The sequence below is a fragment of the Vicia villosa genome, linkage group LG3, assembly GCF_029867415.1.
Source record: "Vicia villosa cultivar HV-30 ecotype Madison, WI linkage group LG3, Vvil1.0, whole genome shotgun sequence".
Classification (NCBI taxonomy): Eukaryota; Viridiplantae; Streptophyta; class Magnoliopsida; order Fabales; family Fabaceae; genus Vicia; species Vicia villosa.
The window spans coordinates 217,583,226-217,655,314 of NC_081182.1; the positions used below are offsets into that span (position 1 = coordinate 217,583,226).

The 72,089-nt window shown below is 34.4% G+C and overlaps 4 protein-coding genes across 7 annotated transcripts; all 4 read left to right on the forward strand.

The window, feature by feature from the left end:
* Positions 1-6,986: 6,986 nt before the first annotated feature.
* On the forward strand, positions 6,987-16,289 carry LOC131659955 (F-box/LRR-repeat protein At3g26922-like). The gene is made up of 2 exons (XM_058929064.1): positions 6,987-7,953; positions 16,264-16,289. The coding sequence occupies exons 1-2, from the start codon at positions 6,999-7,001 to the stop codon at positions 16,287-16,289; spliced, it is 981 nt and encodes a 326-aa protein (XP_058785047.1). The 5' UTR covers positions 6,987-6,998.
* A 4,043-nt stretch (positions 16,290-20,332) lies between these two features.
* On the forward strand, positions 20,333-21,088 carry LOC131659956 (F-box/LRR-repeat protein At3g26922-like). The gene has a single exon (XM_058929065.1). The coding sequence runs from the start codon at positions 20,333-20,335 to the stop codon at positions 21,086-21,088; it is 756 nt and encodes a 251-aa protein (XP_058785048.1).
* A 9,039-nt stretch (positions 21,089-30,127) lies between these two features.
* LOC131593602 (FBD-associated F-box protein At1g60410-like) lies at positions 30,128-32,918 on the forward strand. Of its 2 annotated transcripts, none has more exons than XM_058866169.1 (4): positions 30,128-30,355; positions 30,442-31,616; positions 31,726-32,034; positions 32,454-32,918. In XM_058866169.1, exons 2-4 carry the CDS (start codon positions 30,504-30,506, stop codon positions 32,511-32,513), a joined length of 1,482 nt encoding a protein of 493 aa, XP_058722152.1. In that variant the 5' UTR covers positions 30,128-30,355; positions 30,442-30,503; the 3' UTR covers positions 32,514-32,918. The 2 variants fall into 2 exon arrangements, with proteins under 2 accessions (XP_058722152.1, XP_058722153.1); XM_058866170.1 differs by having other exon boundaries at positions 30,129-30,355; positions 30,492-31,616.
* Positions 32,919-59,003: 26,085 nt separating this feature from the next.
* LOC131593603 (F-box protein At1g60400-like) lies at positions 59,004-62,514 on the forward strand. 3 transcript variants are annotated; one of them, XM_058866173.1, is made up of 3 exons: positions 59,004-60,231; positions 60,346-60,648; positions 61,050-62,511. In XM_058866173.1, exons 1-2 carry the CDS (start codon positions 59,311-59,313, stop codon positions 60,628-60,630), a joined length of 1,206 nt encoding a protein of 401 aa, XP_058722156.1. In that variant the 5' UTR covers positions 59,004-59,310; the 3' UTR covers positions 60,631-60,648; positions 61,050-62,511. The 3 variants fall into 3 exon arrangements, with proteins under 3 accessions (XP_058722156.1, XP_058722155.1, XP_058722154.1); XM_058866172.1 differs by having other exon boundaries at positions 61,369-62,506; XM_058866171.1 differs by having other exon boundaries at positions 60,346-62,514.
* The last annotated feature ends 9,575 nt before the right edge of the window (positions 62,515-72,089 follow it).

Here is a 72,089-nt window from a genome sequence, read left to right on the forward strand (position 1 = left end):
CTCTCTCTCTCTCTCTCTCTCTCTCTCTTCCTAAATTCTGAATTTTAGTGAGAATAATGGGAATATCCATGGTGATTGTAAAACATATAGAATATCTCAAATATAATTAGTGTTTGAAGAATATGCTACTAAGGTTTTACTTTGAACAAATCTATGTAATGTATTGCAACAAATAATCATGTATTAGTAAGCCAATGTAGTTTTATTGGAATTCATTGACTTATATAAGCTTCCAAATGATTAGAAAAACTCGTATAGGATTAATGGAACTGTAATATCAACTTATGGAGTCGCAAGAATTTGATCAAAAACTAGACTTTGATAGCAATTGTTGGATGATAATATCAACAAAAATAGGTCTATAACAGGGAGGGAGTTGAATAGACCTTTTCCCTTTAAGATAATTTTCAAAAACATCTTAGGTCTCACATACGGAATTAGAGATTTTAAGAAGCATGGAATCAAAACACAAAAACAAGAGAGCTTGGAAGAATCTTAATAAATTAAACCAAGTGAAATAATACACGATGGTTACTTAACACTTGAGTGCTTCTAATCACAAGATAGACAAAATTGCTTTAAACAAAGATATTTTAAAAACTCTTCACATAAATGTTATAAACAAAACATAATTGAATTTGTGATACCTCGATAAGATTGATACACCATAGACTTAAGCTTATTCATTAAACTCTAAACTATACCCCAAGGTCCATTCGGGTCACTTATCTTAAAAAAGTGTAAAAGTGGTCCTTTAATTGTTCAAAAAGGTTCACGTTAGTCCTTTCCGTCCAATTTTTGCTAACGGCGTCAACTTTTCCATACTGGCATCTGACGTGGTGCTGAGTCATAGGCGTGGCACGTGAGTTGGCACACATTCATCTTGAAGTTCATTAAATTTATGGAAAAAAACATTAGAAAGTTTTTTATTTTGCTAAGATTCGGACCCATGCCAACTAGCTTGTAAGCAATAACAACTTTCTGCTATACCACTTCACTTGCTCAATGTTTCATTCAATTTTATTATTATTATTATCATTATTATTATTATTATTATTACTACTACTATTATTATTATTGATACTCATATTTTTACATCATTGAAAGTTGAAACTTCTTACACTCCTTGAATTCTCCAATACCGTTATCATGTTACTATGAGAAACTAATAGAATAGATTCAAATACAAAATACCATCAAATGTAGCACAAATAATTGATGTCTCGTATATTGTCTCCCTGAGAATGCAAAGTAATGAACCAAGTAGATATATAGGCATATGGGTTTACTACTAATGAGTAAAGATGGAATAACTGGTTATTGCACTTTCCTTTACCATAACCAGTAGAAGCACAAGCACGCAACACAAGCTAGATGCCTTAAAATAAAACTTTCTCTTTGTCTGTACTCTCATGTATTCAATGTTAATGGTCCAATAATTCCATTTAGTATTCTGTTATTCCTCTCACCTAATATTGTGTTTGTGTTGATTTGGAAACAAATTCCTCAAAGTTATTATTATCACTACTACCTTTTGTGTATTAAACATTCCCCTCATGGTAGTAACTGTAACGCCCCAGATCGCATTCAGGATTATCAACTAACCCCACAAACCAACACAAGTCTTTTCAGCATGCTTTGACCTCACTCGCACGCTTTCTGGGAAACTTCCAAGAATGTCACCCATCATAGAATTGCTCCAAGTCAAGCACGCTTAACTGTAGAGGTCTTATGGAACGGGCTACCGAAAAGATGATGCATCTTGTTGGTATAGGTAGTACCCATTATACATTATAAAATTTCCTTCAACCATGCAGTCCCATACCCGCACGGCCTCAGGATCCCTCTCATTCCGATGTGGCGACCACTCCTTGCCATATTCGGCCTCGAGTGTTACATGCGGTGTAACCACCCCTCACCTTCTTCGGCCTCGGGGGTTACAGTAACAACACCTTCTAATTGTGAACTTTCATTACCATATATCAAATCATGCAAAAGAGAAGATTCTTCTGTGTTTGTAGCAATAGCAGCGACACCGTCTTCAAAGCATTCAGAGGCTATTACAGCTTTATTCCTATATGGAGCCAAACAATGAGAAAAACCAGTCGTTATTTCTTCACGTGAAGGCATAACTATTCTAGAAACAGGTGAAGATGAATTAATGTATAATGTTTTATGTTCAAAAGGCACGTGAGTTTGCATTAACTGAAAGGAGGAGCTACAATGTTCTTAATCAGGTTTGCTTACTGTGACACCTATTTGTGATGCTTTGTAGTAAATTAGGGACTGACATGTGTGGAGAAGATGTAGTGATTATATTTTTGGAGTTGAAATTTGAAGGAAAGAGATTTGTAAGGTTGGGGTTTTGATCATAATGGTTTAATGAGTTTGAAATAACCATGATGGTATTTCTGAAGATCTCTAGTTGAATTCTTGTTCCTTTTTTAGTGATGGTGGTTGAAAACTATGGCTATGAAATTGTGAGTGATGAGAAAATAGAGGGTTCACTACTGACATTGACATTGACATTGCACTGTCATGTGATAGCAAAATTGAATGAAACATTAAGCAGCAATTGTGAAGTGGTGTAGTGGAAAGTTTCTATTGATTGCAAGTTAGGTGACATAGGTTTGAATCTTGGCAAAAGAAAAAATTTTGTAATGATTTTTCAGAATTTTAATGTACTTAAAGATGAATGTGTGCCAACTCACGTGCCACGCCTATGACTCAGCGCCACGTCAGATGTCAGCATGGAAAAGTTGACGATGTTAGCAAAAATTGGACAGAAAGGACTAACGTGGACCTTTTTAACAATTAAAGGACCACTTTGACACTTTTTAAAGATAAGGGACTAGAATGTACCTTGGGGTATAGTTAAGGGGTCAAATTGTATTTTGCCTACATTGAATATCTATAAGAAAAGTCTAACTTATGCGGCCTACAATAAGTGCAATAGTACACATACACAGTAGCAAAATTAAAGAATACTATAAACTAAAAGGAGATAAGGGAAGTGGAAAATACACACAGAGATATTTAATGGTTTGAGGTTCGTCCTTGCTTTACCTACTCCACTCTTCAATGGTGTTGAAAACGATTGGAAAATAATCACGATCTTCAACTATTTTAATAAGTTTAATTACAAGCATTTTTGTTATAACGAACTATAATTCCCTATGTTGATGCATACAATCAACTGGTAACAAAAACAAGATCTCTAAAAGATCTTGATCTAATAACCTTGTTATCCACAATAATCCTGCTCCAAGTATTTGTATGTGGCAATCCACCTGATCCCATTGATTTTTTGTCTGAGTAATTGCCATAGCCAAGCCTTGATTAGTCAGCTCACAACTTTGTCCGCGAGCAATATTTCTCCAACTCCACCAAAGATGGACAAATTTCATCTCCTCCTTAAGGATAGTTGGTACTTGATCTCACAAAAGTTTTCCTTGGGGTATAATGAAACTCTCATCTTAATAGATAACAACAGATACCAATCTGCATTCAAGAAATGATATTTGCACCTGTAACAAACTACCAACTTCACACAAAATTATTAAATATCCCAATGTACCACCAGTCCCCTTCAACATTCAATCTTTAGTAGTGAATATCCTTAACAATGGAAAAGGACTAAGGATAGAGATGATGAACAGTTCCAAAATATGTCACAATCACTCAAACAACCCAAGGTGTTAGTCTAGGTTTTTGATGAATATTGTGAATGAAGAATGCACAGACAAGCTAGTTCTCTCAAATTTCTTGATAAATGGGTCTTTGGTTTGATTTTTATCAAGATGCTGATTAATCATGAATAACATGGCAAGATTAGTCAACTCACTCTCTTTAATTCACTCATATCATCTTTTTCATCTTTCACAAGGTGAAATATCCATCACCGTGTATGATGTTTGATGCCTGCTCCATATTCTGATTTGGGGAAAATTGTTAGACCACTGTAGGATTATCAGAAATGAGATAGTGGAGTTGACGGTGACATATTTGAGATCTGATTCAGGGAATGCCCTTCAGGAGATATAAGCCACGCGATGGTGTTATGCTAGGTTTGAATTCCTAGAGAGAATATATAAATAGCAGTTGCATGCAGCAAAGCAGGCCGTGACGATGATGAGCATGGTATGCACATTAAGAGCGTAATTGTTATACTTGGTTTACACGTCCATTTTTCGTGAACAAAAATGTCACTTGTGTAGATGTGATTTATGGGAGATACTTTGCTGACTTGGTTTGAATTTGTAATTACTAGATTTCATGGTCAATTAAGATTGATTTAAAAGATTTTGTTTATTTTAAAATTTGAACAAACTTAAAATAAAAATTAAATAATTTTTTTTTTTGATTATGTTTAGGATAATATAATTGAAAGTAAACAAGTTTAAATAAAAGAAAAAAAATTAAAGGAAAAATATAATAAACAAGTTTTGTAAGGAGAAAAAAAAACTTTGTTAGATGGTGCAAATCACGAATATTTTTCGATTTATTAGTTTTTGATCTAAACAAAGAAAACAAATCAACAATATGGTTTATAAGTATATTAGTAATAACTAGTCTTCTACCCTTGCGATGCACGGTAAATTTTATCAAATTATTATTAATAATATATTTATGTTCAAAAATATTATTTAAGCATTTCATATTGAATATTTTTGTTATAATAATATTAATAATTTAATAGTTTGTATTTTATGAGAAAAAAAATTATTTGAAATACTTTTTAATATGATTTAGAAAAAATTAAAAAGTTTTAAATATAAACAAAAATTCACATAAAAATTTGTTTTTGAAAACTTCTGTTTGGTAGGTTATAATTAAACTGCAATTAATTTGTCTTTAAAAATTGAGACGGTTCTAAGTCGTGTTATAATATAATAGACAATAGATAAAATAGAAAGCATTTTCATTTCAGATATTAATTTAAATATTTTAGTTTAGCATTGAAGAACATATTAGTACCAAAAAATGCATTTGAAATTTCCATTATTCCTATTAAGAAATATTAAATAAAATTCGATGAAATAAATAATAAATAATAAATAAGTATAATGAATAAAATTGACACACAAAAAAATTACCATTTAATTTCTTCAACTTGACAGGATTCGTGATAAATACAATAGGACCAGATTCATTGTGATTTTGAAGATATTCTTGCATTTATTCAGCATAAGTTCCCCATAAAGTGCAATGTATTATTTTACTTCTGTGGTAATATGTGATTAGTAAAGAGAAAATAATATATACCATAAATTAAATTATGTAATTAAATATAATGATAAACTATTATTAAATCTTACTCTAAATCCTCAAGAACAACGTTAATTAGCTTGTAGTTTTTTCCATTCTTTGGAGTTTCTTTGATGTTGTCCTTTTCCACATTATGTCCAATTACATCTGTTAAATTTAAGAAAAAAATTACATATAAATTGAGGCAAATGAATTATAAAATTTATTTTTGTAAATTTATAAATAAATGTAAATTTGTAAATTTATAAATAAATGTAAATTTGTAAATTTATCATCATTTGCAGCTGAGAGGATATCTGGAAAAAAATAAAATCAAAATGAGTTGTTGAAATTTCATTCGCAACTATGTTACTGCACTTTGTAGCTCCCATAAAGTTCAATTTGAACTTGTGTGTTGTTGGTTTGAATTTCATTTCATTTCTGGCAACTAAGAAAGTTTCAATTAAATAAGTAGAACCTTCTTTTAAGAATTCTTGAAACTGTGTGATAAATACTTTCTTCATTGTAGCTTGAATCTTTCCATACTACAATGAAAAAAAGATGAAAATACAAAGAAAAAATCAATATAGATGGTAAATATTATTATAAAACTAAAAATGTAAAATATTTAGACTTTTTCGTCAAGTAGAATCATCTCCAAACTGTTTGTTTCAGATGGATTTTTGAATTCAGGTTGAGTCCACATACGGATGATTCGAACCTTCAAATTCCAATCAATCTTTCCAGCATGAATGTTATCAATGAAAGTAATTATAGGAAGTGCCATTGAATGAACTATGAAAAAGAAAGTTGAATATTGGAGAAGTTGGAGAGATGAATTTATACCAAATTAATGGAGGAGAACTGAATTTATACCAGTTTGGTGGAGGAGTTAGGCATGAATAAAATGAGATTGTGATTTGAAACATGGGTTTATGATTTATAAAAAACGTGGGTTTAGAATTTGGATGTGGGGTTTTCAAACCGTATCAAAGAACGTGGGTTTGTGATTTAGAAAATAAGAATATATGGTTAGTTGAGTTGTTAATGAAAGATGAGTTTGAATTAATAAGTTGGTGAAAGTTAGGCATGATTAATTAGTTTGTTTAATGGGTTCAATCAATTAAAAAGTAGGAAACAATGAAAGTAATTTTTTGTAGGGCTGAAAATGGTTTATGTTATATTTTTTTATTAAATTAATTAATTATAATATTATATTAAACGTTAGTGATTTATGTGTGAGTGGTTTATGTTTTTTTTAGGGTTAGTTTTTTTAGGGTTGAAAGTGGTTTATGTTTCATTTTTTATTTTATTTTTTTATTAAATTAATTAATTGTAATATTATTAAACGTGAGTGGTTTATTTTTTTATTAAATTAATTAATTGATTATTTATGATGAAGTGGTGAGTGATTTATGTTTTATTTATGTTATTTGGATCTTAAAAAAAAGATTTGAGGATATGAACAAGGGTAATATGGTAACATCACCCGTGCTGAGAGTCGGTTAATTTGCCTATAAAAGAAAAACCTTACCCTCCATATCTTTTGGTTCTCCCGAATTCATATTCTTATCGGTCTCAATAGCCATAAAACCCTAGAAAGCATGGATTTTCCACCATTCCTCCAATTTCAAATCAACAATCTCGCATGGTAATTCCCGATTGATCTTCCATTTCAGTTTGTCTGAATATGACTTTGAGAGATATTGATTCATGTTTTTCCCCCCTTTTTTTATCAGGTACGTATCCGAATGTCTAATTCCATGATGAAGAAAGTTAAACTTAGTGTTAGTCGCGGAATGTCTAATTCCATGACAAAAAAAGTTGAAGTCAATGATTATGTACACAGAGACATGTTCAGCGATTTACCTGAGTGCATTATCCTTCACATACTCTCTTTTTTGAATACCAAAGATGTCGTTAGAACATGTATTTTATCCTCAAGATGGAAGGATCTCTGGAAACGTCTCCCTGCTCTTAGTTTCGATTATCGAGACTTTCGAACTGGTGATATGTTCAACGAGTTTGTGTTTAAGGCTTTATCTCTTCGCGATTCTTCTATCTCACTGCACACTCTCGACTTTGATAAAGGAATTTGTCGCTTGGAGCGTCGCTTACTTAGATTTGTTGTGGATTATGCTATTTTACACAATGTTCAACGGCTCCGACTTAGTGCAGCTAGTGGCACTGCACAAATTCCTCACAAATTATTTTCATTGAAGACTTTAACACATCTCACCCTTGCTATTTCCAATTCCAAGCGCGGCTTTGACCACATTTCTCTCAATTTGCCATCATTAACATATCTTAACCTTTCTATTCATCATGCTATGGAAACCCCGTTTCCAAACTCTCTCACTTTGCCAGCATTATCTACCTTGGAACTAGACAATCTTAAGTTTTATGTTGGCGATAATGGTTGCGCTGAACCATTTTCGACCTTTAGTAGGTTGGAAAGTTTGTCCGTTTCCGAATGCACCGTGAAAGGTGCAGGAACCCTCTGCATATCAAGCGTAAGTCTCGTCAATTTTAATATGTACATTGAGTCAGACGAAGACGACTATTATAAAATTGTTCTTTGCACTCCGGATCTTCGTACATTTGCTTTTAGTGGATATCCTTATCAGGATATATCTTGGAGCAATGTTTCTTCTCTTGAACATGTAGATATTGACGCGGAAGTATTTTTAAGTAGTTGTGCGCCCGGTTCGAAACGTTGGAAAGCTTATTCAATGCTCTATCTAACAATGACAAAATGACAACCAAATTGATGATTTTTATCATCCTTATTTTGAGCCCTATTCTTTGATGAATTGATTTGGAGCTGAAAATCGCACGTTTGAAGTCGTGTCTTCGACACTTTATTGCTTATGCTCCAAATACGCCTCAACACCTACAAAATGAATGGAAAACTATCAAAAGGTATATAAATGAATCAAAAATACAAGTATTCACAAACTAAACGTATTTACACAAAAGTTAGGTTTATTCAACCGAAATTAACAACAAAGAGTCGATAAGTGCACTAAAAAGTATATGCAAAAATAGCTACAATTTTCACTTATCAAACTCTCCCAAACTTGAACTTGTTTGTCCCTAAACAAGAATCAACTAACTCAAGGAAACAAACGCAAAAATCCAAAAATCACGAATCAACAAGTTTTGAAAAAAGAAACAAATGTATGACTCAAATGCAAAACGGTACACACAAAGTAAATATACTTACCACTAACTACGACGACAACATAAACATGACACAAATGCTAAATACAATTAATATACCAAACATTCTATAACAACACTAGTTCAAAAATGATTCACACCTAGCACACAATCATCGGTAGATGAAAAACACAAAAGTGGGGTATTTTCACTCATCCAACAATCTTGCAACAAAAGACTAAATTATGCAACCATCAAAAATCATGTTGAAAACACAAAGATAAGAATCACAAGGACTTTTTAAGGTTGTAATGTGGCTCGGTTAACAAACAAGGGATAATTCCTAAGGCTAATCGAAACAAAAACTTGCCAAAACCTAAGGGAGTGATCTACTCACAAAAGTTCAAACACAAAATTTCAATCAAACTTCTTCATAATCCCAAATTTCTCAAACCAATCACATACTTCTTAACACAACATTATTCCATACTCTTTTTGTTTTTTTTGTTTCAAAACTTTTTCTCTTTTTTCTTTCTTTTTATTTTGACTTCTTTTTCACATTTTTTTCTTTTCTTTTCACAACCTCATAATCAATCAACCAAAAAGTAAGTAAACATTCTCTCCCCAACTTGAATTCAACCATATTATCAAAGTGTGAATACTCCATACTTTCTAAGGCAAGGTAAAAATTTAAACCAAAAATCATGGTTAAGGGTTCAAGAAAACAAAGAATCAACATCCATACAAAAAGGAGAACCAAACACTCATAGACAAGCATTTAGCAAAAACAACATGGACATTGATAAAAAGGCTCAAAAGGAATACTAATGATCACACACTCACAAGATGAATTGAATATTTGGCCAAGGTAGTTGTGCTCAAAATGAAACAAAGACGCCTTAATCACTTTCATGCAATTATACAATCAACACATATAAAAGATTAGAGAATTTCTTTACCCACCTCCCTATGGGGGTCACTCCCAGCGAAAACCCCATTTTACCCCGCTTCGGAAATGCATTTCCGAAATTTTTTTTTCTAAATTTTTCCAGACTTCGGAAGTGCATTTCCGAAAAAATCCCAAAAATTGGGATTTTGACTAATTCGGAGATGCATCTCCGAAACAACAAAAAAATCTAAAAAAATCCCAAAAATTAATTTTAGGATATTAATTAATTCACATATCATAAATTTGATATAATTTATGAGTAATGAATAATAATAATTATATATTTTGATATAATTTATGAGTTATGAATAATAGTTATTATATATTTCTATCCTGATTCATATTTTAAAATTTAAAATAATTTTAATTAAAAAAATTAAAATAATTTCACTTACAAAATAAGTTATAATTTTTTATTTATATATTTATAATAATTGTTATATATTTATAAAAAAATTAAAAAAATGAGTATTTTAATTTATATATTTATATAATAATTATAATAATTATTATATATTTATAAAAATTATTATATATTTATATAATAATTATAAAAATTAAAAAAATGAGTGTTTTAATTTATAATAATTATTATATATTTATATATTTATATTAATTATTATATATTTATATATTTCACTTACCAAATTAATAATTATGATTATATATTTATATATTTCTATTCTGATTCATAATTAAAAATGAGTTATAATTTTTTATTTAGTTTAAAAAAATTATAAAAAAAAAATTTGTCTTAATTTTATTTAATGAATAAATTTATATTTAATTTTATATAATTCAAAATTTACTTATGAAATTAAGATGTTTTTTATTTATATAAGTTAGTAAAATAATTTTAACTTTAAAATTGTTTAGGAAATTTTGATTCACCTTGATGTTATTGATTCACCTTCATTTTATTGATTCACTTTCATTTTATGCCTATTAATTGTATTGATTCACCTTGATTTTAATTTTTTAATAATTATTGAATTCTTTCGGAAGTGTATATCCGAAACATTCCAAGACCAATTTGGTCTTGGAATATTTCGGATATGCATCTCCGAAAACACCCCCTCTCCCAAAAAGGGGGTGTTTTCAAAAATGCATCTTCGAAAACTCAAAAAAGGGGGTGTTTTCGGAAATGCATCTCTGAAAACACCTTTTTTTTTCGTGTTTTCGGAAGTGCATTTCCGAAAACACCTTTTTTTCAATAAAAGTACATTTTCGGAAATGTATTTCCGAAACTAGGGGTATTTTGGTAAGTTCGCCAGAGGTGACTAAGAAGGTTAGGAGGTGGGTAAAGAAATTCTCAAAGATTAAGCATAATAAAATCCAGTTAAAACAAGAATTGTGGTCTCCAACATGTGTAAACAATGGAAAGCTACCTTACAAAAAAGGGTAGGAACTAAAGTGATTCACAAACGAACAAGTATACAAAAGAATGAATGGCATAAAAGTTGTAAAAAGCCTAAGTATCATGAATATGCTAAAGTCTAGAAAGTGATAAACACATACCTTGAACGTGTACAAAACTTTAACAAAATCATTACCATACACTCGCAAGTCGAAACTATCAAACTTGGAAAATCACCTTAAATTCCTCGAGCTACTCAAAACAAGCTCAAAGACAAATACACAACTATTAATATTAACATACTAAAAGACCAAATGAAATTGTCTAAAAAAATTTAAAAGTGAAGATTTGAAAATTAAAGAACCGGTCCGATCTAAATTTGTTTAGACAATTGCATCACACTACCTAAACTAAACAAAAACTAAAAAGAATAAACATGCTTGTTTTACGTCGTAAGCTCGACGCCTATTATTTTAGAATGTTCCTCCAAATTACAAGCAAACGTGAAAAGAACAAATAATGATATAACAAATTCACAACTATAAGTATAAATATATACAAGTAAGAATATACAATATTTGCGATATATACAAAACTCAAAACGTTTGAAACTATTGCGATGCAAATTCAATAAAACACCAATCCCCGACAACGACGCCATTTTGCTGAAGCGGTAAAGCGGCAAGAAACAAAAGATTTGGAAATATTTATCCGGGAAATTATCGTGTCCACAGAGATTAATGCTATCGAACTGCCGTTCAATAGTTTCTATGGTTTTGAGCTCGAGTTAAAATTGGTTTAAAGTAAATGCGGGAATTTAACTTATGAACATAAAAATAATTTCATTATTCGGACAATAGAGAATCTTGAGATTTGGAACTCATATACCCGTTAAGTACTTAAACTTAATACTTAGTTGAAATCAACCTAAACTACTCATCAACATCATCACGTACCACTCACACAGAGGTTATGTCTAACGCAAAGTAAGAAATCATTCGTTTTGCTCGCGTCAACGATTTCTCAGCACAACACGAACAACACGAAAGCATTAAACTTTGATACACAAGTGAATACAAAGCCATAATTTATATCTAGAATTAAAACCCAATAAATGTTCTACCTAAACCCAGATTCGAATTATTCATGTATGAAACAATCCAAATCCACATAGAGAAAGCAGTCACTAATGAAGATTTGTGATGAAAGCATTAAACAACACCATGAGCAATAAATATACATATAAAAAAGTATACTTACAACAAAACCCCAACATAAATGGTTACAAAGAGAATAGGAAGATAAGAAAACCCAATTTCTCGCGGTGTCAAACACGATCCAATGAGCTCCCGACTCCGGATCATTCATGAGCAAGCCAAAAATGTTGTCTTCTAAGCTCTAATGACCAAAAAATGAAGGTTTGATGGTTTGGGAACAAACACCCCAAAGAATAACCTAAAAATGTGTTTTTTGCCCCTTTTAACGAGTTGCTGTCCCAGGCGAATTCGCTCAGCGGGCTTAATCTCGCTAAGCGATAACAGAAAATAACCAAATTTTGTATTCGCCAAAACTTGAGAACCGTAATTCCGAATTGCGTCCGGTTTGAAGCGCTTGAAAGCTTATTCAATGCTCTATATAACAATGAAAAAATGACAACCAAATTTATGATTTTTATCATCTTTATTTTGAGCCTTATTTTTTGATGAATTGATTTGGTAGCTGAAAATCACGCGTTTGAAGTCGTGTCTTCGACACTTTATTGCTCATGCTCTAAATGCGCCTCAATACCTACAAAATGAATGGAAAACTATCAAAAGGTATATAAATGAATCAAAAGTACAAGTATACACAAACTAAACGTATTTACACAAAAGTTGGGTTTATTCAACCGAAAATTAACAACAAAGAGTGGATAAGTGCACTAAAAAGTATATGCAAAAATAGCTACAATTTGCACTTATCAAACTCTCCCCAACTTGAACTTGTTTGTCCCTAAACAAGAATCAAATTACTCAAGGAAACAAACGCAAAAATCCAAAAATCACGAATCAACAAGTTTTGAAAAAAGAAACAAATGTATGACTCAAATGCAAAACAGTACACACAAAGTAAATATACTTACCACTAACTACGACGACAACATAAACATGACACAAATTCTAAATACAATTAATATACCAAACATTCTAAAACAATACTAGTTCAAAAATGAATTACACCTAGCAAACAATCATCGATAGATGAAAAACACAAAAGTGGGGTATTTTCACTCATCCTACCATCTTGCAAACAAAAGACTAAATTATGCAACCATCCAAAAATCATGTTGAAAACACAAAGACAAGAATCACAAGGAATTTTTAAGGTTGTAATGAGGCTTGGTTACCAAACAAGGGATAATTCCTAAGACTAATCGAAACAAAAACTTGCCAAAACCTAAGGGAGTGATCAACTCACAAAAGTTCAAGCAACAAAAGATTTGGAAATATTTATCCGGGAAATTATCGTGTCCACAGAGATTAGTATTATCGAACTGCCGTTCAACAGTTTCTATAGTTTCGAGCTCGAGTTAAAATGGGTTTAAAGTAAATGCGGGAATTTAACTTATGAACATAAAAAGAATTTCATTATTCAGACAATAGAGACTCTCGAGATTTGGAACTCATATACCCGTTAAATACTTAAACTTACTGCTCAGTTAAAATCAACCTAAACTACTCATCAACATCATCACATTCCACTCACACAGAGGTTATGTCTAACGCAAAGTGAGAAATCATCTGTTTTCCTCGAGTCAACGATTTCTCAGCACAACACGAACAACACGGAAGCATTAAACTTTGATACACAAGTGAATACTAAGCCTTAATCTATATATAGAATTAAAACCCAATAAATGTTCTTCCTAAACCAGGATTTGAATCATTCATGTCTGAAACAATCCAAATCCACATAGAGAAAGCAATCACTAATGAGGAATTGTGATGAAAGCATTAAACAACACCATGAGCAATAAATATACATAAAAAAAGTATACTTACAACAAAATCCCAACATAAATGGTTAGAAAAAGAAGAGGAAGAGAAGAAAACCCAATTTCTCGCGGTCTCAAACACGATCCATTGAGCTCCAGACTCCGGATCATCCATGAGCAAGCCAAAAATGTTGTCTTCTAAGCTCTAATGACCAAAAAATGAAGGTTTGGGAACAAATACCCCAAAGCATAACCTAAAAATGTGTTTTTTTGCCCCTTTTAACGAGTTGATGTCCCAGGCGAATTCGCTCAGCGAGCTTAATCTCGCTAAGCGATAGCAGAAAAAAACCAAATTTTGTTTTCGCCATAACTTGAGAATCATAACTCCGAATTGCGTCCGGTTCGAAGCGTTAGAAACCTTATTCAATGCTCTATCTAACACTGACAAAATGACAACCAAATTGATGATTTTTATCATCCTTATTTTGAGCCTTTTTCTTTGATGAAATGATTTGGTAGCTGAAAATCGCGCATTTGAAGTCGTGTCTTCGACACTTTATTGCTCATGCTCCAAATACGCCTCAATACCTACAAAATGAATGGAAAACTATTAAAAGGTATATAAATGAATCAAAAATACAAGTATGCACAAACTAAACGTATTTACACAAAAGTTGGGTTTATTCAACCGAAATTAACAGCAAAGAGTCGATAAGTGCACTAAAAAGTATATGCAAAAATAGCTACAATTTGCACTTATCAGTTACTTAACACTCGAGTGCTTCTAATCACAAGATAGACAAAATTTTTTTAAACGAAGATATTTTAAAAACTCTTCACATAAATGTTATAAACAAAACATAATAGAATTTGTGATACCTCAATCAAATTGATACACCATAGAACTAAGCTTATACATTAAATCCTAAGCTATACCCCAAGGTCCATTCTGGTCCCTTGTCTTTAAAAAGTGTAAAAGTGGTCATTTAATTGTTCAAAAAGATCCATGTTAGTCCTTTCCGTCCAATTTTTGCTAACGCCATCAACTATTCCATACTGGCATCTGACATGGCGCTGAGTCATAGACGTTGGCACACATTTATCTTGAAGTTCATTAAAATTATGGAAAAAAATTATTACAAATTTTTTTATTTTGCTAAGATTCGAACCCATGCCACCTAACTTGCAAGCAATAGCAACTTTCTGCTACACCACTTCACAATTGTTTCTTAATGTTTCATTCACTTTTATTATCCATATTATTATTATTGTTATTATTATTACTATTATTATTAATACTCATATTTTTACATTATTGAAAGTTGAAACTTTTTACACTCCTTGAATTCTCCAACACCGTTATTGTAATACCCTACCAATATGTGGCTAGAATCATATCAGCAGAATACTAATAACTGGTACTGAGTACATACAAAAGTCAGGAATTATAACATAAGATGTATACATTTCAAAATCATTTTGAAGATGGATACAATGAATATATCTACACAATGATAGATATTCTGAGAACATATCACATATTCGGATATTGGGTACATGTTTCCTCCAGAATAGGTCTTCCAGATTTACCTGTCAACCTTCTGTCGGGAGCTACCCTCAAGGTCTGGTCTTCCGGGTTTACCTGCCTATCTGCTCTCGAAACAAGACCCCAAATCATACCTTTACAATCTACTTGGTAAGTAACTCATATGACTATAGAGAACCATGGAATCGGCATTCAATCACATCACATGATTCAACTCCTCCAATATCCTAGGGTCCGAATCTCACATAGAAATTCACCTGTATGGGAGGCGACAAAGGAGAAGGTGAGGTCACATCCCCGGGAGTCGATCTCCGAAGAATAGCTCCTGAACCACGGAGCCGACCCATTCCCGCTACTAAAGTCCGAGAACGCCTGCAATATATGTGGCACAGGGGCATCCTTGGAATTTCTTCACAAGAAGTAGCCATCATATATGTAACGTGCCTACTCGTAGTTACTATCCTTATGCCCATTCTCTAACCCCTCGTCCATATTTACTACTACTACCATTAGATTGTAAGATTTCAGAAGATTCCGCTTGATAGAAAAAGGAATATCAGGCTAGCATTCATTCATATCTCTTGATCTAGGTATCATAAGGTTCTCTTTACCATATCCACATCTTGTTAACCGACGTACGCAAGTTGCACCAAGTTATAAGACCTCCTCGCCTCTTGGTTCACATGCTTAGCTTCACAAGCTATAAGACCTCAACATCTTTAATGTATGTGGATAAATTTTATTTCCATCACCATTCATTCTATGATGTCTACAACCTAGTTGAAGGAACACTTGGGCACAACGACCTTTATAAGGATTAACACATTAATTCTCTAAGTATTTCCTCTTATTAATCATGGTACAAGAATATTCACATGGGTTAGATTAATAATTAAGAGTATGCTAAAGTTGTGGAAGGTTAATAATCTGATAGACCTTTCCGTTAGCTTTCCAATGCCTTCGACGGCGCCCAATTCCGAGTTACGGAACTCAAGTTATGCTATTTTCAAATCTGTTTTCCAATGCAGTCTCAGGAAATCGATTTCCAGTATAGGGGAATCGATTTCCAGCATGCAGAAAGCTCGGAAACCCCATTTTCATGACAGAAATCGATTTCCAGCACAGGGGAATCGATTTCCTACAGCACAGACTTAAAAATACCTATTTTTTTTGCATAAGAACCAATCCCTAAAGTGTCCCAAATCATCCTTAATTTCCCAAACAATCCAAATCAGAATTCCATCATATTTTAACAGTCCATATCATACAATTGCATCAAAAGAACAGATATTTAATCGATTAAATCCACATGCAAGGTATTGATCACTATCTAAACCCTTAATCATGCATAATCCCAATTCATACCCCAAGTTCTAACTATGGAACTCACCTTATCCTATGAAGATCCTGAGTTGTAGAGGTTAAAAGGATGATGATGTTGCTCTCAAGGTTCTCCTTTGATCAAAACTCCACCTCCAATGTTGTCAAACCCGCATGCATATCTTCCCTAAAAATCAGTATCAGACCCTCTACTTCAAACGCGTTTTTCTCCATGATAAAGAACATGCAAGAGGCGATCCATATATGCAAATTGTAGAGAAATTCGTAAGCTTTCTAACAAGACCGGATCAGCTCAATCGGAGTTACGAGTGAAGAGTTATTACCTGTTTAGTGAGGGTTGTACCATGGTTGCGAAAATGGAGATAATGATCAAGACTTCTTCCTTCTCTTTCTTGCTCCCAAGCTCTTCCTCTCTACTACCCAATTCTGAAATTATGCAGCCAAACAAACCCTTATTAAAGATATCTTTCTCTCTTGGACCAACATGCCCTTTAACTAAACCATATTTACCAATATGCCACATGGTTCATTTCCAACTAAATCCATTTGATTCTAACTACTCCACTAACTCCTCTTATAAGCAATTCTTAGATTAATATGGAATAGGACCAAACGTGCATTCTAATTACCAATTAGCCAATTAAATGATAATTACTAATGTCGTAGAATCGGGGTATTACAATTATCATGTTACTATGAGAAACTAATAGAGTAGATTCAAATACAAAATACCATCAAATGTAGCATAAATAATTGATGTCCCGTATATTATCTTCGTGAGGATGCAAAGTAATGAACCAAGTAGATATAGAGGCAGATGGGTTTACTACTAATGAGTAATGATGGAATAACTGGTTACTGCACTTTCCTTTACCATAACCAGTAGAAGCACAAGCACACAACACAAGCTAGATGCCTTAAAATAAAACTTTCTCTCTGTCTGTACTCTCATGTATTTAATGTTAATGGTCCAATAATTCTTTTTAGTATTATGTTATTCCTTTCACCTAATATTGTGTTTGTGTTGATTTGGAAACAAATTCCTCAAAGTTATTATTATCACTACTACCTTTTTGTGTATCAAACATTCCCCTCATGGTAGTAACTGTAACGCCCCAAACTGCATTCAGGATTATCGACTAACCCCAAAAACCAACATGAGTCTTTTCAACATGTTTTGACCTCACTCACACGCTTTCCGGGAAAATTCCCAGAAGGTCACCCATCCTAGACTTGCTCCAAGTCAAGCATGCTTAACTGTGGAGTTCTTATGGAATAGACTATTGAAAACAATATGCATCTTGTTGGTATAGGTAGTACCCATCAATCCTTATAAAATTTCCTTCAACCATGCAGCCCCATAACTGCATGGCCTCAGGATCCCTCTTATTCCGATGTGGCGACCACTCCTTGCCATATTTGGCCTCGAGTGTTACATGTAGTGTAACCACCCCACACCTTCTTCGGGCTCGGGTGTTATAGTAACAACACCTTCAAATTGTAAACTTTCATTACCATATATCACATCATGCAAAAGAGAATATTCTTCTGTGTTTGTAACAGTAGCAGTGACACCTTCTTCAAAGCATTCAGAGGCTATTGCAGCTTTATTCCTATATGGAGCCAAACAATGAGAAAAACCAGTCGTTATTTCTTCACGTGAAGGCATAACTATTCCAGAAACAGGTGAAGATGAATTAATGTATAGTGTTTTATGTTCAAAAGGCACGTGAGTTTGCATTAACTGAGAGGAGGACCTACAATGTTCTTGATTAGGTTTGCTTACTGTGACACTTATTTGTGATGCTTTGCAGTAAATTAGGGACTGACATATGTGGAGAAGATGTAGTGATTATATTGTTGGAGTTGAAATTTGAAAGAAAGAGATTTGTAAGGTTAGGGTTTTGATCATAATGGTTCAATGACTTTGAAATAACCATGATGGTAAGTTTCTATTAATTGCAAGTTAGGTTACATAGGTTCGAATCTCGGCAAAAGCAAAATTTTTGTAATGTTTTTTCAGAATTTTAATGTACTTCAAGATGAATGTGTGCCAACTCACGTGCCATGCCTATGATTCAACGCCATGTCAGATACCAGTTATTTGTATGTGGCAGTCCACATGATCCCAGTGATTTTTTATCTGAGTAATTGCCATAGCCAAGCCTTGATTAGACAGCTCACAACTTTGTCCGCGAGCAATCTTTCTCCAACTCCACCAAAGATGGACAAATTCCATCTCCGCCTTAAGGATAGTTGGTACTTGATCTCACAAAAGTTTTCCTTGGGGTATAATGAAACTCTCATCTTGATAGATAACAATAGATACCAATCTGCATTCAAGAATTGATATTCGCACCTGTAACAAAATACCAACTTCACACAAAATTATTAACTATCCCAATGTACCACCAGTCCCCTTCAAAACTCAATCTTTAGTAGTGAATATCCTTAACAATGGAAAAGGACTATGGATGGAGATGATGAACAATCCAAAATATTTCACAATCACTCAAACAACCCAAGGTGTTAGTTTATGTTTTTGATGAAAATTATGAATGAAGAATGCACAGACAAGCTAGTTCTCTCAAATTTCTAGATAAATGGGTTTTTGGTTTTATTGTTATCAAGAGGCTAATTAATCATGAATAACATAACAATATTAATCAACTCAGTCTCTTTAATTCACTCATATCATCTTTCACAAGGTGAAATATCCATCACCGTGTATGATGTTTGATGCCTGCTCCATCTTCCGATTTGGAGAAAATTATTAGACCACAGTAGGATTATCATAAATGAGATAGCAGAGTTGATGGTGACATATTTGAGAGCTGATTCAAGGGATGCCCTTCAGGAGATATAAGCCACTCGATGTTGTCATGCTAGATTTCGATTCCTAGAGAGATTATATACATAGCAATTGCATGCACCAAAGCAGGCTGTGGCGATGATGAGCATGGTATGAATACTAAGAACATACTTGTTATGCTTAGTTGACACGTCAATTTTTCATGGACACAAATGTCACTTGTGTAGATGTGATTTATGGGAGATACTTTGCTGACTTGGTTTGAATTTGTAGTTACTAGATTTCATGGTCAATTAAGATTGATTTAAAAGATTTGGTTTGATTTAAAATTTGAACAAATTTAAAATCAAAATTAAATCTATTATTTTGATTATGTTTAGAATAATATAATTGAAAACAAACAAGTTTAAATAAAAGAAAACAATTTAAAGGAAGAATATAATAAACAAGTTTTGTAAGGAGATAAAAAACTTTGTTAGATGGTGCAAATCACATATACTTTTCTACTTTATTAGTTTTTGATCTAAACAAAGAAAACAAATCAACAACATGGTTTATAAGTATATAAGTATATCAGTAATAATTTGGATCTTAAAAAAAAAGATTTGAGGATATGGACTAGGGCAATATGGTAACATCACGCGTGCTGAGAGTCGGTTAATTTTCCTATAAAAGCAAACCCTTACCCCCCATATCATTTGGTTCCCGAATTCAGATTCTTATCGGTCTCAATAGCCATAAAACCTTAGAAAGCGTGGATTTTTTCCACCATTCCTCCAATTTCAAATCAACAATGTCGCATGGTAATTCCCGATTGATCTTCCATTTCAGTTTGTCTAAATATGATTGTGAGAGATATTGATTCATGTTTTTACTGATTGATTTTCAACTCCAGTTTGTAGAAGAAAGTCAAACTTAGTGATAGCAGAATGTATTCTAATTCCATGACGAAGAAAGTTGAAATAACTGATAATGTACACAAAGGCATGTTCAGCGATTTACCCGAATGCATTATCCTTCACACACTCTCTTCTTTGAATACCAAAGATGTCGTTAGAACATGTATTTTATCCTCAAGATGGAAAGATATCTGGAAATGTCTCCCTGCTCTTAGTTTCGACTATCAAGACTTTCAAACCGGTGATACGTTCAACGAGTTTGTGTTTAAGGCTTTATCTCTTTGCGATTCTTCTATCTCACTGCATACTCTCGACTTTGATAATAGAATTTGTCGCCTGGAGCCTCGCTTACTTAGATTTGTTGTGGATTATGCTATTTTACACAATGTTCAACGGTTCAGACTTAGTGCAGCTAGTGGCCCTGCACAAATTCCTCACGAATTATTTTCATTGAAGACTTTAACACCTCTCACCCTTGCTATTTCCAATTCCAAGCGTGACTTTGAGCACATTTCTCTCAATTTTCCATCATTAACATATCTTAAGCTTTCTATTCATCATGCTATGGAAACCCCTTTTCCAAACTCCCTCTGTTTGCCAGCATTATCTACCTTGGAGCTAGACAATCTTACATTTTATGTTGGCCATAATGGTTGCGATGAACCATTTTCGACCTTTAGTAAGTTGGAAAGTTTGTCCATTTCCGAATGCACCGTGAAAGGTGCAGGAACCCTCTGCATATCAAGCGCGAGTCTCGTCAATTTTACTGTGTACTTTGAGTCAGACGAAGACGACTATTAATAAAATTGTTCTTTGCACTCCGGGTCTTCATACGTTTGCTTTTAGTGGATATCCTTATCAGGATATATCTTGGAGCAATGTGTCTTCTCTTGAACATGTAGATATTGATGCAGAAGTATTCCTAAGTAGTTGTAGGCCTCCTTTCTTTCTTTTCAAGTGGCTCTTAGAGTTTGCGAATATAAAATCGTTGACAGTCACTGCATCTACTCTTCAGGTACACTAACTTAACATCTTTTGAGGCTGTGTTTTTTCTTTCTTGTAAATTTCATACAAAATTATCTTCTTCACTCTGTGTGTCTTTTATCATCTGAATCTTTTAATGCTTTTTGATGTTATGACAAAATGGGGGAGAAACATGATAATTGATTTGATTTATTATATCAGCTGTTGGGATTAAGTCTCAACATTTCCTAACATTATTTGCAAGTTCTATGTCTTTGAGATTTTTTACAGGATTGAAGATATTCTGAAAAAGCTCAACATGAGAAGGAAATACATGGGGAAAAGCAATTTTATAAAGAAGCATGGAGAATTGAAGCAAGCTTAGTGCCGTGAAGCTTCAAGATCAGAAGCAAGAAGAATGTTCTAATATTCTTTTTTGAATGATCTGATACACTTTTCTTTCTTAAGAATGTTCTGATACTCATTTTAGAATGCTCTGATATATTCTTCTTAGAATGCTCTGATACATATTCTTTCTCAAGAATGCTTTGATACATTCATGCTTTGATAAATCTTGTTTAGTATGCTCTGATACATTCCAGGATGTAAAGATGCTCTGATACATTCAAGCATGTTCTGATACAATCAAGCATGCTATGATTCAATTGATTACAAAGGAGAAATTCAAAGCTCTGAAGCTGTCCTATAGAAGCAAGAAGCAGAAGCTCTGAATATTCTGAAGTTCTATGCAAAGTGAAAGTCTCTACTGAAATGGAAAAATACTCAGGGAAGTCTTTTATTTATAAATTCTTCTAGTATTTATTTCAACGGGAGATTGTTAATCTCAGGGGGAGACATATTCACACACTCTGATTATATGCTTATGCTATATCTGTGTAATTGTCTTTTGTCATTTGATATTATGGTCACAAATTCATATCAATTATATATGTTTTTGTCATCATCAAAAAGGGGGAGATTGTTAGAACAAGATTTGTTCTGATCAATATTCTTGTTTTGATGATAACATTATATATGAATTTTGTATAAGACAATGTGGTACTCTAATCCTTTGCATTTTCCATTTCAGGAAATACATAAAGAGTATGCACAATTCAACGCTCAGAAGCACTGACTCAGAAGGCTCTGGATGGCTACATCAGAACATGCTCTGGCAAGACATCAGAAGATGGTCAAGCAGAATCAGCACATGGACTATGAAGCATCAGAAGAACATGAAGTCAGAAGCAGAAGCACTGAAGTTCTGAACGGTATCACACTCAAGCTCTTCAAAGTCAGAAGACAAGAAGATGCTCTACGCCAAGCTGATTGACTCTGATATTCAAACGTTGTATTCACAAATCTGAGTTCACAAGCAAGTACAAGATGATAGGCTATTAAGTCTAATCTCTGACTGACAAAAGGAACGTTAGAAGCTACAAAAGACAAAGTCAGTAAAAGCAGCAAAAGCATGGCTCAAGGTAGTTGACAAAAGTGTGAAACATTAAATGCAAAGCCGTACTATTCACGTAATGCATTAAATGCAACCCAACGGTCATCTTCTCAAATGCCTATATATATGGAAGTTCTGATTAGAAGCAGCCAACCAACATTTGTGAAAAATACTGAAACGCTGTCAAATTCAAAGCTCACGAACTTCATCTTCAACCTCACAAACTCTTGTAATATTTAGTGAGTGTTAAGCTTAGAACTTAAGAGAAATATCACTGTTGTGATTATAGCTTTATAAGAAGTAATTCATACTCTTGTAAACATTATTTTACATTGATTGTAAAAGGTTCCTAGAGTGATCAGTGTGATCAGTAGACTCTAGAAGACTTAGAGGTTATCTAAGTGGTGAATTCCTAGAGTGATCAAGTTGTGATTTGTATACTCTAGAAGACTTAGAGGTTATTTAAGTGGAAAACCATTGTAATCAGTTGGTTTAGTGGATTAAATCCTCAGTTAAGGTAAATCACTCTAAGGGGGGTGGACTGGAGTAGTTTCGTTAATAACGAACCAGGATAAAAATAATTGTGTTCATTGTTTTTATCTTATAAGTTTTTAAAGTCACACTTATTCAACCCATCCCCCCTTTTCTAAGTGTTTTTCTATCTTTCAAAACGAAATCCACAAGATCGTGGTGCAAATGTGTATCTGTGGTATCTGTCTTGGGGCATATGAAATTCTTAGCCTCTGTTTGGTAGCCCAGTGAATCATTGTCACCGTGCGTCCACAACCATTTTTACAGTGATTTCAAAAATTAGTTAAGTGTAGCTTCTAGTTTAACGTGACTTTTCACCGTGACTTCATTTATCTCCAAACACAAGCTTAGTTTTAGTATTATAATTGGTAAACGACCGAATTAAACTAAGCGTTTGGTTTTCACCCCATACCCCGAGTCTAACTACGAGTTGGTTTTTGATTTTTTTTAAAGGAAAGGCTTTGAAGAGTTATGTCTAGATTTTGATTGTATTTGATATTTTTAAAAAGTTTAAAAAATAATATAATACATTCATATATAAAATCATTTTTTTAATTTTTTTTTGAAAATATTAAATACATATCAAAATATAAGCGTAACTCTCCAAAGTGTTTTCCTTCAAAACCTTCCAAAATCCAACTCTTAAACATACTCTAAGGGTGTGTTTGGGAATTTGGAACGGAAATGAGGGGAGAACTTTGAAAAAATGGAAGGATTGAATGGAAAGAATTGAAATGTTTTGGTTGGCAGAATTTTGGAGGGTTTGATATTTTGATCTCCGCCTTACAGACAATTGATATTTGATTTCACTAAAGTCTTCTTTAGAGTATAATGAAACTCCCATCTTGATAGATATCAACAAATACCAAATGCATTCAAGAAATGATACATGCATCTGTAACAAACAACAAACTTCACACAAAAATATTAAATATTCTAATGTACCACTATTGTCATATTTCTCTTAATTGGATTGTATTTAGATATATTATGTTAAATGGCCTTGGTGCCCGATGTTTGAATTCACATGACTTATTAATGAGATGATACTGTCATTATGTTGGTAGATGATAATAGTATGAGATATAATCATTGAAATTATTTTGAGAAAGAAATATTCCGTTGCGATATGCATATTTGAGAAAACATGAAGTTTAATATGTGTTATTATGGAACACTTAACTATAGAGTTCTTATGGAACGAGCTACCGAAAAGAAGATGCATCTTGTTGGTATAAGTAGTACCCATCAATCCTTATAAAGTTTCCTTCAACCATGCAGTCTCATACCTGCATGGCCTCAAGATCCCTCTCATTCCGATGTGGCGACCACTCCTTGCTATATTCGGTCTCGAGTGTTACATGCGGTTTAACCACCCTCACCTTCTTTGGCCTCGGGTGTTACAGTAACAACACCTCCAAATTGTGAACTTTCATTACCATATATCACATCATGCAAAAGAGAATATTCTTCTATGTTTGTAGCAGTAGCAGTGACACCTTATTCAAAGCATTCAGAGGCTATTGCACCTTTATTCCTATATGGAGCCAAACAATGAGAAAAACTAGTCGCTATTTCTTCACTTGAAGGCATAACTATTCCAGAAACAGGTGAAGATGAATTAATGTACTATGTTTTATGTTCAAAAGGCACGCGAGTTTGCATTAACTGAGAGGAGGACCTACAATGTTCTTGATCAGGTTTGCTTACTGTGACACCTATTTGTGATGCTTTGTAGTAAACTAGTGGCTGACATGTTTGGAGAAGATGTAGTGATTATATTGTTGGAGTTGAAATTTTAAGGAAAGAGATTTGTAAGGTTAGGGTTTTGATCATAATGGTTCAATCAGTTTGAAATAACCGTGATGGTATTTCTGAAGATCTTGAGTTGAAGTCTTGTTCCTTTTTTAGTGATGGTGGTTGAAAACCATGGCTATGAAATTGTGAGTGATGAGAAAATATAGAGGGTTCATTGCTGACATTGCACTCTCATGTGATAGTAAAATTGAATGAAACATTTGTTGGAACTAAGGTTGTTTTTATGTGTAGGACAAATGTTTAGAAATATTGGAGGCTTGAATAGAAACTTGATAGGTAGGAGAATTCTTTATGGAAGAGAGAACTTTGTATTTTTGCTTGATACAAATGTGTGAGATTACATCTCTATTTATAGTACTCTAAGGAGAACTCTAGACTCACTAATTCTAGAGAGTTCTCTATCCTAGAAATTCAAAGAGTATTCTAGAGAATATTACAATATTAAGAAATATCTAGACTCTCCAAATAATACAAGAATTCTCTAGAAACTTTACCCAAAATTACTTAAGCCCAAAATAACAAAGCCCAAGAATACCACTAATAATTAGGCCCAAATCAAGTTTATATTTCAACATCCCCCCTTAAACTTGATTTGTGACTCCAAGCATACTTCTTAGCTTCACGAAAGTTTCCAACTTGAGTGGCTTGGTGAAAATGTCGGCAGCTTGATCTTGAGACATCACATACTTCAACTTCACCTCCTTTCTCTCAATGCATTCTCTTATGAAGTGGTAACGTGTGTCGATATGCTTACTTCTTTCATGAAAGACGGGATTCTTTGCTAAAGCAAGTGCAGATTTATTGTCAACACATATTTCCATAGAATCCTTTTGTGGCATCTTTAACTCTTTCAACAAGTTCCTTAGCCAAACTGCATGACAAACACATGATGTGGCAGCGACATACTCGGCTTCACAAGTTGATAATGTGACTATAGGTTGCTTCTTTGACATCCAAGTGAAAGCAGTATCTCCCATAAAGAACACAAAACCAGTAGTGCTCTTTCTATCATCCAAGTCTCCACTCCAATCACTATCACTATAACCAACAATGTCATAATTGTTAGAAGAGTAATAGTGCAAGCCAAAGTTTGTTGTACCTTTGATGTATCGAAGAATTCTCTTTGCCGCCTTGAAGTGAGTTGTTGTTGGAGCTTCCATGTAGCGACTTACGACTCCTACGGCATAGAGAATATCCGGCCTTGTACATGTCAAGTAACGTAAACTTCCAACCAAACTTTTGTAAAGAGTTGGATCCACGATGTCTCCATTTTCATGCTTGCTCAGCTTGCTTCCACATTCCATCGGGGTGCCAACTGGATTGGCGTCATCCATCTTGAATTTCTTAAGTACTTCTTTGGCATAACCTTCTTGGGTGATGAAAATTCCTTTGTCTCCTTGCTTTACTTCGATGCCAAGATAATATGCCATGAGCCCCAAATCTGTCATCTCAAATTCATTTGCCATGTCTTTCTTGAACTCTTCAAACATGCTCGGATTGTTCCCTGTGAAAATCAAGTCATCTACATACAAGCACACAATCAAAATATCTCCACTTTGCGCTTTGATATAAAGTGCATGCTCATATGGACACTTGATGAAGTTCTTGTCTTGAAAGTACTTGTCGATTCGAACATTCCAAGCTCTTGGTGCTTGCTTGAGACCGTACAATGCCTTCTTCAACTTCAAGACTTTTTCTTCTTGCCCTTTTACTTCATAACCCAATGGTTGCTCGATATAAACTTCTTCTTCGAGGAAACCATTCAAGAAGGCCGACTTCACATCCATTTGATAGATCTTCCATTTATTTTGAGCTGCCAAAGAAATGATCAGTCTAATAGTTTCAAGACGAGCAACGGGAGCAAATACCTCATCATAGTCAATTCCTTGTCTTTGACTATATCCTTTCGCCACCAATCTTGCTTTATATCTCTCCACGTCTCCTTTTGCATTCTTCTTCGCCTTGTACACCCATCTTACTCCGATTGCTTTGTGTCCTCGTGGAAGCGTAGTAAGTTCCCACGTATCGTTCTTCGTGATTGACTTGATTTCTTCATCCATGGCATCTCTCCACTTTATGTTTTCCGCCGCTTCTTGGTAGCTTAGAGGCTCACAATCACCAAAAAGACAAAAGAGGTTAATGTCGTTTAGGTTTTCGGTTACCTCATAAAGCTCTTCAATGCTTCTTAGTCGCGGTGTCCTCTCACTTGAGCTTGTTTCTTCCAACCTTGGTGTCGGTGAGGTCGGTGGTGTAAGATGTTCCTCTATCATTGGTTGTTCAATTTCTTCTTCTTCTTCTTCAAAGTAAGGAAGAAAATCATACCTTTCTTCTTGAACACTCCAATCCCAACAATCTTCTTCATCGAACTCCACGTCGCGACTTATGACGATCTTTCCACTACTTGGATTATAAAGCTTGTATCCTTTGGAACTTGAGTCGTAACCTACGAACACATATTTCTCACTTTTATCATCGAGCTTTGTTCTTCTTTCGTCTGGAACATGGGTGTAAGCAATACTTCCAAACACTTTAAGGTGAGAGATCCCAGGCTTCCTTCCACTCCATGCTTCTTGTGGTGTCTTCTCGTGCACACTTCTTGTTGGGGAGCGATTTGTCAAGTATACCGCACATGCCACTGCTTCGGCCCAAAACTCCTTCGGCATCTTCTTGCTCTTGAGCATGCTTCGCACCATGTTAAGTATGGTTCGGTTCTTTCTCTCTGCTACTCCATTTTGTTGTGGCGATCTTGGCACAGTCAGAGGACGACGTATTCCATGGTCTTCACAATATTTGTTGAACTCATTTGAAGTGAACTCTCCTCCTCGATCAGATCTCATGGCCTTAATGGAAAGACCACTTTCTTTCTCCACAAGGGCTTTGAACTTCTTAAAGTTTTCAAACACTTCTGACTTCTCCTTCAAGAAGTAAACCCATGTTTTTCTGGAATAATCATCAATAAATAGGAGAAAGTACTTACTCTTTCCAAATGAGTTGGGTTTGATTGGTCCACAAACATCTGTGTGTATGAGCTCTAGCGGCTTTGTGGCTCTTGATGTTGATTCCTTTGGAAAGCTTTTTCGGAATTGCTTCCCAATTAGACATCCTTCGCAGAGTTGGTCTGGGTGGTTGATGCTAGGCAAGCCTCTCACCATCTCCTTCTTTGCCAAACGTTCTAAACCATCGAAGTTGAGATGCCCAAATCGTAAATGCCATAGCCATGAAGAGTCGGTATAGCACGCCTTGAGACACTTTGCCACATCATTTTGAATGTTCAAGAGGAACATTCTATTCTTTGACATAGGCACCTTAGCAATCAAGTTATGTCTACCATCTCTTAAGAAAAGACTATGTTCTTTCAAGTGGATGTCATAGCCTTTCTCTAATAATTGTCCCAAGCTCAAAATATTATTCTTCATGTTAGGGACATAGTAAACATTGGATATGAACTGATGACTACCATTCTTCAAGCGTATGAGAATTTTACCTTTTCCTTTGACCGGTATCTTCGAGTTATCTCCAAATGAGACATCGCCAGTTGCCGCTTCATTGATCTCTACAAACATGCTTCGATCGCCGCACATGTGATTGCTTGCACCAGTGTCGAGGTACCACTTGTTTCTTTTCTCTTCAACTTGGTTTTGACATGCGAGTAACAAAGTTTCTTCTTCTCCACCTTTTTCTTCTACGAAGTTAGCTTTCTCTTCAACCTTCTTCGAGAATCTACACTCGGATGCATAATGACCAATCTTGTTGCAGTTGAAGCACTTGATTTGTGATTTTTCGTACCTCGACCATGAATTTCCTCTTCCACGACCTCTTGTCGCTTGTGGATTCCAACTTCTTTCTCCATTGTTGAAGTTGTTAGAGTAGTTGTTGTAACCTCCTCTTCCTTCTCCTCCACGTCCGCGTCCACGTCCACGATCTTGGCCACGTCCTCGTCCTCTTTGGCTCTTGTAGTTTACATAGTTTGCTTCCTTTATGTTGAGTTGTAGTAGTTGCTCTATAGCCTCCTTTTGTTTAGTTTTTCTCTTTTGTTTTTCTTCATATGCTTGTAAGGAACCCATGAGTTGCTCAATGGTCATGGTCTTTAAATCCTTATTTTCTTCAATGTTGGTAACAATGAAGTCAAAACTTGGATTTAAAGTGCGAAGTATTTTCTCCATGACTTTCACATCATCAACATCTTCACCATTTCTTTTAAGTTGATTGACTACGACCAATACTCGAGAAAAATAATCAGAAATTGACTCGGACTCCTCCATAAACAAACGTTCAAAATCACCTCTAAGAGTTTGAAGACGAATCTTTTTTACCTGCTCAACTCCTTTGTTGCAAGTTTGAAGCTTGTCCCATGCTTCTTTGGCCGTCGTTGCGTTGGATATCTTCTCAAAAGTATCTTCATCCACCGATTGATAAATGAGAAAGAGAGCTTTCTTGTCTCTCTTTCTTGACTCCTTCAATGTATCTTTCGCACTTTGGCTTAACGAGGTTTCGTCTTGCTCCTTGAAGCCTTTCTCAACGACATCCCACACATCTTGAGATCCTAGTAGCGCCTTCATCTTGATACTCCAATTATCATAGTTGTTCTTTGTGAGCATCGGCATTTGAAAAGGGAAACCTCCATTCGCCATCTTTTGAGGATCTTGAAGCTCTGGTACCACTTTGTTGGAACTAAGGTTGTTTTTATGTGTAGGACAAATGTTTAGAAATATTGGAGGCTTGAATAGAAACTTGATAGGTAGGAGAATTCTTTATGGAAGAGAGAACTTTGTATTTTTGCTTGATACAAATGTGTGAGATTACATCTCTATTTATAGTACTCTAAGGAGAACTCTAGACTCACTAATTCTAGAGAGTTCTCTATCCTAGAAATTCAAAGAGTATTCTAGAGAATATTACAATATTAAGAAATATCTAGACTCTCCAAATAATACAAGAATTCTCTAGAAACTTTACCCAAAATTACTTAAGCCCAAAATAACAAAGCCCAAGAATACCACTAATAATTAGGCCCAAATCAAGTTTATATTTCAACAACATTAAGCAGCAATTGTGAAGTGGTGTAATGGAAAGTTTCTATTGGTTGCAAGTTAGGTGACATAGGTTTGAATCTTGGCAAAAGAAAAAAATTGTAATGTTTTTTCAGAATTATTTTTGATTTGGTTTTCAGAATCTTGGCAGCAATTATTTTTGATTGTAATGTTAGGTGCCTTATCGCTCTCCAATACTCCATAGCCATAAAACCCTAGAAAGCGTGGATTTTTTCCAGCATTCCTCCAATTTCAAATCAACAATCTCGCATGGTAATTCCCGATTGATCTTCCATTTCAGTTTGTCTGAATATGATTGTGAGAGATATTAATTCATGTTTTTACATTTTCAACTGCAGTTTGTTGAATATGACTTTCAGAGATATGTTTTTTTCCCCTTTTTTATCAGGTACGTATCTGAATGTCTAATTCCACGATGAAGAAAGTTAAACTTAGTGACAGCAGAATGTATTCTAATTCCGTGACGAAGAAAGTTAAACTTACTGATAGCCGCGGAATGTCTAATTCTGCGACGATGAAAATTAGACTCAGAATGTCTAATTCTATGACGAAGAAAGTTGAAGTCAATGATAATGTACACAAAGACATGTTCAGCTATTTACCCGAATGCATTATCCTTCACATACTCTCTTCTTTGAATACCAAAGATGCCGTTAGAACATGTGTTTTATCCTCAAGATGGAAGGATCTCTGGAAACGTCTCCCTGCTCTTAGTTTTGATTATCGAGACTTTCGAACCGGTGATATGTTCAACGAGTTTGTGTTTAAGGCTTTATCTCTTCGCGATTCTTCTATCTCACTGCACACTCTCGACTTTGATAATAGAATTTGTCGCCTGGAGCCTCACATACTTAGATTTGTTGTGGATTATGCTATTTTACACAATGTTCAACGGTTCGGACTTAGTGCAGCTAGTGGCGTCGCGCAAATTCCTCCCGAATTATTTTCATCCAAGACTTTAACACATCTCACCCTTGCTATTTCCAATTCCAAGCGTGACTTTGACCACATTTCTCTCAATTTGCCATCATTAACATATCTTAAGCTTTCTATTCATCATGCTATGGAAACCCCGTTTCCAAACTCTCTCTGTTTGCCAACATTATCTACCTTGGAACTAGACAATCTTACATTTTATGTTGGCAATAATAGTTGCGCTGAACCATTTTCGACCTTTAGTAAGTTGATAAGTTTGTCCATTTCTGAATGCACTGTGAAAGGTGCAGGAACCCTCTGCATATCAAGCGCGAGTCTTGTCAATTTTAGTATGTACATTGAGTCAGACGAAGACGACTATTATAAAATTGTTCTTTGCACTCCGGGTCTTCGTACATTTGCTTTTAGTGGATACCCTTATCAGGATATATCTTGGAGCAATGTTTCTTCTCTTGAACATGTAGATATTGACGCGGAAGTATTTCTAAGTAGTTGTGGGCCTCCTTTCTTTCTGTTCAAGTGGCTCTTAGAGTTTGCGAATATAAAATCGCTGACAGTCACTGCATCTACTCTTCAGGTACATTAACTTAACATCTTTTGAGGCTGTGTTTTTACTTTCTTGTAAATTTCATACAAAATTATTTGACTTGCATTAGACTAATCTGCTTGCATCCCTCATTGCGTAGGCTCTCTCCTTAATTCCTGGACTGTTGGAGTTTAAGATTCCTTCCTTGGGTAAATTGAAGTCATTGAGAGTAAGAATTGACGAAATTCAATATGGACTCCGCATGGCGTTATGCGAGGACAAGTTGATGAACATCAAGTCAATGGAAGAAGCTGCCAGGATAAAGAAAGCATTTGATTTAGGATTGCAACCGTCTCCGCTCGTACCTGATGGTGTTGTGGACTTCTTGCTTCAAAATTCACCCTCGGCTGAAGTTGACTTTGTTGATGGCAGAAAAAAGAAACCTCTTAAGAAGAGAAATTTACAATTGGTTTGTTTTAATTTTTCATTCCTTCTATGCTTATCTTTATAAATATATCTTTGGTTATAACTAGCTATTATTAGTGGATAAATTACAAGTTTCTTGGCCAAAGAAAATAAATGTACACATATATTGACATGATTGTGTCTGGCCTCAACTTGGGTGGATGCTGTGAAGTAAGGATTATATTGCTATGCTGGTACTCTATGTGTCGGCTTGCATTGCTTAATTATGTTTTAATTTATAGGAGGTTCACATCCTTAGGCACATATAGGGCCATTTTTATTCAGTATCTAGCAGTCAGCTTTATTGTTGATCATATGATGTACTATTTGTTAATACAAATTCAAGAGTCGTGTCAATAACATAAGTCTATAAGAATTATTTGACATATTTTTGCTTCTTACATTACCTTATTTAATGTGCAGGAATCTGCACTGCGTGGTTGTTATAATCCTTCGGAGTTCAGATACAATACAAGTATGTGATCCATTATGCGTCTGTTTGGTAAAGCGGTGGTATACCGCTACTGCGCGTCCCAAGCCACTTGTACCACGATTTTGAGAAGCTACAAGTTGCAGCTTTTGTGCACTTGCGGTGATACCGCGACTTCTTTCAAAAGCCAAACATAGGCTATGTCAAGGGTTATACTTATAGACAATAGAAGCAGGGAGTTGTTATGAATGTTTGGAAAGTTGGCAGTAGCTCTGCTGTTCAGGTGTAACAATATTTAGTCTGCAATACTAAATACCAGTTGAAGTGCCCAATACTTTTTATGTATGTTTGTTATTTGTCAATGTTTGTGGGCTGTTCATTGAGATCAAAGCCATTAGTATGTTTATGTTATTTGATGATCTTCTCTGAGATTGTGAGTTTTGAGATAAAACTTGGAAGTTGTTTTCTTCAATATATATATATATAATATGATGATCATACTATATGTATTGTGCCTATCTGATGCAACAATTTGGATGGTGAGATTGTAAGCCGGAATTATCACCATTTCTTATCATTCCTATAATTCCTTCACATATGTTGATTGACTTTGCATATTCAGATTGATGATTTCCAAAAGTCCAAAGATTTAAGTCTACTATCCCAAACTATCCTACCCTAACATAAATCTAATTAAAACCTTGAAAATACCTCAAAATTAAATATGAATTTGATTGAATTTTGAAAATTACCTCAAAATTAAATATGAATTTGATTGAGTTTTGAAAATTACCTCAAAATTAAATATGAATTTGATTGAGTTTTATAGAAATTTTGCACATTTACTTTGGGTCTGGAAATTCATCCAGATAGCAACCAACCCACATGTCCTAAAATATACTTATTTTATTCAATCAGCGTTCTTTTAAAATTATTCTTTAATTCCATGTTTTATAAATACGATAAATTTATTAACTCGGATTTATTTGCATAATTGTGTTATATTCTTCTAGTAAATATATGTTTTTATTACTTGACATAAAATGAAGGTTATTTTATTTTTAACATTACTTCCATATTAATAATAATTTAACTATTTTTAAAAAAATTGTTTCCAATTATTAAAATTAAATTAATTATTCAAAAATTTATTGTTTTATTATTAAACAATAATATCACACTTTCCACTCTGTAATAACCATATTATATATTCATCCTAAACTTAGATACCACATTCCCTTTAGATATGTCTACTTATTTTAAGTCATACTTCTTTCAATCACCATCAATATTACTTTTATATTATAAAAATATTATAAAAATGAGAATTGCATTACTTCTTGCTACTCAACTTTAAAAAACAATGCAACCTTCATAAAGTATTTTAGAACCTTCATAAAGTATTTTAGAATTTTGCATTCACAATTACTAATTCACACAACCATTTAGTCTCTGTTGGATAAAAATAGTGATTAATAGCTAAATTAATTAGTTGATATTTAATAATTTATGATTAAATTAGTTGATATCTTATAATTGTAACTTATTATAACTTATTGCTAATATTTATAGTTGATAAATTATTTATAGTGTTTAATAAAATTAACGGTTCAATTAAATAATAAATTAAATGATATAAAAAATATAATATATAATTATTTTATTTTAAATTAAAATAAATTAGTAGTAGTAGATTTTAGTTAAAATCATAAAAAACTGAAACTATAAATTATGAGGATTTCTCAACCAACCTCATGGATCTCTTAAACACCACACAAAATTTCATTTTTGCCCCCAACTTTCGTAGATGCACATCCGGAAGCACCTCATATTTTGAAAAAAATTAATTCCTTCCATAGATGCATCTACGGAAGTGTAATAAACTAGTGTATATAGAGAAAAATACACATAAAATCAGTTCAGGGACGTTTTCGTAGGTGCATCTACGGAATAGCTTAGCGCCACATTGTTCTGTAGATACATCTACGTAAGTGTCTGATATAGTTCGAACCAACATGATCACTCCCCCCATTGTTTCATTTCTTCAAACTTTTCATATTCCACACCCTAAAAACCCTACATCATCAATACCCTATTTCTCTCTAACACTCAAACTTTTTGGTGCAACAAATCAAAGGGAGCACGAAGAGTTTGAATTTCAGGTAAATAATCACTTTCAACCACTACATTGTTCACATTATCAATAATTTTTTGTGTAAAAAAGTTACGTAGCTTCCGTAGATCCATTACGGACGTGTTAAGGAAGAACACTTCAAGAGAATTAACTACTTTAGCCGATGTTTGTACGAGTATCGATGGGGTAGTCGCAAATGTGGTAGATGTCGGAGGTGGCTTTAGTAGCAAGCAAGACTTTGATGATCGTGAAAGCATGCTAACATGGATTCGTAGAAATGCAACAAACCTTGGTTTTGGTGTGGTGATAGGAAGATCGGATAATGGTACGGTAAGAAGAAACCCGTTTCTAACAATATTGTGCGAAAGAAGTGGGAAATACCATCCTCCTCTAAATAATTTTAAAAGAGACGACACATGAACTAGAAAATGCTAGTGTCCGTTTAAAATTTGTTGTTACTGTTAGTTACCAATTTGTGTAAATATCTTAGGTAATTTTTGGTAACTCTCAAGTCTTTTTGTGGTTAATAAGTAGTATTTTATTGTCATTTGGTATATATTTATTCTTATATTTATATTATTGTTGAATAGTTCTTATCTTTGCAATCTATGTTGGATTTTGTAGTTTTTATAGATAATTGGAAGCTTGGACCATGGAAAAAGCACTTTGAAGATGTTCCAAGACCAAAGCCAAGGATTGCTGAAAAGAGGTAGCGCGCTAAGCGAGGTTGAGCCCGCTAAGCGCGCTTTTGAAGAAAAGAAGGAAGTTCTGGCAGAGAGTTACGCGCTAAGCGAGGTCTGGAGCCCGCTTAGCGCGGTTGGGCGGTTTGAGCAATTATTGATAGCGCGCTTAGCGGGCTGCACCGCGCTAAGCGCGGTCTGCGAAACTTTGTTTATTTGTTTATGGGCCAGATCATTTTAGAGGGGAGTTGGAGATATTTTAGAGAGAAACAAGAGCAATATACACTGTAGCAAATATAGAGTTGAAGATTGGAAGCCTTGATCGTCGATTAATCGCCATTTGATGCTTGTTGATCTTCATCCTTACCTTCTTGTGCAAGCTAACATTCTCATGGATAGCTAAATCACTTTTGTATCAAGATAAGATGTAATCTTCCTAGCCTTTTGTATGTTTTTCTTGTGAATATATGTGTATGAACAAGTGATGATCAATATAGATGGTTTAGTTTGTTTATTAAAGCTTTTTCTTTGGTATAAGTGTTTGAGACATCAATGTTTGTATCTAGACCTAACTAATCATCTTTCAAACTATAAGTTGCAGACATGGATTTAGAGTTTGATGTTTACTAAGTATCGGTTCTTAAAACGTTATTTGTATTGTTTAAACGGTGGAGAAATCGTCGGTTAAACAATACGGTAAATCTAACTATATCGTTGCGGACACAGACGATATAGGTGTCGATACGTAATTATATTGATCGTTAGCAAGTTCATAAGCATCTATTTATAAGGAGACATACAAATTTAGGTCGATGAAAATCGAATCTTGATACATTTTCTTTAACTTAGAACTTTCATTAATTTACTCTTTGCTACTAAAAGAATTGAATGATCTTTTGCAAACCCAAATTTAAAGTAACATTAACTCAAGACAAAATAGGCTATAGAACGGCGGTGATATCGCAATAATCCCTGTGGAGACGATAATAACGAAAAGTACACCACAATACTCTTTCAACAAAATGGCGCCGTTGCCGGGGATTGTTGTTTAGATATTGCAAGCATTGCAATAGTTTGTTTTGTATTGAGTCTTATAATTAATATCTTGTTTCTAAATTTATTTTCCTTGTGTTTGTTAATTTGCTTGGTTAGTTTTTCAGATTACAGTTTATGCGAGGACGTGTACCTGCAGATCAACTCCTTTTTGATCCTGAGATTGAGAGGACTGCTCGTAGAGAGAATAGCAAAACTCGTAGGAGGAGACAACTAGCTAGGGAAAGAAGACAGCAACAAGAGGCATCTTCTTCTTCAACTCCTGTTGAAAACTTGGTTGAGGAAGAAATGGCTGCGGATCCTCCAGCTCGAGGGCCATGTGTTAACAGCCCTCGTCTCAATGCACAATTTGCTCGTGATCAGGCCAATGGAAGAAACTCCGAAATGAAGACGGGGTTACTTCAATTATTATACCAAAATCCGTTCACAGGGGCAGATCACGAGGATCCATTTACTCATCTAACAAAGTTCTACGAGATTGCCGGAACAATTGGTGCTCCGGAAGACCAAGAAGAACAGGTGTTCAGGAGACTTTTTCCTCATTCCTTAATTGGAAAAGCTAAGGAATGGTACCTTGATCAACCTAATAATGTCATGACAAATTGGAACGAGTTAGAAGAGAAGTTCTTGGATCGGTTCTTTCCTCACAATAGGTTCATGGAAGCGAAAACTTCTATTGCGGTGTTCTCTCAAGGTTCGAATGAATCTCTCAATGAAGCATGGGAGAGGTTCAAGTCCATGGTTAGAAAGTGCAAAGGTCATGGGTTTGATGAGTTGTCTCAAATCCATATCTTTAGAAATGGACTCCAACCTCAACCAAAAACTCTTTTAGATGCTACCGCGGGTGGTTCGTTGATGTCAAAAACTGCTGCAGAAGCGATTGCTATCATTGATAGAATGGCTTTGAATGATCATCAAGGGCAACACAACCGTAGTGCATTGCAAAGAAAACCGGGAGTTCTTGAATTGAATACTAGTGATGCAATACTTGCTCAAAACAAGTTATTGACACAACAAGTAGAATTGCTCACTCAACAAATGTCAAAACTCCCTCAACAAATCAAAGAGATAAATGGGAGCCCTTCTAAAAATCAACAAGTGATGTGTTGTGAATTGTGTAGGGGTGACCATCAAACAGGTTTTTGTCCTCCACCGGGTGAAGAGGTGAATTATGTGTCTAATCCTAATCAAGGATATGGTGGAAGACAACAACAACCTTACAACAATAACCAAGGTTACCAACAAAGAGGTAATCAAGGTTATCAACAAGGATGGAGGCCGGAAGCGGGCCCATCGAATCGTCAAAATCCTTATCAAGGCGGTTACAATCAACAACCTCAACAAACAAAGCTTTCTATCGAGGACACTCTTAGCCAATTCATGCAATTGCAAATTGCAAGCCAAAAGAGTACGGATGCCGCAATTAAGAACCTTGAAACTCAAGTCGGGCAATTGTCAAAGCAACTTGCCGATCAAAACAAAGGTCCTTTTCCGGCTACTACACAAGAAAATCCTCGTGAGCATTGTAAGTCAATTCTAACTCGTAGCGGTAGAAAAATTGATATGGGTGTAGGAGAAATAGTTGAGGAGGAAATTGTTGAGAAAGAAAAAGATAGGGTGATTGAAGTAGAAAAAAATGTTGAGGGTGATTTAGTTGAAAATGAGAAAGAAAAAGAATTAGTGGAAAAAGAAACTCTTGAGAAAGTTGTAGAAAAAGAGAGAAAAAAATTGAGTGTGAGTGAAAAGGGAAAGAAGAAGGTGGATGATTCTATACAAGTGAAGAAATTACCTTACCCTCCCGGTCCGTCAAAGAAAGAAGATGCAAAGCACTATGCTCGGTTCTTGGACATTTTTAGCAAGTTGCAAATCAATGTTCCTTTTTCCGAAGCATTAGAGCAAATGCCGATGTATGCAAAATTCATCAAAGACATCATCACTAAGAAGAGAAGATTCTTGGATCCAGAGGTAGTAACGGTGAGCTCTTGTTGTAATGCGTTAATTCAACGCACTACTCCGATAAAATCAAATGATCCTGGGCGGGTAACCTTACCGGTGTCTATTGGAAATGTCCACATAGGCAAAGGTTTGGTAGATACCGGTTCTAGCATTAATTTGATCCCATTGTCTATGGTGAGAAGATTAGGAATCAATGATTTGAAGCCGACAAGAATGACGTTATCATTAGCAGATAAATCCACAGCTCATCCTCATGGAGTTGCGGAAGACTTGCTTGTCAAGGTTGACAAATTTTGGTATCCTGTTGATTTTATTGTCATAGACATGGAAGAAGATCCTGAGATTCCATTGATCTTAGGAAGGCCTTTTATGAAGACGGCCCGAATGATGATCGATATTGATGATGGCTTAATGAAATTAAGGTATCAAGATGAAGAATTATGTCTTGATCTCTTTGAAGCCATCAAGAATCCTAATGATGAGGATGATTGTTTTAGAATCGATGCTACCGAAAGGGCTATTATGAAAGTGGAGAATCAAATGCACTTGTCGAATCCTCTTGAGAAGACTTTAATGGAAGCTCTCGAAGTTCTCACCAAAGATCAAGAGAAGGAAATTGAAGATTGCTTGAGAAATTTAGAGGCTTGTGAGGAGATGAATCCATTTGAAACTCAAATTGAAGAGTTGAAGGATGAACCTAAAGTTGAAGAGCAAAAGGTGGAGTTGAATGTGTTACCATCTCACTTGAAATACGTGTTTCTCGGTGACAATTCTACTAAGCCGGTTATCATTAATAGTGGTTTGTCTAACAAGGAAGAGCATCGATTGAAGGAAGTGTTGACGAAGAATCAAGAAGCAATAGGATGGGTTTTATCCGACTTGAAGGGTATTAGTCCGGCCTATTGTATGCATAAGATTATGTTAGAAGATGATTTTCGGCCCGTGGCACAACCTCAAAGGCGATTGAATCCAACCATGAAAGAAGTTGTTAGAAAAGAGGTTGTGAAGTTATTAGAGGCGGGGATGATTTATCCCATCTCCGATAGCGAATGGGTGAGCCCGGTGCATGTGGTTCCTAAGAAGGGTGGATTGACAGTTGTGAGAAATGAGAAGAACGAGTTGATTCCTTCGAGAGCGGTGACCGGGTGGCGTATGTGTATTGATTATAGGAGGTTGAACCAAGCAACAAGAAAAGATCACTTTCCATTGCCTTTTATGGATCAAATGTTAGAGAGGTTAGCCGGAAGAAATTTCTATTGTTTCTTGGATGGTTATTCGGGATACAATCAAATATCAGTGAATCCGGCGGACCACGAGAAAACTGCTTTTACATGTCCTTTTGGCGTTTTCGCTTACCGAAGAATGCCATTTGGACTATGTAATGCTCCTGCAACATTTCAAAGGTGCATGCAAGCTATCTTCTCAGATTTGATCGAAAAAAGCATTGAGGTGTTCATGGATGATTTTTCTGTGTACGGGTCATCATTTGACTTGTGCTTGAAGAACCTTGATGTGGTGATGGAAAGATGCATTGAAACAAATTTGGTTCTCAACTGGGAGAAATGAACTTTCATGGTGACGGATGGGATTGTTCTTGGCCACAAGGTTTCTTCAAAGGGTCTTGAGGTTGATCCGGCAAAAATCGAGGTTATTGAAAAGCTTCCCCCTCCGGTGAATGTTAAAGGCATAAGGAGCTTTTTGGGACATGCTGGGTTCTATAGAAGATTCATCAAGGATTTCTCCAAGGTTGCAAAGCCTTTGAGTAATTTGCTCAACAAAGGTATGGAATTTAATTTTGATGAATCATGTCTAAAAGCTTTCCTAGAACTTAAAGAAAATTTGACCACCACACCCATAATTGTCGCTCCTAATTGGTCGCTTGAGTTTGAACTCATGTGCGATGCTAGTGACTATGCGGTTGGTGCGGTCTTAGGCCAAAGGAAGAACAAACAATTTCATGCTATACATTATGCGAGCAAAGTTTTAAATGAGGCACAGGTTAACTATGCCACCACAGAAAAAGAATTGCTCGCAATTGTATTTGCATTGGAAAAGTTTCGTCCTTACCTCATTGGTTCTAAAGTTGTGTGTTATACTGATCATGCCGCAATCAAATATCTTCTCACCAAGCCTGATTCAAAACAGAGGCTTATTCGGTGGATTCTTTTGCTTCAAGAATTTGATCTTGAAGTGAAAGATAAGAAAGGTACAGAAAATTTGATTGCGGATCATTTGTCTCGGTTAGTGAATACCGAGGTGACAAACAATGAAAAAGAGGTGAGGGAAGAATTCCCCGATGAAAAACTGTACATGGTACAGGAAGTTAGACCCTGGTTCGCGGATATGGCTAACCACAAAGCATCCGGCTGGATACCTGAGGATCTAACTTGGAATCAAAGAAAAAAGTTTTTGAACGATGCTAATTTCTATGTTTGGGATGATCCTCACTTGTTTAAGTTGAGTAGTGACAATCTTTTGAGAAGATGTGTCGCAGATGAGGAGACAAAAAGCATTTTGTGGCATTGCCACAATTCGCCTTATGGTGGTCATTTTAATGGTTTGCGTACGGCCACAAAAGTCCTTCAATCGGGATTTTGGTGGCCTACTTTGTTCAAAGATGCTTACCACCATGTTGCCTCATGCGACAGTTGTCAAAGAACTGGTGGAATAGGGAAAAGAGAGGAAATGCCCCTCCAAAGTATTGTAGAAGTTGAGGTATTTGATTGTTGGGGTATTGACTTTGTTGGACCATTCCCTTCCTCAATGTCAAATGAATACATCTTGGTAGCTGTGGATTACGTGTCTAAGTGGGTGGAAGCGATTGCTTCACCCAAAGCGGATGGTAAGACCGTGATAAAGTTTTTGAAGAAAAATATATTTTCGCGGTTTGGCTCGCCAAGAGTATTAATTAGTGATGGTGGATCTCATTTCTGTAATGCTCCGCTTGAAAAAGTGTTGGAGCAATATGGAGTAAAGCACAAGGTAGCTACTCCATATCATCCACAAACTAATGGGCAAGTTGAGAGGACCAATCGAGAGATTAAGAGAATTCTTGAGAAAACTGTGTCTAGTTCTAGGAAGGATTGGTCAATGAAGCTTGATGAAACCTTGTGGGCGTATCGGACCGCTTTCAAAGCACCGATCGGTCTTACACCATTCCAAATGGTGTATGGTAAAAGCTGTCACCTTCCCGTAGAACTAGAACATAAGGCATATTGGGCCTTGAAGCTTTTGAATTTTGACCACAAGTTGTGTGGAGAGAGAAGAAAAATCCAACTTAATGAGTTGGAAGAGATGAGATTGCATGCCTATAAGTCTAATTCGATTTACAAGGAAAAGACCAAATTCTATCATGATAGTAAGGTTAGAATGAAGGACTTTAAGGTAGGGCAATTAGTTTTACTTTTCAATTCCCGGTTAAGACTTTTTCCGGGAAAGTTGAAGTCTAAATGGTCCGGACCGTTTTTGGTCAAAGAGGTTAGAAGCCATGGGGCTATTGTGATAGAGGACCAAAAATCAAAGCAAGAATGGGTAGTTAATGGTCAGAGGTTGAAGGTTTATCGAGGATGCGATTTTAATCGTGAAACTTGTGTTTTATCGTTTGGTGATCCTTGATTGCCTTTGACCGTCGAGCTGACCGACGTTAAACAAAGCGCTTATTGGGAGGCACCCCAATTTGTAAATATTCAGCTTGTTTTATGTGTTTTTTACCGTTTATGTTTTTTGCGTTCTGGTCGAGCCAAAATCAGTCTACCGGTAAAGTTACACTTGCTGGTAGAAGAAAAATTTTTCTGTGTTCTGTCAAGTGCGCTTAGCGCGCCACTAGCCCGCTTAGCACGCTTTTGCAATTTTGGAACCCCAAGTTCCAGAGACTTGCGCGCTTAGCGCGCTTCAGAGCCCGCTTAGCGCGGGTTGGTTTTTCAGAAAAAAAAAATATTGCAATTTTGGGCCTTTATGTTTTTGACCCGGCCCAGCGCGTTGCCAAGTGGAGAAAATAGGGTTTTGAGGTCTTGTTGCCTCATTTCCCTCATTTTGCTCTCCTAAAGAAATTTCTCTTTTTGCTTCTCCATTTTTGTGTTGCTTAGCATTCAAATTCCTTGCTTTTCTTCTCCTTCATCTTCACCAAGGTAATTTCTCCATTTCCTTTGCTATTTCTTTATGCTTGTTTTATATATTAGGGTTTAATTTTAGTTTAGGAATAGAAATTTTGTGGTTAGGGTTGTTGTTTTGAAAACTTAGTGATTCAATCTGGTTTCCAGTGCTTTGTGCTTGTTTAGAATCATATTTGGGTGCTGGAAATGCATGGATGAAACCCTGGTTCGCAGGGGATTTTTTCTGCAAATCGCAGAGCCCGCTTAGCGCGGTAGGCGCGCTTAGCGCGGTCTGGGGATTTCAGAAAAATCCCCTCTTCTCCCTGTTTTTGTTTGATGCAGGAGGAGTGATCTGTTGTTTTAATTCTTGTTGTGGCTGTTTAATTTTTGTTATGTATTGTGTTAACATGTTGGTTTTGTGGTGCCGTGTTCCTAATTATTTCAGATGGGACCGAAATTCCTGGGCTCTAAGAAAAGAAAGACCGGAACCGAAGGTGGCAGTTCTTCTCAAGCACCTAGGGCTATTCCGTTTAATCAAAACCGTTTTAAGAGTCATGTTCAGGAGGCGAGGTATAAGAAGTTAGAGGTTAGGACATGGTGGCCAGAGCGAATTGTGAGGATCAATCCTGAGGGAACCTATGGGTGGTGTCATCGCACCATTGAGGAGTATGGTTGGCTTAGACTTTGTGAGCCTGCACCTAAGTTTCATTTGGAGATTGTAAGAGAGTTCTATGCTAATGCCGTTCCAAATGAAGAATTTCCGGTTGAAGGTGTTCCCTTTGAGTTCAAAACTTGGGTGCGTGGTAAGGAAATTGATTTTTCTCGTCAGGCTATCCGTGAGTTTCTTGGAACTCAATTACCCTTTGAGGATGGTGAGCTGTGTGGGTATCATGTGCAATTAGCAAGGGGTAATTTCGATTGGGAGCATCTGAGGGAGGTCTTGTGTTCGGTTGGGCAATCTTATGATCTTAATCCTTCACAGCAGCCCCAGAAATTCTCTAGGAAGTCGTTGTCTACTAATGCTCAGATTCTCATGTCTGTGGTCCTTCATAATTTGAGGCCTAGGAGTCACACTTCTTCTTTACCTGCTGAGTCTGCTGCTTTGGTTGCTCGTATGATTGAGCATGAGCCGATTGATATTACTCGCATTATTGCGAATGAGCTGAAGAGGGTTGCTTTGAGTGTAACTCGCCATGGTGATCGTGCTCCCTGCAAGTTGATATTCCCGGGTTTGATCATGAATCTGTGCAGGAAAGCTAGAGTGCAGATTCCTTCTGAGGGGCTTATGTCCATTGACACTTTTATTGATGATACTTTTATTGAGCGTTATTGTTTGTCCAGGTTAACTGCTGTTCCTGTTGCTGCTGCTCGCCCTGCTCGCCGCCGTAGTGATCCTGATAGAGAGGAGAACTTGGCATTTCATATGGCACATCAGAGAGCATTCATGTTTATGCATGACGCTATGTCTTAGCTGAGGTTGCAGATGATGGAGCCCCATGTGGCTCATCCGTGGAGTTCTCGCCAAGATTTGGTGGATTATGCTAATTGGCCTGAGGTCAGTCCATTTCCTGAGGAGGAGGGAGATGGTGGCGAGAATGAGAATGTGGAAGATGATGATGAGGATGAGTAGTTCTTTTTAGTTGATACTTAGTATGTTTAGTTAGTATGTTTAGTGCTAGTTTTTTTTTATTTTTGACTTAAGCTTTGTAGTTTTTGTTCCGTCCTTTTATAGGATGAGGTATTTTGAACCTTAGGCATTGCTATGCCTTTTTGGATATTTTGACACCTGTTGGTGTTTGTTTTTAATTTATTAAGTTTTTAGTTTAATTGCTTTTATTTCTATATACATATGCAATTGTGTTTTTAAAATTTTTGTTGTTGTTCTTGTGAAAGTGCTTCCTTTGATGAAGCAAGCTTTTACAACCAATTGGGGCGGTGATGATATAGTGTGAAATTAGTACGTGCAAGGTACATTTCTACCGTTCCTTTAAATATACCATGAATGAGATGCTTGTAACTGTACAATTGAGATGTCATATTTTCTTTAACAAATATAGTTCAATAATGAATCATTTTAGTTCTAAAACTAGTGTGAGGAGCCTTTCCATTGTACATATATATATTATTTTGTGGTTACCAACAATGTGCGTTTAACTCGTGTTTATTATGTTTAATCTTGCGTTTTTTATTTTAATTGTGTAAAGCATGAAAGTGATCAAAGCATTTTGTTTCGCATTACGAGTATAACTTCTCTTCCAAATATAACCTACCCGGTGAGTGTGTGAGTATTTGCTAACCACTTTGAGCCATTTTGCCAAGATTCAATCGGTATCATGTCATGCCTTATAATTGCCGATTTTTGATTTGAATCTTGATGACTTTCTTTGAACCTTGAAAAGTACCATGAAATGTGGTTAGGATTGATTCCTTTTCGCCTTAGAATAGGGAGCATTCGTGATTATGTGGTGGTAATATTCAAGTTGGGGAGAATAAAATTTTGATCTTGGTTGTATTGGTGTGTAGAAGAAAATAAATAATTGCTCAAGAGAGAAAAAGAAAAAGAGAAAAGAAAAAGAAAAAAGAAAAAGAAAAAGGAAAAGAGAAGAGCTTTGTATATAGCTAGTTCTTTTAAAATAAAAAGATGAACTCTTGAGCAATAAAATTGTGTGATCGGTTGATAAGGATGTGTGGATTTAATCATGATTTGAATGCTCTCTTAGGAATTGACCCCTTTTGTTTCAATGGCCTTGAGAAATGACACTTCCTTGTTAACCAACCCAAGTTTCAACCCTTAAGTCTTTGTGATTCTTGCTTCTACGCTTTTTATATAAATGTTGTGTAGATGATTGCATAATTAATTCTGGATGTTGGCGACATTGTTGTGTGAGTGTTAGGGCCTCAATTTTGTCTCTTACTAGAGAAGTGTGTAGGTTGTGATTCAATTTTGAACTTATTTTGTTTTAGGAGCTGTTTACATCAATTGTGTATTTAGTATTAGTATCTCAAGCATGGTATTATTTGAGCAAGGGTGAGATGTTGCTTGTGTGCTTATGGAATTTGAACCACCCATTTGTTCTTGTCTTAGCTTGTGCTCTCTTGGTTTTGCTTGTTGATTGTTTTTGTGTTTGTTTTCGTTTGAGGACAAACAAAGGTTTAGTTGGGGAGAGTTGTTAGTTACCAATTTGTGTAAATATCTTAGGTAATTTTTGGTAACTCTCAAGTCTTTTTGTGGTTAATAAGTAGTATTTTATTGTCATTTGGTATATATTTATTCTTATATTTATATTATTGTTGAATAGTTCTTATCTTTGCAATCTATGTTGGATTTTGTAGTTTTTATAGATAATTGGAAGCTTGGACCATGGAAAAAGCACTTTGAAGATGTTCCAAGACCAAAGCCAAGGATTGCTGAAAAGAGGTAGCGCGCTAAGCGAGGTTGAGCCCGCTAAGCGCGCTTTTGAAGAAAAGAAGGAAGTTCTGGCAGAGAGTTCCGCGCTAAGTGAGGTCTGGAGCCCGCTTAGCGCGGTTGGGCGGTTTGAGCAATTATTGATAGCGCGCTTAGCGGGCTGCACCGCGCTAAGCGCGGTCTGCGAAACTTTGTTTATTTGTTTATGGGCCAGATCATTTTAGAGGGGAGTTGGAGATATTTTAGAGAGAAACAAGAGCAATATACACTGTAGCAAATATAGAGTTGAAGATTGGAAGCCTTGATCGTCGATTAATCGTCATTTGATGCTTGTTGATCTTCATCCTTACCTTCTTGTGCAAGCTAACATTCTCATGGATAGCTAAATCACTTTTGTATCAAGATAAGATGTAATCTTCCTAGCCTTTTGTATGTTTTTCTTGTGAATATATGTGTATGAACAAGTGATGATCAATATAGATGGTTTAGTTTGTTTATTAAAGCTTTTTCTTTGGTATAAGTGTTTGAGACATCAATGTTTGTATCTAGACCTAACTAATCATCTTTCAAACTATAAGTTGCAGACATGGATTTAGAGTTTGATGTTTACTAAGTATCGGTTCTTAAAACGTTATTTGTATTGTTTAAACGGTGGAGAAATCGTCGGTTAAACAATACGGTAAATCTAACTATATCGTTGCGGACACGGACGATATAGGTGTCGATACGTAATTATATTGATCGTTAGCAAGTTCATAAGCATCTATTTATAAGGAGACATACAAATTTAGGTCGATGAAAATCGAATCTTGATACATTTTCTTTAACTTAGAACTTTCATTAATTTACTCTTTGCTACTAAAAGAATTGAATGATCTTTTGCAAACCCAAATTTAAAGTAACATTAACTCAAGACAAAATAGGCTATAGAACGGAGGTGATATCGCAATAATCCCTGTGGAGACGATAATAACGAAAAGTACACCACAATACTCTTTCAACAGTTACATGTTGGCTAGCACGAAGTGGAGATGCTCTATTATTTGTGGTTTGCATAATCATGATTTGTGCACAAAATTACAAGGCCATCCTATGGCATGTCGGCTCAATCCGGTTGAGAAGACATCTATTAAAGACATGTCCTTGAATTTTGTCCAACTGAAAAATATACTTGTCACATTGAAAAGGAAGGAACCCGACAACATATCAAATATAAGGCAAGTGTATAATCAACGGTACCACAATAAAAAGGCGAGTAGGGGAGATAGGAACGAGAGGCAACAATTGTTGAAAATGTTGGATGATAACAAATACGTGGTGCGGTACAGAAATTGTGATGACGAGGTTATGGTCCGAGATATTTTTTGGACTCATCTGAATTCCATAAAGTTGTTCAACACTTTCTCGACAGAGCTCCTTCTCGATTCTACCTACAAGACCAACAAGTATCGACTCCCACTATTCGAGATGGTTAGTGTTACATCCACCGAGAAAACATTTGCCGTTGGTTTTGCTTTTTTGAAGTGTGAAAAGAGGATAATTTTAGGTGGGCATTGGAGGTGTGTCACTCACTTTTGAAAAAACAAGTCGAGATGTCTAAGGCGATTGTTACGGACCGCGACCCCGCTTTGATGAATGCGGTTGCAAAGGTATTTCCTTCTTCCGATGCATTACTTTGTCGATATCACATATCATGTAATATGAGAAGTAAGGTTAAACCCGCTGTGGGGATGAAACAAGTAGCGACCGAAGGTGGGAAAGCGGTGAAGCCCAGAGTGAATGTTGACAAAATAATGGAAGCATGGGCGCGTCATTTTCATGTCCCGATCCTGAACCCGAATATCGCATAAGGGAAGGGCATGTCATTTTCTCTCCCGTCAAATCCCCCATGCTGGTTAAGTTTTGGAATATTCATTCCTTGGACCAACTCCAGAGGACTTTGATGTCTTTTTTAGAGGGGGAGTACAAACCCAGAGGCTTAGAACAAGGAACTCTTCGCAGACCGGAGAAAAGGAAGTTGGTGGGATGGAGTGAAATATGACATTGATTCCATTCAAATGATGCATGAATCAGATGACATTGTTTTAACTGTTGTAATATGATATATCTCTTAGTTTTCTTAATTTTCTGTTTGAAATTTCGTTGTAATACCGATTAATCAATGAATCAATGCATGTGTCTTTTATGGTTAAAAATGCTTCTGATCTGGTTTTCTGGGTTTGGGTTGATTCCGTAGATGCATCTACGGAAGTCTTCCACATGTGCATCTACGGTACAAAATAATATTAAACAAAAAAAAGTGCTTCCTGATATGCATCTACGGAAGTACGAAGATATTTTGGTCAATTCGATGATGTGTAGAAAAGCCATGAGGTGGGTTAAGAAATCCTCTAAATTATAAGCTAAAATACTATTTAAAATAGTGTTTAACAAATAAGCAATAAATTAATAAAATAAATTATAAATTTAAAATGAAAAAACTTTTTTAAATAAATCTTTTTTTATTGTAATATGGGCTCATAAACCAGTGTTTTAAAAACCGGACCGGACTTGCCGGTCGGACCGGTCGAACCGAGAACCGGCCAGGTAACCGGTCTGGTTCAATAGTCGAATCCTAAGGATGGTGAGGGTTCTCACAGTGGGGAATTTTGTCATGGCAATCTTAGTAGTAGTAGCGACATTAATAGGAACAATGGTAGACAGTGGGGCCATTTAGACATGGAAGCTGGAACTAAAATTTGGAAAGCGCTGGAAGGGTTGGGGGTGGTGTCTATGGGAGGAGAGGCTAAAATCATTGAGAGATTAGAAGCTTTGGAGCATGAAGCGGCTTTGAAAAAAACCGGTTCGAAGGAGTTTAATAAGAAGTTGCCATGATTATTGGATCATTCAACATTAGAGGGGGTGGCAATGCTCTTAAGAGGAGAAGAATCAGTTCTTTGGTGATTAAGAGTAAAGCGGATATTTTTTTCTTACAAGAGACAAAAATGACTAGCATGCATGACTTTGTGGCGAAGAGTTTTGGCGTTGTAAAGACATAGGATTTTCGTATTCTAATTCTTTGGGTAGATTGGGAGGTCTATTAACCATGTGGAAGGAAGATTCGGTTGAGGTTTTATTGAGCTTTAAAGGGGAAGGTTATCTTGGTGTGAAAGTGGGTAAGAATAATAACTTCTTTTATTTGGTTAATGTATACTCTTCATGTGAGTTTGCCAAAACGAGAAGGTTGTGGCGCAAGCTTTTGGAGTTAAAAGGTGTTTACAATGATGGCGAATGGATTATAGGAGGTGATTTTAATGCTATTAAGGCGCGGGAGGAGAGGAAAGGTAGAGGGGTCTTATCTAATGCTAATGAAGCGGTTGAGTTTGCGGAATTTATTGAGAAAAGCTTGTTGGTGGATGTTCCTTGTAAGGGAAAAAAAATTTCTTGGTATAGCGGAGATGGTAAATCAATGAGTAGAATTGATAGAATTCTAGTATCGGAGAAAGTGATGTGTGATTGGGGGGTGATTGGGCAAGTGGTGGGGGAGAGAGATATTTCCGACCATTGTCCCATTTGGTTAGAAATTGACAACAATGATTGGGGGCCTAAACCATTTAAGTTCAACAATGAGTGGTTTTCTCACGATTCCTTCTTCAATTTTGTGGAGAACGAGTGGAAGAGCTTCAAAGTGGAAGGTAGAGGGGATTATGTTTTGAAACAAAAATTATTTCTCCTTAAAGGTCGTCTTAAATGGTGGAATAAGGAGGTTTTTGGAAGAATTGACTTGGAAATTCAAGAGGAGGTTAGTGCTATTAATTGTGGGGATGATTTGTTGGAATTAGAGGGAGAGGATTTTCTCTCGGATACGTTGTTTAGAAGGAAGGAAGCCACTAGTCGGTTTTGGATGAAATTGAGAATTAAAGAAAATATGTTAGTGCAAAAAGCCAATTTGAAGTGGTTAAAGGAAGGTGACTCAAATAGCGGTTACTTCCACAAAATAATGAAGGAAAAAAGAAGAATTAATCATTTGGGGCCCATTAACACTTCGGAGGGAAGTTTGGACAAGGTAAAGGATATTAAAGATTATGTTGTTAATCATTTCTCAAAAAAATTTGAAGAGGAGGAAGAGATGGTGTCGTCTTTGGACGGTTTATTTTTTGATTGTATTAGTGAGGAAGATAAGACTTGGCTTGAAAGACCTTTTCAAGAAGATGAAATTATCGAAGCGCTAAAGAGTTGTGGAGGTTCTAAAAGCCCGGGCCCGGATGGGTTCTCTTTTCTTTTTATAAAGAGATGTTGGTCTTTTATTAAAGAAGATTTCTTGAGATTTTTTGATCACTTTTTCGAAGGAAGAGAATTATCAAAGGCGGTTACTTCTTCTTTTTTGGCTTTGATTCCAAAGACCGTGAACCCTCTTTCTTTGGATGACTATAGACCGATTTGTTTAATGGGTTGCATGTATAAATTTATGGCGAAGATGTTAGCGGGTAGATTGAAGTCGGTGTTGCATTCTATTATTTCTCCTTGTCAAAGCGCTTTTGTTCCGGGAAGGCAATTGCTAGATGGTGTTTTAGTGGCTAATGAAGTGGTGGATTTTGCTAAAAAAGAAGGTAAATCTTGTCTTCTTTTTAAAGTTGATTTTGAGAAGGCTTATGATAAAGTTTCTTGGAATTTTTTGAGACATTTATTATTGAAAATGGGCTTTGGTAATAAATGGAGGAGATGGATGGAATTATTGGTTTTTAGAAGTGACATGTCGGTGGTGGTAAACGGGAGTCCTACTAGAGAGTTTTTGGTGAAAAGGGGATTACGTCAAGGAGATCCTCTTTCCCCTTTTCTTTTTGTTATTGTGTCGGAGGCTCTTTCGAGGTTGGTTCGAAAATCCATTGAAATTAATGAGTTTGAGAATTTCTTGATTAACCGGAGGTGTAGTGTAGATATCCTTCAATTCGCGGATGATACTTTATTAGTGGGAGAAGGATCTTGGAAACATGTGAAGGCGGTCAAGGTTGTGTTGAGAGCTTTTGAGTTGGTTTCGGGTCTAGGAATTAACTTTCACAAAAGCAAGTTGATAGGGATTAGTGTATCTAGGAATTTTTTGGAAGCGGCTTCTTTGTACCTTTCTTGCAAAGTAGAAAATAGCAACTTCTTTTTCCTTGGCATTCCTATTGGCTTCAATCCGAGGAAAGAGTGCACGTGGACTCCGCTTTTGGATAAAATGAAGAATCGCTTGTTGGGTTGGAAAAATCGCTTTTTGAACCTTGGTGGAAGAATAACTCTTTTAAAGTATATTTTGAGTTCGTTAGCTATTTTCACCATGTCTTTCTATAAGATGCCGGCCAAAGTGGTAAGTGAATTTTCAAAGTTGCAATGCAATTTTTTATGGGGAGGAGTGACGGATAATCGTCGTATTCATTGGGTTAGTTGGAAGGGTGTGACTTTGCCTTATTTAAAGGGTGGTTTAAATATTAAGGATTTAAACGACTTTAATCTAGCGCTTTTAAATAAGTGGAGATGGAGAATTGCAAATGGGGGGAGGATGTTGTGGTTGGATGTTTTGAAGGCGAGATATGGAGATGTGAATATGCACCTTTTTGGTGGCGGGATTCAAAAAAAAAATTCCTCCTATTCTATTTGGTGGCGGGACATGCTAAAGGTTGGTATTTCTTCCGCTTATCATATAGATCCTTTCCTTGAGAATAGTTGTTTTATTGTGGGCAATGGTTTTAACACTCCATTTTGGGAGGTTTGTTGGTTAAATGATGTTTGTTTGTCGGAGGCTTTTCCAGAACTTTTTGAGATTTCTTTATTGAAAAATGTTTCCGTAGCGGTTATGGGAGGGTGGAGTGACGGCGTTTGGAAATGGGGAGATTTGGGCATCCTGGTGATGGAGGTGGTTGAGGCGGGTTTATTACCTAAGCTTTTGTCACTTAGGAACTTGTTGGAAACTTTTGTGGGTAGCAATTCGGAAAAGGATTCCGTGTGCTGGAATATTGAGACGGATAAGATTTTTTCGGTAGCATCATGTTATCGCCGGTATGCTTCCCGGCGAATTCCTTTTGGTCCCATTAATAGGAATGATGAGGCGTTGGAAAAGATTTGGAAGATGGAGATTCCTTTTAAAATTAAAGCATTTGCATGGAGACTTTTTGTGAATAGGCTTCCAACCAAAGATCTTTTAAAAGTTAGAGGTATTTCTTTTCCTACTTCTAATTTAAATTGTATCTTTTGTGGGGTTCATTTGGAGGATAGAGACCATCTTTTCTTCAAATGTCATGTTATTAAACTTGTTTGGAAAGATATTGGTGAGTGGGTGGATTATTCGGGTTGGAAGGAGGACGATTGCATTCTGCTTTTTATGGAATGGTATGCCGTGAGTCGTTTGAAAAGTATTAAAGAAGGTAAATTGGGGGTGTTTTGGTTGGCCACTTGTTGGATTATTTGGTTGACAAGGAATGGCTTTTGCTTTAAAAATGAGGTTTGGAATATAAATGACATAGTGTGGAAAATCAAGTTCTTGATGTGGAGGTGGTCATTATTTGGTGATATTACTCACTCCAATTGTAACTTTTACGATTTTTGCAAAGATCCGCTATCTTTTTTATCGTGATTGTAATTGGTTAGTAATATTCCTTTTTTTGTCGGATTTAGTCCGATCTTGTGTATCAAGGTTGGAGAACCCTTAGTTCTCCCATTAATATATTTCTTGCTTACACAAAAAATATATATATATATATATATATATATATATATATATATATATATATATACTTACGATAAAGATATAAATATAAAAATAAAACAATAATTTTAAATATTAATATGTTTTAGTTTATTAGTAGTAGTAATTTGGATCTTAAAAAAAAGATTTGAGAATACAGACGAGGGTAATATGGTAATATCAGAAAAGGAAGGAGAAATATGCGCGTGCTGAGAGTCGGTTACTTTGGCTATAAAAGCAAACTCTTACCTTCTGTTTTTCTAATTTGTTATAATATCCCATTCAGATCTTTGGGTTTTCTCTCTGATTGCACAGCGGTTTTCTTGCTTCTCCAATTCAAATCCCATGACGATGAAAGTTAGATTCAAAATTTCTAATTCCATGATGAAGAAACTTAAACTTAGTCTTACTCTACCCAAAGACATGCTCAGCGATTTACCCGATTGCGTTATCCTTCACATACTCTCTTTTTTGACTACCAAACACGCCGTTACAACCTGCATTTTATCCTCAACATGGAAGAACCTCTGGAAACGTCTTCCCGCTCTTAGTTTCGATTATCGAGACTTTCGAACTGCCGATATATTCAACGAATTTGTGTTTAAAGTTTTATCTCTTCGCGATTCTTCTATCTCACTGCACACTCTCAACTTCGATAATAGAATTTGCCGCTTGGAGCCTCGCTTACTTAGATTTGTTGTGGATTCCGCTATTTTACACAATGTTCAACGGTTCGGACTTAGTGCAGCTAGTGGCATTGCTCAAATTCCTCCCGAATTATTTTCATCCAAGATTTTCAAACATCTCACCCTTGCTATTTCCAATTCTCGTCGTGACTTTGAGAACATTTCTCTCAATTTGCCATCATTAACATATCTTAAGCTTTCTATTCATCATGCTATGGAAACACCGTTTCCAAACTCTCTCACTTTGCCAGCATTATCTACCTTGGAATTAGAGAATCTTACATTTTATGTTGGCGATGATGGTTGCGCTGAACCATTTTCGACCTTTAGTAAGTTGATAAGTTTGTCCATTTCCGAATGCACCGTGAAAGGTGCAGGAAGCCTCTGCATATCAAGCGCGAGTCTCGTCAATTTTTCTATGTACATTCAATCAGACGAAGACGACTATTATAAAATTGTTCTTTGCACTCCGAGTCTTTGTACGTTTGCTTTTAGTGGATATCCTTATCAGGATATATCTTGGAGCAATGTTTCATCTCTTGAACATGTAGATATTGACGCGGAAGTATTTCGAAGTAGTTGTGGGCCTCCTTTCTTTCTGTTCAAGTGGCTCTTAGAGTTTGCGAATATAAAATCGCTGACAGTTACTGCATCTACTCTTCAGGTACATTAACTTAACATCTTTTGAGGCTGTGTTTTTACTTTCTTGTAAATTTCATACAAAATTATTTGACTTGCATTAGACTAATCTGCTTGCATCCCTCGTTGCGTAGGCTCTCTCCTTAATTCCTGGACTGTTGGAGTTTAAGATTCCTTCCTTGGGTAAATTGAAGTCATTGAGAGTGGAAATTGACGAAATTCAATATGGACTCCGCATGGCGTTATGCGAGGACAAATTGCAGAACATCAAGTCAAAGAAAGAAGCTGTTAGGATAGAGAAAGCATTTTATTTAGGATTTGAACCGTCTCCGCTTGTACCTGATGGAATTGTGGACTTCTTGCTTCAAAATTCACCTTCGGCTGAAGTTGACTTTGTTGATGGCAGAAGAAAAAAAAAACCTCTTAGACCAAGACATTTATAATTGGTTTGTTTTAATTTTTCATTCCTTCTATGTTTATGTTTATAAAGATATCTTTGGTTATAACTAGTTATTATTATTTGATAAATTATAAGTCTCTTGGCTAAAGAAATAAATTGTAGATATATAGTGATATGATTGTGTCTAGTCACAACTTGAGTGGATGCTCTAAAGCAAGGATTATATTGATATGCTGGTACTCTATGTGTGGTTTGCATTGCTTAATTATGTTTTAATTTATAGGAGGTTCACATCCTTAGGCACATATAGGGCCATTTTGATTCAGTATCTAGCAGTCAGCTTTATTGTTGATCATATGATGTACTACTTGTTAATGCAAATTCAAGAGTAGTGTCAATAACACAAGTCTATAAGAATCGTTTGACATATTTTTGCTTCTTACATTACCTTATTTAACGTGTAGGAATCTGCATGTTGTTATAAGGCCTTCGGAGTTCAGATACAATAATACAAGTATGTCCATACTTGATAGCTTCTATTTGGAAGATATTAAGTGATCCATTATGCATGTGTTTGGTAAATCGGTGGTATACCGCTGCCATGCGTCCTGAGCCATTTGCACTGCGATTTTGAGAAGGTTACAAGTTGTAGCTTTTGTGAAACGTGCGGTGTTACCGCAATTTCCTTCAAAAGCCAAACATAGGCTATGTCAAGGGTTATAGACAATAGAAGCAGGTAGTTGTAATGAATGTTTGGAAAGTTGGGATAAGCTCTGCTGTTCAGGTGTAACAATATTTAGTATGCAATCTGAGCTTGTTAAACCTGAAGTTGTTTTCTTCAATATATATAATTTGATTATCATACTATATGTATTGCGCTTGTGTTTGTATGCAACAATTTGATGGTGAGATTGAAAGCTGGAATTACCAGCGGCGGAGTTAGAAATTTTATGCAGGCTGGACAAAAATTTTACACTATTGATTATTTATTTGTTTTAATTTTCACACCTTATTTTTACTAATGTTGTCCCTGATTTTATCTAAAAATCGACTATTAAATTGGGGGAGTACATAGGGGTTGAGCCCGGACGCCTAGCTGGGCCTTGGCTCCGCCGCCCCTGATCAGCCTCACCATTTCTTATGTGATTGCGTATAATTCTCTCACATATGTTGATTGACTTTGCATATTCAGATTGATGATTTCCAAAAGTTTAAAGTCATGATCAATCCTTCAAACAATCATTGATGATTTCCATAAGTTGTTTTTGGCCTCTCAAAGTTAGATGATAACTAGAACCCAAAAACCAGGTTAAATAAAAAAGAGTGGTATGTGCAATTAATCTAGCTGTTCATTTGCAATTGGAATTAGATTCACAATGATCTTTACAATAGTCAATACTAAAACATCAAATATTTTTGTTGTATAATGCCTTGATCTAACAACCTGAACCTGGACAAGTCATGTTTAATTACGAGATAAAATTTCATAGTCAAGGAACTATAATCCATTATAAAATTTCATTATAAAATTTCATAATTTTATATTTTTGAAAACTTATGTATAAAAAGTAAAATAAGTGACCTGTGCCATGCGATAAAATCCAATTTTTGAGTGATTTTATATTTATATTTTTGAAAACTTATGTCTAAAATGTATGAATAGGACCAACAAAGTGTATTTTTTAGTACCATTAACCAAGCAAAAATGTAGTACGAAAGGAACAAGGTAACAAAGAAAAACTATAAGCTAAATACTTAACTCCAAAGGTTTAATTAAGTCTACTATAAGCTAATTACTTCCATATTAATAATTATTTAACTATTTCTAAAAAATTATCTCCAATTACTAAAATTAAATTAATAATTCAAAAATTTATTGTTTTATTATTAAAATATTTACAATAATATCACACTCCCACTATGTAATAACCATATTATACATTCATCCTAAACTTAAATACCACATTCCCTTTAGATATGTCTACTTATTTTAAGTCATACTTCTTTCAATCACCATCAATATTACCTTTATATTATAAAAATGAGAATTGCATTACTTCTTGGTACTACAACTTTAAAAAACAATGCAACCCTTAGAAAGTATTTTAGAATTTTGCATTCACAATTACTGATTCATCCAACTATATTCAGTCTTCCGTTTTATAAAAATAACGGTTAATGGATAAATTAATTAATAATTTATAACTCCTGATAACTAAGATTATAGATGATGATTTATAGAATAAATTATTTAAAATGTTTGATAAAATTAGCTTTTTAATTAACTAATTAATTAATTAAAAGGCTAAATTACAATTTTGGTCCCCTATTTTGGCCATTTCATGAAATCAGTCCCCCTATTTATTTTTTAAACAGTTTTGGTCCCTCGTGTCCATTTTTCGTCACAAAAATGTTGATTTTTTTTCAGTTTTTTGTATTCCTAGGATACTTTCTGAACGAGAGAGAACATAGAGAGCGTTTTTTGGATAATGAAAGAGATGAACGAGCAAGCTGAGAGGAAAAAACGACGATTAGAGAAGACGATTAAAGGAGGAAAACATTGTCAATAATTAATATTTCTTATTCCACGTCAATAAAAGTATGCTATGTATCTAAAAAATAATACACAACGGTGTTTTTTGAATGAAAAATGGACATGGGGAACCAAAATCTTCAGCCATTCTTCACTTTCACTTTGACTCAGAGTCAAAATCTATCAACCATTGTTTGTTTCCAGTCAAGTGATTTGAACACCCAGTGTCCATATACCACCATTATGACGAACATCTTCCGTCAGACTCTGAAGCCATCAATAGCACAGGTTCATCATCTGAAGCTCCTTTGGCTATATTTTCTTCTTCTGATCTCCTTCCTTTGTTTGCCAAACAGTCTCTAGCAAAATGGCCAAACTGTTTGCAACTGTAACATTGAACTTTCTTCTTATCCTTTACCTTCTGATATCTCTTCTCATCAGAAGTTGAGGCTTCCTTCTGGAATCTATCACCACGTCTACGCTTCTGGTCCTTCTTGACAAAAGAAGCCTTCAGAGCTTGCTCAACTTCTCTCTCAGAAGTTCTCTCAGTCAGACGCAACTCTTGTGCTTCTAAACTGCTTTGCAACTCTTCTATTCTCATGGTTTCCAGATCTTTAGAATGTTCAATAGATACAACAATATAATCAAATTGAGGAGTAAGTGACCTCAATATCTTCTCTATGATTACTTGTTCAGAAAGGGTTTCTCCACAAGCCTTCATCTCATTAGTGATCAAAATCACTCTAGAGATATACTCAGAGACTTTCTCATTGTTCTTCATGTTGAGATTCTCATATTGCTTTCTCATGGATTGAAGCTTCACCTTCTTCACTGATACGTCACCACCGTAACACCTGACCAGTATATCCCACGCCTCCTTTGACGTCATAGAATTAGCAATCTTCTCAAACACATTCACATCCACACACTGATGGATGAAGAACAACGCCTTTTGATCTCTCTTCTTCGTCTCTCTCTGCGCTTCTCTTTGTTCTTCCGTTGCATCCGCTGCAACCGGAACATATCCTCCAGTGACAAGATCTAGAACATCTTGAGCACGAAATAATACACGCATTTGAATCATCCATCTATTCCAGTTTTTACCCTCAAGAACTGGAAGTTTGGTATTCAAATTGCTTCCACTCATCTTTAAACTTGTGGAGACAAAAAGATTTCACTCACACTCACACAGTGTTTCCCAACCCACAAACAACCAAGAAAAATGCGATTCAACACAACTTTGTTTCCCAGAAACAAAATCAATCACACAGTCACACAAACTCACGTTCACTCGTGTTTCCCTGTGGTTGAAACCGGAGCTCTAGATACCAATTGTTGGTGCACAAAGAATAAAGATGATGACAAAGAGAATAACGGCGCAAAGATTAATGAGAGAGAATAAAGTTGTTGATTAATAAATGATAGCTACTACAAGGCTATTTATACAAAAGAAAATTCTTGCCACGTAGGCCTTAACAGACTAAACTTAGTGAACAAGTTTAAGTTACAAACAGTACAGTACTACAAAATACTAAAGTACCCTTACTACTAAACAGCTAAGCTAATGAGACCTAGAAGATAACATCTTCTGGTCAACAACATCTTCTGAGTAACCATCAGAAGATCACAACATCTTCTGAGTAACCATCAGAAGATCTGCCCACATCAGAACTTCTGATGCTCATCTTCTGAATATTGAATTACTCTTCAATATAAACAACCACTCATTAAAATTATTTTTACACCTTAGCATAAAACATATTTAAGAAAAAAACACAAACATTTAAATTTCTTTAATAGGTGAAAATTTAACTTTTACTTATAAATTATTACTACTAAATAGTATAAGCTAAAATAATATTTAATAAAATAAATTACAAATTTATGATAAAAAAACTATTATCAAACATATATTTTATGAGAAAAGAGGATGTGTACTGACAGTGTAAATTATTTTTACACTGTCAACCAATAACAATCATGTATCTTACAAAGTTAGTCTTTAAATTTTAAAATACCGAAATGATTTGGCACTTTAAAATAATCTGATTGAATGTTTGTGTAATATTTTTTTACACTGACAGTGCACTACTATTAAACTCATATTTTATTGTTATACGAGTTTATAAATTATGATATAAGCTCAAACATATATAGTCAAACAAGCCATATTTATTAAAATATAACATGGTGTGTTACTCACGGATCTCTTACTTTAGAACAAACAAAAACTCTTCCATTTTTTTAAATTAGTATTTCATATTCTTACGCTTCTCTGTATGTTTTATATTTTTACACTTTGAAAAGTCGTACTTTTTACAGGAAAACAACAAGCTATGGTGACAGAAACTTTAGAACCCATAAATTTCATCGATTGATAATTTTAATCTCAAAAAAGGACTTCCCAAATCCAGTTTTTTGTACAGCTTCTGCAACTCAAATCAACAAACTTGCTGGCAAGGTACTTCCTATTGCTCCATTCATTTTTACTTTTCAGCTCAATTTGTCAAATCCACTTTCTACCTTTTTCAATCGATTTTTCCATTACAGTTTAGCAACAAGATATTGATTCATGTCTAATTCCGTCATGAATAAAGTTGAAATCAGTGATAATAATGTACACAACAAAGACATGCTCAGTGATTTACCTGATTGCATTATCCTTCACATACTCTCTTTTTTGATTACCAAACACGCCGTAACAACATGCATCTTATCCTCGAGATGGAACGATCTCTGGAAACGTCTTCCCGCTCTTATTTTCCATATATCTGATTTTCGAGGCTTTCGAACTAATAAGATATTCTCCGAATTCGTGTCTAAGGTTTTATCTCTTCGCGATTCCTCTGTCTCATTGCACACTCTCGACTTTGAGAATAGATCTATTCTCTTGGAGGTTCCCATATTTAAATGGATTGTGAATTATGCTATTTCACATCGTGTTCAACGCTTACGACTTAGTGTAAATGGTGGCATTGCACAAATTCCTCTTGCCTTATTTTCATCTCACACTTTAACACATCTTAGCCTTTCTATTTGTTATGGTTGTGAAAACCTGTTTCCGAAATCTCTCAATTTGCCCGCGTTATCTACCTTGGAACTAGAGAATTTTACATTTTCGGTTGGCGATAAGGATTGCGCCGAACCATTTTCAACCTTTAATAGGTTGAATCGTTTGCTCATTTCCCATTGTAACGTGGAAAATTGGGGAACCCTTTGTATATCAAGCGCGACGCTTGTTAATTTTACTATGTACAATGACTCAGATGACTATTATAAAATTGAGCTTTGCACTCCAAGTCTTTGTACATTTTCTTTTCGTGGTGTTCCTTATCACGATATCTCTTGGAGCAATATTTCTTCTCTTAAACATGTAGATATTGACGCTGAAGTATTTCCATATACTTGTTATGGACCTCCGTTGTTTCTGTTTAATTGGCTCTCAGAGTTTGCTAATATCAAATCATTGACTGTCACTGCAACTACTCTTCAGGTACATTAGCTTACATCTTTTGAGGCTGTGTTTTTACTTTCTTCTTAAGATTAATTTTGTAAAATATTATTTGACTTGCATTAGACTAATTTGCTTGCATCCCTAATTACGTAGGTTCTCTCCTTAATTCCTGGTTTGTTGAAGTTTAAGATCCCTTCCTTGGGTAAACTAAAGTCATTGAAAGTGAAAATTGACGAAATTCAATGTGGACTCCTGGCGTTGAGCAATGATAAGTTACAGGACATCAAGTCAAAGAAAGAAGCTGCTATGATACATAAAGCATTTGATTTAGGATTGGAGCTGTCTCCACTTGAACTTGACGGAGTTGTGGACTTCTTGCTTCAAAATTCACCATCAGTTAAAGTTGACATAGTTGATTGCGGAAAAAAAACTTCTTAGAAAGAGACATTGATGATGGTTTGTTTTATTTTTTTCTTTCCTTCTATGTTTTTATTTATCAATATCTCCTTGGTCATAACTAGTAACTAGTTGAATAATTACTAGTCTCTTGGCTAAAGAAAGAAATTGTAGATATGTCCAGACATGATTGTGTCTAGTCTCAACTTGAGTGGATGTACTCAAGAAAGGATTATATTGCTCAGCTACAACTCTATGTGTCGGTTTGCACTTTGCATTGCATAATTATCTTTTAATTTATAGAAGGTTCACAACCTTAGGTAAGCATTAGCTTAGCTGCTAACATTTAAAAAATGAATTGTGTGCATTTTGAGTCACATATAAGACCATTTTGATTTAGTATCTAGCAGCCAGCTTTATTGTTGATTATACGATTTTTTCTAATATTGGTTCTCAATTAGTGTCAGTGTTATCAAATAGCGGCGCCATGACCGCTGTGGCGGATATACATGGCGATTTTTGGGCTCGCCTTAATGGTAAATGTTGGCCGATATTGCGGGGTTTTTTGTCATAAACCACTATAAAGGCGCTGTAAAGCGGGCGGTATGGCGAGATTTTGGCTCACCGCCATGGACAATACTGATCAGTGTTCAAGTTGACTGCGCTCCCACTTGAACTTGTGAAACTTTAGATGGAGCTTCTATTACATTTGTTAATGCAAATGCAAGAGTCACGGAGATATATTTTTGTTTCTTACATGACCTTATTTGACCTCTGTAGGAGAACCTTCCTGGTTATTATAATCCTTCAGGGTTCAGATACAATACAAATATGTTTATATTGGAAAACTCCTAATTGAAGGGCTATAGACATTGGTCCCTTTGTCGGAAATTATAGCAACAATACAAAACAGTTGAGAAAGTTGGGTAATGAGTTGTTTATTAATGGTCCCTTTGCTTTCTTATTGTTATCTGCATTGCATATAAATTGCAGCTGTATTAAAAGAAAACTTGTTAGAATTTTGTAAGCTACCTTCAAGTTTTGTAAAGCATATTATTACAATTATTTATGGTCAAACTATGCTCTATTCCTTTAGCTAACTATTAGTGACTATTATTATTAAGTGACAGTATAATACAATTTTTAAAAGATTTAAATGAAAGGTTATTGTTATTATGGGTGAAATATAGTCTGTGAAACCATCCCATCACACTAGAACTTGTTTATGTGTTGATGATTGTTGTTGATAAAACATTCCTGCATGATATTTGAGAGTTTCGGGATTGGACTGTAATCATACTCGATGTATTGTGCGTGTGTTTGTATGTATCTGTTGCAACTTGCAACAATTTGAATGATGAGCTTGTTGCCCAATATAGTGTCAAAATATCACCGCCGTAAAAAAGCCAAGATTATTGGTTATGTAATTGCATTTTGTAACATGTAGAAGGAAACACCGTCCTCATCATTCCAAACAAACTATCCTTCTTCTACTGTATGGTGAGGGGGGGAAATTATACTAGTAACTGTTTAAGGTTGGAAGAGATGCACCATGCCAACATTGTCATAACCCTATAAATTAAAGTTATCACAATGTGTTATTTCCAAAAATTGTATATTTTACTCGAGAACAATGAGGAACAAACAAACCTTCACAAATGCCAAAAGAATCTTCCTCAATACGAACAACAACTGCCATTCTGTTTTAAGTGAGATGCAAAATGGTACAATTGAAAAATTTAGAAATGATGGCTATTTCCTATGAAATTCAAAAACATTTTGAACAGAATGAAACCAATGTTTTAAAATCAGGAGAGGACCGGACAGTCCGATTGGTTCACTTGTAAATCAGTAATCAAGACAATTCAGTCTCTTGTCAGACTAAATTAAATATGCACTTAACTTGTTGTGACATCATCAAACCGATTGTTTTAAAATCCAGACAGGACAGCCCAGTCTAATTGTTTCAGTCTTCTTATCAAAGCAAATATGTTAGAATATTAATGCAAGTGTGAGTAAATGGAGAAATAGTCTCACATTAGATAGGATGTGGTGACATGAACATATATAAGTGGGAGAACCCACTCACCTACCACCTTAAGGTTTTAGGTGGACAAGTGGTGTGTTTCTCACAAAATGTGTTGCTCAAAGGTGTCCACCACTATGTACTAACAATGATATCATGAGCCTTTGATTCGAGAAAGAGACCGACTCACTTGTATCAAAGAAGAGACGTCGTTCCGTTGCAAGGTGTAAACAGAGGTACAGTTGTGAGGAGGAGCATTGTGGACTCGCACTTGAGGGGGAGTGTAATTTGTTGTGACTTCATCTAACCGATATTGAACCAGTTAAAATCAGACAAGATAATTCTATTGTATGCAATGCGAAACTAGCAATATCTAGACACGATCACAGGTCCCTTGAATATGACAAAGCAATTGGAGGACAAGGATCGTATACAATCACTCGAGCACTGCTTGGAGAGAAGTCTGATCTTGTAACGTGTTTTCTCGAACATACAAGCAGACCTAAGGAGTCATAGCTCCTCGCCTAGGAGAAACGACTTGGAGGGCTCCTGTTCTGGACTGGGTCTGCACTCAGCCAAACATAATACAAGGCCCAAACCAAAACCACTTGGCATATGGCCCAACAAATCATCTGTTGGGGTGTTGGGTGTAACGCCCCGAATAATTCGACTAATTATTTAATTAATTGTTTTTGGATTGGTAGATGATTTACGAAGTGAATGTGAAACATCAGACATTAAATAATCTTATTGAAATTTAATTATTTAATTATCGGTGGTGAAATAATGAAGTAACTATTTAACTAGACTTGTATTGTGTTGGTTGAAGTAAGAGTGGGAAGTGTGAATACTAGGCCCAATGATATAATAGTATTATTTGGTTAAGTGGAATTATAAGAAGTATCAGTAAGAGTTTTCTTTTGGATGTGCTAGTAGAGGAAAAAGGGACGAGGTTTTTAGAAGAGGAAAAGTTGTTGTGAAGAGGCAGAAAATTGAAATCTACGACGAAGCTCAGATTCGATCATAAATCATAGGGCAGTCTCCAATTCAAGGTAAGGGTGGGATTCAACTCTATAACCGGGATTATGATAAATGATATGTGGGATTTTGAGTATTGAAATTCCTACTGTGGTGTGTTTGGCTTGTTTTGTTGTCTGTATTTGATGTTGATTGCTGTGATGTCTTTTCTGAAAATCGATGATGAAACCGTTGTTGTTCTGTCAATGAAATGTTGTAAAAACTTAGTCGTGTTTATTTAACTGAATTGATCCTATAAAACACTGGGTATCATGTAAATAGATGGATGAAATTAGGCTGAAAAATTGGAACATGGAAATAGGAAAAGAAGAAGTAATAAAAGGAGGAAGAAAAGTTTGTGACGGGGGGCACATGGGGTGTGGGGCGGATGCCCCTTAAGCCCAGGGTAGGCGCCCTAGGTGCTCTCTGTAACACCCTTTTTCTAACCAAAAATTATAACAAATATTCACAGAGTATAATATGCATATGATAAAAAGGGTGTCATATGTTATCTTCACCGTAGTGAAAACCTAGAACAAACATTCAAAATATGCACTAATCATATTGTAACATAATTTGACACTTCATGCTTTCATATATAGTGAATATCGAACGCGGAAGAATAAATACCATTCAAACAATTTCAATGAATATATCACATACTATATTCATCTACCAATTTAAAATAACATAATCTCTATGCTATATGAAATCCAATATCTAGGCAACATAGCCTTTAACAACATATCCAAATATCATGTCAAATACGAAAAAAGATAACAATATCCAAATAACCAAAACATGAGTTCAAATAAACCCTCCTAAGTTTTACATGACCAGAGCATTTGAATATCTACCTAATCAAAAGATAGACTCAAGATCCTCGGCTAAATCTTCAGATAAGCTCACTACTCGTCAAAACCTGCACGATGTCATGATAAACATCATTCAAATAGAGAGTAAGAAATCAAATGATTATAGATAAACAAAATATATGAAATGCATAGCAACAATACATTCCGAGAATTCATCACACTTCACATAAACATGTATAATATGCATTAATCAAGATTCACATGTTTATATCATATTACATAACTCATTCAATTTCAAGAAATCAACATAATTACTAAATCATGTACATAATCATATTTTCAAGTATACAAGTTATATTCACGTACATACATATATCATCAATGCATGCATAATTCACATCTTCATCACATATGTTTTCAATCACATATATCGAATCAACACCACAACAACAAATCAATTGCAATTTGGGTCACATAATCGATATTTAGCGGTATACGGACCTTTGTTGAAAGAGTTTGTAATTTGGAAAAACAAAACCACTTACAGAGGTCAGCATCTATTGAAGATAGCTCCTGAATGGTGTTTGTATTGCTAGTAAAAAAAATGAAAACAGAAATAAGCACATCATAACAACTTTTCAACGCAATTTAAATATTGGATATAAAATGAGATCCCAAATTAAACAATCTAAACAATACTTTTTAGTAGTAAGTAAATTTGATATATGAAAGAAAAAAAAGGGTTTAACATAAAAGATTCCGTTGTTTAGATTCTATCTTTTGGTAACGGCTTCCTCGATACAAGTTATAGAAAGAATTTGTACAATTATAATTTAATTTGTATGTGCAAAAATTTAGAATGCAATTCAATCAACATAAACCTAAAAGAAAGGAGACTGAAAACTGAAGGAAAATGAAGAGTCTGGGGCGGCGATGACGACAACGAGGACAAAAGATCAGTGAAAGTTAAAGAGTGAGGAAAGAGAACATAAAAGTCTGAATGCCTCGCCCAACATAAGCACCTCCTCCTCGTCAAGTCTCCTCATAACTTTCATGAGTTGACCTTAAGTCATTACTCCCACGTTCGAAAGCAACAACTTGGGGGGTTCCTGTTCTAGACCAGCCCAATTATCAGAATTGACCCAATCCTCTTATAAGCATAAAAATGGTCCAATAAGCATTGACCCACTTGCTCGAGCAAATAGAGGCCACAATTCCTCTTTTGCCCATTTACCAAGCACGCCTAAAGGATAGTCTCCTCATACCAAGGGATCATCCGAGAACGCTAACTCCACCGTCCCCGCCAACGACTAGTTCAGGTGCCCAAGACTTATTCAACTATCACCTATATTTTGGACCCTGGAAACACGCTCAACCCAAAATATAGCTTGACTAAGTCACACACTAAACAGAACAATATAAATAGCCCTCTACACCTAGATGGCAAGGTAATTCAAACTTTACCCAAAGTCGCATACTTTATGTTGTACTTTTGTTCTCTTTCTTACTTTGACATCAGAGTATCTTACATGTACAACACATTTTTTCTCTGAACCATCATCGAAGATCACGCCGTCGTTGCTGACCATCTGTTTTGACTCTATACGAACAAATATATACAAATAATTTAATATAAAACTTTCTTATAATATTGTATTATTCACATAAATATGACATATCTTTTAAATTAAAAGAACATAACTAAAATAATAAAAGAAAACTATAATATAAATTAATAAAAATTCTTATATTAAATAATTTTTTATAAATTTATTATACTTTTAAAATATGTTCAATTATAAGATAATTAAGCAATGCAACCAGACACGAAGAGTACCAGCATAACAATATAATCCTTGATTTAGAACATCCACTCAAGTTGAGACTAGACACAATCATGTCCTATATATTGCAAATTTCTTTTTTTAGCCAAGAGACTAGTAATTTATCAACTGATTAGTATCTATAACCAAAGAGATATTGATAAATAAAAACATATAAGTAAAGAAAAAATAAAACAAAACAATTATAAATGGTCTCTTTCTAAAGTAAAGAAAAAAAGTAAAACAAATCAACTATAAATGTTTCTTTCTAAGAGGTTTTTTTCTGCAATCAACAAAGTCAACTTCAACCGAGGGTGAATTTTGAAGTAAGAAGTCCACAATTCCATCAGGTACGAGCGGAGATGGTTCCAATCCTAAAGCAAATGCTTCTTGTATTCTGGCAGTTTTTTTCTTTGACTTGATATTCCGTAACTTGTCATTGCACAATGTCCGGCGAAGTTCATTTTGAATTTCATCAATTTTCACTTTCAACGACTTCAATTTACTCATGGAAGGGATCTTAAACTTCGACCAACCAAGACTTAAGGAGAGAATCTAAGCAATGAGGGATGCAAGCAAATTAGTCTAATGCAAGTAAGCTAATTTTTTGTTTTAATCTAGGTTGTTAGATGGATCTATTTTCCTTTCTGTTATCCTGAATCACATTGTAATTGAGTGTTTACTATCCTATTTCATGTGGTCATATTATTATGAATGCAAGATTTCCATTTCATTAGGTTAGTTGTCTTTAAAATATGTGTGATCATACAATATAATAAAGCAAGATGAGTTTTTTGGCAAGTTTGCCATTTGTCATCTAATTAGCATGCTTACTATTTTAAAATATCTATTAATAGTAATATTTCTATAATTATCTTTAATTATTTAATAATTAATTAATTTATAAATTCCTAATTAATCTATTTTTTAATTATTAAACAAAATATTTAATAATTAACTTGGGAATAGGAAAAAAACCGTACAATTTTCAAAGTTCAATTTTTTAAGAATTGGAAAAAATAACCTTGATATTTATGTGTTTTTATCGATTGGGATTCACGGTGCCGCTTCAAGGCAAACTCTTTTAATTTTTCTTCTCCCAGTCCCTAATCATCTCCTCACCAATGTTATTTCTCTTCTCCCAATTCTTAATTATCTCTTCATTAATGCTATTTCTTCTCCCAATTCATATACTACAATTGAATAGTCAGTCAGGTAATTATTTCAAATTCTGTTGCTTTTATCTATATAAATAAGATCAATTTCATTGATTCTCAATCACACTTCTTCTGATCATACATCTCTGCCTAATTTGCACTTTTGACTTCTTGATTCCTTATCTTCTTATTTTTACCATGCCATGTGCTTTTCAAAATGTTTTTTTTTTATCGTTTTCTCTTTGTTTCCGGGGTTTTGCATGTTTATGGTAAACATGGATGGAAAAAGTAGATCTTCATCAATTTCCGGATATTTCCAGAGGTTTAATCTCAACTATTTTTTATTTTTGATTTTATAATTTGGTGTTTGATGATGAATTATTTAATTCAGATTGTTTAATTAGTTCTGGTGTGATTTAGATAGTGATTTTCTTTTAATATGATCATTAGCTAGAGTTCATAGTTTTGTAGAATTATGAAATTTTTCCCGTTGATTAGATTATTAGTTAGGAACTGTATTTTTTTAGTGAGTTTTTTTTTTTTTTTTTAATTTTTGAGTTTGTGATGTTATTAGAGGTTCTGGTTGATTATAAAAGTGTTTCATCTGGGCACTTGCAGTTTGATGTCCTCCCACTACATAACGGGATAGTAGAATATTATTTTATTTGCATTAATTTGTTCCATAATTTATAATCTTGATTTGTTCAATTTTTATAATCTTTTATGTAGTGTTGTTGTCTTAATGTTTTGTTTTGATATGTAGTGCACTTGCATTTTAATGTATGTATGTATATTTTTATATTTATTTATTTATTTATTATATTATTATATTTTTTGCTTTTATTGTTTGTCTCTATTTTGTTTTTTTTTTTGTGTGTAGGTATAAGCATATCACAGATGGATGAATTGCAATTCTTCATTTATGTCTCCGAACTTTTTATTTTATCAATTAATTATATTATCATATGTTTATTCTTTTATTGTTTGTTTCCATTTTTTACTTAAATTTTCTTTTAATTTCTTTTATGTATATATGGGATTTCATATGGTGTAAAAGTAGTATTCATTTATGTTAGTGTAAAATATTGTTGATTTTGTTTGTAAAATATTATTGATTTTGTTTGTAAACTATTCTTTTTAATTGTTTTATTTAAATCATTATTATATAAGATTTTATAACCATTTGAAAATATGTTGAATTTTAAAAGTAATACATTTTAGAAGAAATGATAGAAAATAAAGATTTGTTTTAATTGAATGAAATTTTTTCAATTGATTTCGTTTGAAAAATTAAGTATATGTTGAATGTTTAAATTAATAAGACGAATCAAAATAATGGTTACAGATATATCAATTATATTAAATTTTTAAAAATTAATTTTATATATTAAAAATTGTAATGAATAAGTAAGATTTATGAAATTGATTTATAATTAATGTGTAAATCATTTTCATTTAAAAGAATAATATGTTGATGTTGTAAATTATTTTTTTATTAGTAGCTTGAATCCAAAAATAATTGATTATATATTATTTGACATACTTTAATTGAGTTAGAATTTGCATTGATGATAATCCTTGACAATAATTAAATAAAAATGAAATTATAAGTTTTTTAATATAATTTCATTAAAAAAAATAAAAAATTTGAATAGTAAATAATTCCTGACAATATATAGTGAAAATTTTGTTTTCATTTATTCTTTTTAAGATGTAAAATATTTTATTTACTTAAATTATTTGTAAATTTGTATTATAACTTTCTTTATAAATTATAATAAATTCTAAAATATTTTATTTACTTATATCTTAAATTGCAAATGCAACTTATAGCAAAATTATTTATATCAATATATTTTAATTATTTTTTTTAAATTATAATATGATTTACGTTGGGTCATTATTATATGATTGAATTATTAATAACTAAATGATTGTATATGTATTTTGTGGTATTTTTATTTTATGAGTTAATTGTTTTTAAAACTTACACAAATTATTAATAAATTAGAAATGTCGAAATTATTTTATAATTTAAAAAAAGTTAATTAAATTAAATTTTTTATGTTAATAACAGTGACATTTTATTTATATAATAATAATCTTACTATAAGTAAAATTTCTAAATTATAAATGTTTTTGTTTTTTAAAAAATTTACTTCAAAAATAACCCGTGCCTCGCACGGGTCTAAGTACTAGTATATATAATTTACACTTGATTGATATAAAAAGGTTTATAGAATGTTTTATACGCAATAGCATTTTATTGATTTTCTAACATGCTCTTAATTATTACTGTAACACTTCTTTGAAAAATAAACTAAGTATTAATATAAGTTATACTTAGATTATGTTCTAATAAATCTACGATATATCTTATACGTTGTTAGTTGTGTAATATCTACTATCTAACATATATTAAGAGATTAACCAAATTTTTTAAATTGTCTTTTCTTAAAAAATAATTTATATTATAATTTGGATATTTTAGTAACTAACAATACTTTTTCATCTTTTTGATTTCTTGTACCAAATGTCTCACTTTTATTGATCCACATATTTTCTACAACATAATACATCATTTCTCTCTCCATTTTCCCTTTCTCTTTACTCTCTCTTCAATACATAATTATTGTCATTCTAGATGCTTTTTTAAAAAGAAATGATACTTTTACATTTTTATCTATTTGTATTTGTTAAATTTCATTTTTTTTTCAACTCAAATGTTCTTTTTTTATATGGTTATTTAATATAGTTAAATTTTTATGATTATTACTTATTTATAATTAAGTCATTCATTTTAAATTTATATGTTATTAGATTGTATTTTACGGGTCACTATCAAAATACATTTTTTATTTATTTTTTCAAATGTTAAAAAACTTTTATTCTCTTTCTGTCTCATGGATCTATTTTTTTCTTTGTATAATTATTTAATAATTAAGTCATTCATTTAAAATTTATTTGTATTTAAATAATTTTATACCATATCAATTGCATGATAGTATAATGTATTTTTTTAATTTTAATAACATTAAAAATGTATTTATCATGGGCCACTAACAAGACAATATTTATTTTAGTTTAATCAATCATCATTTTAATTTAAGAGACAAAATCTTTATTTTTAAATATTAATTTTTTCTCCATCTCAAAATTATATTTTTCTTCTTTGTCTATGATTATTAAATAGTTAAACCTATATGACTATTATTCATTTTAAATAAATAAATCATTTCAAATTTAGCAATTATATCTAAAATTTTACATTTGTATTTATACTACTTGGCCCTATTTTACAATTGTGTTCTTGACCTATATTAAAACTTTTTATAGATCATTATTTTAACTTAAAACCTAAATTTTATTCTACTAATATCTTATTAGTAAAACTTTTTTTAAATGGTTAATTTCCATTTTATATATGCAATTTGGTCGAACTTTTTTACTTCACATTTTTCGTATCGTTCAAAAAATACTACACCATAAATAATGTACCCGGGCGACAACACAGGTCTCTGACTAGTAAACCATGATATTGCCAACTTTTACAATACCTTATGTCGATGCAGAATCTGTTGCATCTACCCAATGGATGGATCGCCGCCGCCATTGTTGGAGCCGCGAGAATGATTTTCAAAGTTAGGGATGTCAAACGGAATCCACCGTAGCTGCAAGAGGGAAGGAAGCCCGATGCGCCACCAGAACGGTGGTTATTTGGGAGGAAATGCCTTGGAGCAGAGCCTCCATATTGGCGAATGTGACCGGAGCGAGTTCGTGAACCAGGAGAGAGTGAGCGTTTCATCTTGGTAGAATAGTTAGGATTTAATCACAATTTTTCTTTTTCGGAAATCGTAGGGTTTAATCACCATTTTACTATTTCAGAAATCTAGGGTTTAATTGAGATTTTACTATTTCGGGAATTAATAAAGGTTTAATTCGTTTATATGTCTTCTTTAAAGAGAGTTTTTTCAAAATTTAATTTGCTAGTTACTAGCAATGCTCTTTGACTACATAATAATAAGTTTAAAAAAATTTACTATTTATTTTATTGAGTTTTTTTAAATTAATGTATACAATTGTTCGAGATTTTTTTCTATTTTTTTCTCAACCCGATTAGATATGTCATGTGCTTTTGGATTATTCGATTGGTTGTAACTCAAGACACGAGGATCTCTGCTAGCCATCTTTAGGATTTGATTGACTTCTTTCAAATTAGGGATGACAACAAGTTGGGTGCGGGTTTCACACTACCCAAACCCGCACCCGAAATCGACACCCGAATCCAAACCCAAACTCAAAAGCTATTCGGATGCCAAAATGACACCCACACCCACACTTGTTGGGTTCAGGTTTTTTCACCCAAAGCCGAACCCGCAATAAAATACATAAAACACAGTTTTCTTACAATTTTACACCATATATATATATATATATATATATATATATATATATATATATATATATATATATATATATATATATATATATATATATATATATATATATATATATATATATATATATATATATATATATATATATATATATATATATAAGTGGGTGTGATTTTGGGTTTCGGGTGTGGGTTTTACACTATCCAAACCCACACGCAAAAAATCGGGAGGCACCCGAACCCAAACCCAATCATTTCGGATTTTCA

What these genes read in the sequence shown, in the direction of transcription:
- LOC131593602 (XM_058866169.1), top strand. Translation starts at nt 30,504, where the DNA reads ATGTCTAATTCCACGATGAAGAAAGTTAAACTTAGTGACAGCAGAATG. An exon ending in TCACTGCATCTACTCTTCAG is followed by an intron (nt 31,617 to 31,725) that starts GTACATTAACTT and finishes CTCATTGCGTAG; the next exon opens with GCTCTCTCCTTAATTCCTGG. An exon ending in AGAAGAGAAATTTACAATTG is followed by an intron (nt 32,035 to 32,453) that starts GTTTGTTTTAAT and finishes TTTAATGTGCAG; the next exon opens with GAATCTGCACTGCGTGGTTG.
- LOC131659955 (XM_058929064.1), top strand. Translation starts at nt 6,999, where the DNA reads ATGTCTAATTCCATGATGAAGAAAGTTAAACTTAGTGTTAGTCGCGGA. An exon ending in TTTAAGTAGTTGTGCGCCCG is followed by an intron (nt 7,954 to 16,263) that starts GTTCGAAACGTT and finishes TTTCCAATGCAG; the next exon opens with TCTCAGGAAATCGATTTCCA.
- LOC131659956 (XM_058929065.1), top strand. Translation starts at nt 20,333, where the DNA reads ATGACGAAGAAAGTTGAAATAACTGATAATGTACACAAAGGCATGTTC.
- LOC131593603 (XM_058866171.1), top strand. Translation starts at nt 59,311, where the DNA reads ATGTCTAATTCCGTCATGAATAAAGTTGAAATCAGTGATAATAATGTA. An exon ending in TCACTGCAACTACTCTTCAG is followed by an intron (nt 60,232 to 60,345) that starts GTACATTAGCTT and finishes CTAATTACGTAG; the next exon opens with GTTCTCTCCTTAATTCCTGG.